General features: G+C 32.3%; 5 protein-coding genes across 7 annotated transcripts; 3 read left to right on the plus strand and 2 right to left on the minus strand.

Annotated features, from left to right (window-relative positions):
• Window positions 1–11,640: 11,640 nt before the first annotated feature.
• Window positions 11,641–13,097, minus strand: LOC134234386 (uncharacterized). The gene has a single exon (XM_062716446.1). The coding sequence runs from the start codon at window positions 13,060–13,062 to the stop codon at window positions 11,641–11,643; it is 1,422 nt and encodes a 473-aa protein (XP_062572430.1). The 5' UTR covers window positions 13,063–13,097.
• A 3,952-nt stretch (window positions 13,098–17,049) lies between these two features.
• Window positions 17,050–20,746, plus strand: LOC134234387 (uncharacterized). The gene is made up of 7 exons (XM_062716447.1): window positions 17,050–17,177; window positions 17,838–18,134; window positions 18,432–18,725; window positions 19,347–19,643; window positions 19,920–20,090; window positions 20,467–20,488; window positions 20,650–20,746. Exons 1-7 carry the CDS (start codon window positions 17,135–17,137, stop codon window positions 20,744–20,746), a joined length of 1,221 nt encoding a protein of 406 aa, XP_062572431.1. The 5' UTR covers window positions 17,050–17,134.
• Window positions 20,747–28,456: 7,710 nt separating this feature from the next.
• LOC134234396 (uncharacterized) lies at window positions 28,457–39,254 on the plus strand. The gene is made up of 3 exons (XM_062716458.1): window positions 28,457–28,955; window positions 32,550–32,693; window positions 36,064–39,254. The coding sequence occupies exons 1-3, from the start codon at window positions 28,688–28,690 to the stop codon at window positions 36,270–36,272; spliced, it is 621 nt and encodes a 206-aa protein (XP_062572442.1). The 5' UTR covers window positions 28,457–28,687; the 3' UTR covers window positions 36,273–39,254.
• An 8,786-nt stretch (window positions 39,255–48,040) lies between these two features.
• Window positions 48,041–53,985, minus strand: LOC134234398 (prenylated Rab acceptor protein 1-like). Of its 2 annotated transcripts, XM_062716459.1 has the most exons (6): window positions 53,828–53,985; window positions 52,020–52,049; window positions 50,408–50,614; window positions 49,772–49,869; window positions 49,469–49,570; window positions 48,041–49,293 (listed from the first exon to the last, which is right to left on the minus strand). In XM_062716459.1, the coding sequence occupies exons 1-6, from the start codon at window positions 53,896–53,898 to the stop codon at window positions 49,202–49,204; spliced, it is 600 nt and encodes a 199-aa protein (XP_062572443.1). In that variant the 5' UTR covers window positions 53,899–53,985; the 3' UTR covers window positions 48,041–49,201. The 2 variants fall into 2 exon arrangements, with proteins under 2 accessions (XP_062572443.1, XP_062572444.1); XM_062716460.1 differs by lacking the exon at window positions 52,020–52,049.
• A 267-nt stretch (window positions 53,986–54,252) lies between these two features.
• Window positions 54,253–64,782, plus strand: LOC134234399 (tubulin-specific chaperone cofactor E-like protein). 2 transcript variants are annotated; one of them, XM_062716462.1, is made up of 7 exons: window positions 54,253–54,346; window positions 56,244–56,366; window positions 56,533–56,672; window positions 56,910–57,094; window positions 57,465–57,822; window positions 63,372–63,523; window positions 64,102–64,781. In XM_062716462.1, exons 2-7 carry the CDS (start codon window positions 56,255–56,257, stop codon window positions 64,505–64,507), a joined length of 1,353 nt encoding a protein of 450 aa, XP_062572446.1. In that variant the 5' UTR covers window positions 54,253–54,346; window positions 56,244–56,254; the 3' UTR covers window positions 64,508–64,781. The 2 variants fall into 2 exon arrangements, with proteins under 2 accessions (XP_062572446.1, XP_062572445.1); XM_062716461.1 differs by lacking the exon at window positions 54,253–54,346 and adding an exon at window positions 54,361–54,499 and having other exon boundaries at window positions 64,102–64,782.
• Window positions 64,783–71,925: the final 7,143 nt, after the last annotated feature.

Raw genomic sequence — 71,925 nt, forward strand, 5'->3', positions numbered from 1 at the left:
GAGAAAACATATCCTGAAAATTTGATAAAATGTTCCTTAGAATTTAAAGAGTATCATCTGCAATTTTTATTAAATTTGCCTAGGTAGTTTTAATGTTATAGTACTGTAAACGCGGTATAGTTTTTAATTCTTTTTGACGCTTTTACCATTGAAATATATGGGAAAATGACGTTTTTAAGCCAATTTTGTGAAAATAGTTTCTTTTAAAAATGTTGGATAACTTTTTAAAGATGTAGGCGAATTATTCAGGAATTTCAAAATGTCAAGATGAGGTAAAATCAAAACCATTAATATAAAAAAATCAATATGTCTTCTCGCTAGATTTTTTGCTAAATAATTTCAAAGTTTTTTTTCTTAATGCTAAAATTTGGCGTTTATGGCGTTGTTAATATCTACAACGTCATTTGTTGAACGTGGTCACGTTTACAGTACGAGTATAAATTTATTGACCTATGGAATATGCAAGAATTCAAAGGTGATATCGATACAAAATTTAATTTTATTCATCATTTAATTTATTGCGGAGGCATATTAGGATGACCAGCAACTTATTTTCACTAGTATTGTGGAATTCATATTCTGATCACAAAGTCAGAATGAAAGGTATAAGTAATCCTCGTGCAGCGACATTAACATGCAGCAACAATGTTCACCGCGAGTGAAAAAAATATTAGTACCTGTATTTTTAGGAAATGCATGGTCAAAAGGATTTCAGTCATTAAACAAAAATTTGATCACTTTATTTGAAAACGGTAGGAAAAACATCTCTTTAATGAGGAAATAAGTGGGCCGGGGAGGGGGGGGGGTACGTGCAATGTTCTTTCTATATTAGTCGCAAGCTATAATATATGGCTCTAAATCTCAAGCATTTTTTAATTTCGAATTTTCTGAATTAAATTTCAATACGCAAAATGTAAAACAATTGCATTTAGCTTTTACACGTTGAGCTTTTGTCATAAAAATATATAGAAAATAATTATACTTGTAAATTGTTTACAGTGTTTTGTAAGTCTTAAAATCCAGGTGTTTGAATAAATATGATTTTTAAATGCATTTCACAATTTATTAGCAAGCAAACCAAGGCGACTGCACGAGATTTAAATACATAACAACCAGCCAATATTAATAATGATAATTTAAAAAAAAAAAAACAGGAAAATACTTGTAATTGAATATAACTCAATCGTTTTTAGTGATGAGGCTTAATTTCCATCCTGAAAAGTATACGCATATTTTCGCCCCGGCTTTGATTTGAAGTCAAGTTCCCCTGAGTTTCAAATAACGTGCGCACATACAATCCCTCAAGTTTCTCGCTAAGCAATTTTTTATTCATGATAACTTTCTTTCTGCAAGCCATAACTTACGCTGATTTATTCTGATGACTTTAAGCAGTTTAGTTACACTTCAAATATAATTTATTGCTTTCATTTTGTATTAATATTGTATTTAATTAGTCCTAAGACGTTACATATAATCACACCAGAATTCAAACTGAAATTTAATTATAAAACATGTACGACGTTTACGTACAATGGCATGCACTTTGTTTGTTTAAAATATACTTGATTCGTAGAGACTTGAAGTCATTTGCAGAGAATTAAACGGGAAACAACATGACGTTGTCTTTGTGACGTAATTGACGTCATAATCAAATGTGCACAAAACAATCGCTCGAATCGTCGAAATTGTGTACCAAAATTGATGACAAAAGCAAACCCGCGACCTACCTTAAGGTAGGTCGCGGGTTTGCTTTTGTCATCAATTTTGGTACACAATTTCGACGATCCGAGCTGTTGTTTTTGTGCACATTTGATTATTACGTCAGTAACGTCACAAAGGCAACGTTACGTTGTTTCCCGTTTAATTCTCTGCAAATGACTTCAAGTCTGTACGAATCAAGTAGATTAATACAGAGTGCATGCTACTGTACGTAAACTTCATACATGTTTTATTATTAAATTTCAGTCTGAATTCTGATGTGATTATATGTAATGTCTTAGGACTAATTAATCAAATACAATACAAAAAGAAAGGAATAATTTATATTGTAAGTGTAATTAAACTGCTAAGAGTCAATCAGTATAAATCAGCGTAAAAGTTATGGTTTGCAGAAAGGAAGTTATCATGAGTAAAAATTGCTAAGCGGGAAAATTGAGGGGTTGTATGTACGCACGTTATTTGAAAATCAGGGGAACATGCGTGTTGCATTATGACTGCCAATCAAAGCCGGGGCGAAAATATGCGTATACTTTTCAGGATGGAATCAATCCTCATCACTAAAAACGGGTTAAATTTGATTATATGTATTTTCTTGGGTTTTCATTAGTGTTTGGTTGTTATGTATTTAAATCTCGTGCATTCGCCTTCTTGTTTTGCTGGCTAATAAATTGTGAAATGCAGCTAAAAATCAAATTTATTCAAACACCTGTACTGTAAGACTTATAAGACAGTATAAACAATTTACAAGTATAATTTTTTTTCTAAGCTCAAAGTGTATTAGGTAAATGCAAGTGTTTTACATTTTGCGTATTGAAAATTGATTCAGATAATTCGAAATTAACAAATGCCTGAGATTTAGGGCCATTTACTATAGCTTGCGATTAATATAGAAAGAACATAGCAGATACCACCCCCCCCCCCCCCCCCCCCCCCCCCCCCCCCCCGCTTATTTCCTCAGTATCGGGATGTTTTTCTTACCGTTTTCGAATAAAGTGATCAATTTTCTGTGTTATGTCTGAAATCCTATTGACCATGAATTTCCTAGAAATACAAGTACTAATATTTTATCACTCGCGTTTGTCTCTGTACGTTAATTCTCATGCACGAGGGATGTTTATACCTTTCATTTTGACTCAATGATCAGAATATGAATGTCACAATACTAGTTAAAATAAGTTGCTGGTCATCCTAGTATGTCTCCGCAATAAATTAAATGATGAATGAAATTAAATTTTGTATCTATGTCACCTTTTAAATCTTGCATATTCCAAAAGTAAAGATATTTATACTCGTATACTGTAAACGGGACGTGACTACGTTCAACAAATGACGTTGTAAATAACGCCATAAACGCAACATTTTAGCAGTATAAAAGAAAACTTTGAAATTATTTAGCAAAAAATCTAGCGAGAAGACATATTGATTTTTTTATAGTAATAGTTTTGATTTTACCTTATCTTCATATTTTGAAATTCCTGACTAATTCGTCTACGTCTTTAAAAAGTTATCCAATCTTTTGAAAAGAAACTATTTTCACAAAATTGGCTTAAAACGTCATTTTCCCATACATTTTAATAGTAAAGCGTAAAAAAAAGTACTAACAACAATACCGCGTTTACAGTGATATAGCATTAAAACTACGTAGGCAAATTTGATAAAAATTGCAGATAACACGCTGTGAATTCTAAGGAACATTATATAAAATTTTCAGGATATGTTTTCTCGTAAGAATTTTTATGCAGTAAAGCCGCGACCTACCTTAAGGTCAAGATCTAGTAAATGACTTTAGAAAAAAATTTCAGTGCTAAATCCATTATGACGTCATAATCACTTTCAACTTTCTTTTTCCCGTACTTTACGGCTCTAATAGAATTATGTAGAAAATAAAGTATTTTCATGGAATTCAATTTGAAATCACGTGAAAAGTAGTCCCGATACCTATCTTAAATTTAACATTATTTTAAAGTAGAGACTAAGAACATACAAATAACCGTTTTCTGAAAAACTGTAGGCAATCTGGATACATTTTCTTTGTCTGATATGGAAAAAACTCCTATTTTCAATACTGGTTTTCTTAATTTTTCATTCAAAATGACAGTTTAAAATATGGTTTTTCATCTTGTTTTTCTACAAATAATGCCCCGAAACACCTATTTTGACCAAGGTAATGTTATGAAGCATCATTAAAGGAATTAATATCTTAAATTTGAAAAATCTGTAGGCACCTTCCATTTACTAGATCTTGACCTTAAAAGATTTGTATTTTTTCTCGCTTAAGAAAATCACCGATGTCTTCACCATTTTCATTCAAGTTTTACCCAAAAAACGTTATGTCTATTTCCGAAGAAGTAATTAATATAGATAAGGATTTTAATCCAATGTTTCTAAACAATTGCGAAAATTAATGATCGACCTTCTTGAAAGTAAATAATAAATCTGCATGTTAGTCAAATTGTATAGAAATATTTATTAATTTAGCAGTAAGTTACGAATTACTTTATTAACCGTTTGAGGTACATGTAGGCAGGTCTTTGTTACGTTGTATGTTTTACATTTTCCGTAATTGATCTTTTTGGTTGATTTCAAGCAATATTAACCTCAAAAGTCTCTGATAATACCTGTACATCATTTTAAATTATGTGGGTATGTTCATTTCTCCTAAATAACTATTTAAAAGCAAATAATTTATAAATGTCATTGACTTAATGTATAAAGTTACAGCAGATACACTTTAATAATAATTTTTCCCCGTGTTCCCCGTATGGTTGATGATATGCTTCCGGTGATGAACTGTCCTGAGTAACACGTTGGTGTTGCATATAAAGGAAGTTTATTTTTAAGGTTCTTAAATTACACGACTGTGACATAAACATCCGGGGCCTGTTTCACAAACGTTTCCTAAGATATTTCGTAAGACATAACTTAAGATATGCCTAAGTTATAACTTAGGAAGTTCCTAAGATTTGTCACAGCTGTTTCACGAAACAATCTTATCTTAAATTTTTCCTAAGTTATTTCTTAAGTTGTGCCTTTATAAGGTCTAATGAAAAAACTTCTCCGATCTATCTACAATTCTCAGTATGTCAGTCTGGTATTTTTTTTTTAGCTTCAAAAAGGGAGGGGATTATCCCAACTTTCAAAGGACTTGGACAGAAGTATGTTTTAACTATGCGAAGTTACTATGCTAGAACTAAGCATTCACAGACACACCCTTTCAAGCCTTCTTCCTTTCGGGGAACACGACATTTGTATTTTTTTAAAAATATAGTTCCACGTTTTATACGTTTACTTTATTTTGCTCTTTATAAGGTATAGATCCCAGGTATCTTTTTACTTTACCTTTCTACTTGTCAATTATTGAATGAAATTTAAAAATGATTGCTTTGTAGCGAACACTTGGGCAATAAAATAATGCTTTTCCAATGACTGCCCCACATTAGGAGAGGGCTAAAATGGGCTGCGCTTGCTGCCTATTCACAATAACATCAGTGAATAAAATATTGATGAAATAAAAAAATAAGTTGTTCGTGCTGTGTGAAGCTTTCTCACATATATAAGATAAAATGCCATGCTAGAAAAAAATCCCAAATTCGCGACTACAGATATGAAAATACTAAAAGAAGTTTAAAAAGGAAATTTATTGAAATCTCTTGCACAGCTAAACATTGTATTAAGCAGGGAGCACAACTGGTTGTAATCTCATGGTCGTACGAACTGGAGGAGCACGGGAGGGTGGGGTATAATAATAATTTTTCCTATGTATATATAGAATACTACAGAAAACAAAATTGCGTAATGTTTGTGTTTTCTCAATAATAACGTCTTAGAGGAGATTTGATGCAACCATTCTTCGGAAAAACATCTATATATCCGGAGCTTGGTTTGGGGGGATGGGTCATCAAAAATCATGTACTTATCTAAAGTGAACAAGGGTTTCCATTCATCTAATGTATATTTTTTTCAAATTCTATTTTAATATCCTTTAGAATACTAGTAATATATAAATAAATAAACGTGTACACGTAAATAAAAACATAATGTATACAAGCATGTACATGTATATTAATGAATCAAATCATGTGCTATTTTTTGTTTAAAAAGGCGTGCTCTTCATTTGATAGGGATTTATTCCAGTATGTGTACATCTATTTCGCCAACTCCAGTTTTGTAAACTGACATTTTTATATACCTTGGACTAATTTTGACACATGTTTGCCAATTATTGAAATCCTAGTATTTACGTGCAAAGTAAAGAAGTTTTATATATATATATTAGTAGTCCATTAGATTTTCTCTCCCCAAACACATTCTTCTCTCCATAAGAAATCTTAGATATGAAGCCGCAATATTTAGTTTCTTCCTAAGTCATCGATTTACCTTTCCTAAAGTTACGACATAACTTAGGAATATCCTAAGATAAGACGAGGTTAGTGAAACGGATAAGTAATGAACTTAGGAAAAAGTTCTTTCCTAAGATAGAACTTAGTCCTAAGTAGGCTTTGTGAAACGGGCCCCCGGTTTGTACTCACTGTACATGTTCTCACTTTTTTGTGGCTAAACATAAAACAGGTGCTATTTATCTTACCTTTCGAAATGCTTATTTATTTATTTAATATTTATTTATTATACCCCCCGCTTGAAAAGCGGGAGGGTATATAGTAATCGGTATTTTCGTCCGTCCGTCCGTCTGTCCGTCTGTTACGCTTTGAGGTACCATCTCTTATCTGCAAATTTAATGAAACTTTCACAGAATCTTTATTACATATTGCCATTGTGCACCTCCTATTTTACTTTTTGATCAGACATATATATATATATTGGGTTTTCTAGAGCAAAACATGGACACTGCCATTTTATTCATATGGGAGGCGGGGGGTGTCATTTAGTGAGCTCATCGCTCACAGTACCTCTAGTTTAAAACATATATTTTTAACAGGTATTGTTTAATTTTATAGGCTGCGGCTTTTTTTTTCATTTTCAAATGAAAATAAGGAATTTGTTTATCCTCTGTTTACCCTTAATGTAATTAGATTTTCAGAAAGTTGAATAAAGATTTAAATATGTATGATAAATGCACCACATGATATACGTTCATGTAAATCGGTGCTGCTTGTAAAAAATATATTGAAATTTTTTAAAGCATTTATTTTAGAAATCATATAATAAAAAAAATGAAATAAAACATAATAATGCAAAATATACAATACAGATAACAAAATTAAAAAAAAAAAAAACATATCAAGTTATAAACGCAACATTATTAGAGGTAGTTTTGAGACATTTATAAATTAAAAAAAAAAACCAACGAAATAGGAGTAATAAGCATTAAATACATGTCCATCGTCAAAGACATATGTTGAATTTCTTTAAAATGTCTGTGATTCCTTGTCTGATTTTCTTGTTAACCACACTATATACAATAGGATTTGTTGCGTGCCCAAGAAAAAAGAAGTATCGAAACACCAAAGTGTCATATATATTAAAAATAGCAAAGAAAAAAGGAATCCAGCAAATAAGATAAATAAATGTACACACGAACATCATGGTCCAGGTTTTGGTTCGAACATAAGATGTACTTTTAGAGAAACGAAGTATTTTCTTCCGCTTTTGAACTTTATTTTTCCTTGTTTGACTGATTTGAAGACCGTCCTCCTGAGATGACGTCACTCCTTCAACAGGTGATTCTGTCCTCGAGTGTGCAGTCGATCCCTCCTCTGTGTTTGGTTCTGGACAGGTTCCTGGTTTTGGTGAATAAGTTTCAATACTGTCAGCATTAGTACTTTTGTTCAATATTCCCCTTTCCCGCCTCTCCTCAAGTTTTTGTGGATTTTCTGATGGCTGTCCAGTAGAATGCGAAACTGAATGCCGAATACGTTTCTTGTGTGTATAAAGAATTACGTAGACAATGACATAAATTATTATCAGGAGCAGAAGTTCAGCTGTTATCATGGTGGACAGGAAATCCCTGTAAATCTTACTACCATTATCGCCCAAAGTAGTTGTAGTATACCCACAAAATGGTTCCGATGTCTCGGTGCTATGATTGAAGACTTTTGGTTGGTTTGTCTCATTTTTGGCTGCATCGTTACTGTGAGGTGTCACTTCAATAATAAGTGCTGCAGGAATAGAACAAATTACCGACACCAACAGCAGACCCAGAATAAAGATAGTTTTCATTTTTGCGGTAACATATTTTTTCATTGGTTTCCAGACCAGCAATAAACGTTCTCCGGCGATCAAAATCAAAATTAGGTTGGAGAATGCCACTGAACTATGTCGCACAACCTCCATTCCATGGCACATGACGTCATTGGTCACCATATTGAATTCAAAGAAGATGGTATAGGGAACAATAATGAGATTGATAACCAAGTCTGCTACCGACAGAGTTAGTATATACTTCCGTACCACAAAAGAATGTTTCTTGATAAAGTACACAAGAATAATAAGAATATTCCCTATGATTCCGCACGTAGCGAAAATTGACATCAACAATATAAACAAAATCTGATCGGAATCCATTGCCTTTCTTGTTTTCACAGGGGCATGTAAACGCAAGATTTGAAATACTAGTCAATGATTCTTGTTCTCTGGTTTATATAAGAAATTTGTTAGACCTTGTGATTTACTGAAATTTTTCATACAAAAAATTCCTATGATGCTGACAATGTGTCGGTCAGCTAAGTCTTACACACTGTACGGGGTGGCAAGTCAACGTCATATCGGAGGTGATCTGGTCACAGGGATTTACTTTTGATTGAATCCTGTCTTAAAATAGATACTAAAGTAGTATATTACGTTTATCGTGTAAACAGTTTTAAAGTATCAAAACAATGCGTTCATTTATACAGCAACTTAATGTGTAATTTGATAAATATGAATAAGTTAAATATTTCGTAAAAGGTGAGAAGTTTTTTTTGTTTTATTACGTTTTAATTTGATTCTGAAGTAGAACAGTTGGATTAGATCATTTTCTGTAAAACTGATCTGACCTCTCGAGTCATGAATGATATACTGGCCATATAAAGAGCAGATTTTGTACATTCAAAAGAAACCCTATGTTGCATGAGTATATTTATAAAGTATGTAAATTATACTGACAATATACGAACGAATAGTGTTCAAAGGATTTTTTAAAGAATAAAATCTGATTCCTTTGACAAATTCTGAAAAAGAAATCTTCTTTTCAATAAGCAGTTTTTGTTTTTTTAATAGAATTTTTTACTTTGCCTTTGCTATAAGCTTAAGCTAGCCTTTCTTATCAAATCTTGTCTGACTTTCATGTAGCTGGATATTTAAAACTTTTCACATTTTCGTGACTTCTTCTCAAGAACCACTCGGCAAATTTCTACTAAACTTGTCACAAAGTATCCCTGGGTGAAGGAGATACAAATTTCTTTTTAAAAAAAGTTGTGCCTTCTTCCAAGCAGAGATGTTTTAGAAATACTAGTAGTAAATCTTTTGACATTGTTCAAAAATCATTTTTCTCAAGAAGCACAAAACTAGAGGAGCTGAAACGTAGGGAATGCTTTAAGTTTGTTCTAATCAGGGTCCCAGGGAGTAGTGCAAAACACAAGGGTAAATCAAAGTTTTTGGAATATACTTGAATTCAGTATGACTATCTAAGGAGAAAACAAGAACATCAGCCGCATGATAAGTTGTGTGAACATGGAAATACCCCGGTGACGTGTTTTTTTTTCCAGATCTGTTCAAATTTTGGCCGCTGGGTGTAGTATAGGACCACGATAGACAATCGAAGTTTTAAGTAGGATTTTTAAAAATGCAAAGTTTAAGACATAATTAGTTAAATAAGTGTAAAAGCATTCTGTTGAAGATTTTAAAGTTTGGCTAAATCGTGGCATCATGAGAATAAGATGGGACGGTAATGGTCGAAATCTGTTAAGGTAGAACAGCAGGACCATAAGTGACTCGGGTGAGCGGTGTGGTCCATGAGACTTTTCTTTTCTTCGATTTGTGTACTTATTATTCATTTCAGTTACAGTGTATAGTTGATGAGGATAATTATTCAGATACACATGCACATATAAGAAAAGCCTATATGACATTTCCCGTAAGTCATTGCCAGTGTGTCAGCGAGATGGTTTTCCTCAGTCATTATACTATGGGTAACCGTATTAATGGGATTTAAAAATAAACATTAATTTAAAACAAATGCTAAAAGTATCCGCAGGGAAAATACAAAACGTTATTTTTTTTTAATTTGACTTAAAGTTGTTTTAAGGGTGTAGATGTACATGTATGAAGAATGAAAAAGTGAAGTTAACGAACAGTTATTAAAACATTGAAAAAAAACAAAACAACAAAAACAAATTGCTACAAATCAGTGAGCACGATCCGATATTATGCATATGAAAATATGCATTTAAAATAGAACATTGTTTTAGTAGAAAAAAATTATATTATAAAAATATCAATAACGACTCATATTTATTTTGCTCACCTTCAATAATAAGATGATTGCAGATTTCTGTTTATTTACACTGAAACTATACATATAACTTATATTGAAAATGACACAGTTCCATGTCAGTCCTGATAAAGCCTATTAATGCTTCGTGAATAATAAATGTAGATAGGGAAAGTGGTGTCATTAAAAGAAGTACCCCATGAAAGTTTTAATTTGAAAGGATTCAAGTGTCAGCATCTAAACCAAGTCTGGGAATACGATTTCAGGAAAAATATGTTAAAAATGCGAAGTTGGGGGAGTCATGGAACAAACTGTAAATTAATTTAAGACCAATCTCCAAACACTGATCTCACATGTAATCGGCACGAGATTTCAATAGTGTCACCATGGCCTTCAACTAAAACTTGATATAGAAATAGACTACATTTACATGCATATTACTAGTATGTTATAAATTGAATTTTAAAATATTAAAATTGAGATTCCTTGACGCCTTAAAATGTACTTTTGAAATACAAGGAAGTTAGATATATTATAAACGTTTGATAATTTAACATCTTCAAATGTCGTAAAATAAAAATAAAGTGGAAAAAAGTGAGTAAGTTATGAAAAGGGCGGGGTTCGCTTCGCAAAATTGTTACGCGTGGATCAGTTTCAATATATACCCATTCCCATTCCGACAACGAGGTATACTAATTTACACTTTAATACTTTAGTACCTAAATCAAGCTTGACGCTTTGACTTAATTCGACCATTTATTTATTGGCCATAAGCAATATCCATAAAACATGATGATCACATTGAGAAAAGGTTCAAATCAAATCTTCGTGTTGGTCAAAACAGGCAAAATGTTCAATATCTGAAAAACACGCTAAAATTTACATATTCCCACTCTCACTTGGCCTTAAAATTTACATTTTTTTAAATATCTTTTTTATTATTATTTTTTAACTACAGTAGATTATTCAAAAGTCTTACATATAGGCATGTGTGTTGACAACAAATATATGATATATTTCTCAGAAATAAAAATTAAAACCTTTCTTAGAATTCATAATTGTTTAAAGTTTTTGTCACATATGTACAGGGTGTTCATAATATATGTCACACACTAAATGTGCATAATTTGAATATCGAGCATCTTACCAAAAATATCAAAAGGCTATAGGTAAGCATATTGATCTAAAGTAGTTATGTTGCAAAATATCGGAAAAATTATAATATACGATTTTTTTTAAATATAAAATTTTACTATTATTATTTTTTAACTCAGTAGATTATTAATGTAAAGAAAGTCTTACATATAGGCAATGATGGAAAATGTATGTGTGTTAGAAATCTTTAATATGAAGTGTGTCTGCATACATAGATATAGTATTTAATGCCAATAACCTACTTTCAGACGATCAAATTTTGCAAGAATTCATAATTGTTTAAAGTTTTTGTCAACATATGTACACAGGAAATTCAAGTCTGCTTAGAGAGTAACATTTTAGGACACACTTTCTCTGAAAATTACACTATCCGACACATACTTTCGCCTTGACATTCCAAAGAGTAGTTCTTTAATGCCTCTTCTAACCTTCACATTAACAATGCTATAAATGATAGGATTTGATGCATGTCCAATAAAAAAGAAAAATCTTAAAGCCAATACGTCGGTCACACTAAACATCTCAGGGAAGAAAGGGATCCAGGAAACTATATACAGAAATGTACAAATAGACAACATTGTCCAGGTCTTTGTTTGGACTACCGAGACTTTCCGGGCGGATGTGATATTGCCTTGATCTACACTGCTACGGATGGATGCTAATGAAGAGTTACGAATGGATACTAATGAAGATTTCAGGGTATTTTGTAGACTTATTTGAATAACATCCGAGTCATTTGTTTTCTGCTCTTCCTTTCCTGCTGCTGACACTGAACGTTCTACCGTGTTTGATGCAGCTTTTTCTTTTACTGCTTTCTTCTCTAGGTTAGAAGACTTACAATCTTGAACATTAACCGCTGTAGGATCACATTCGTCTTTAAAAGTGTCTTCTGATTTTTTCAAATGCAACTTTTGTTCTTCATTTACAGCTGTGCATTTGTACGTCGTCTCCTTACTATTGCTTGGAGACAGAGAATTCGCTATACAAAATACTGGACCATCGTTTGAACTTTGATTGCTCTCCTTCCTTGCTTCATTTCCTTTGGAATCTCGTTCCCGTAATTCTCGCTGAATGGACGACCTAGCAGGTCTTCGAGATGAGCCCACATAAACTCCTCCTATAATACTCTTTCTTTGTCGGTAAATAAGTACAAAGACTAAAATATACATCACTATCAAAATGAGCAATTCTGAAATTATTAAGATAATAATAAAATTTCTGTACATATTGCTCTTTTCTTCTCCTAGTATTCCTGTCGTGTAGTCACAATACTTTTCCTGAACCTGCGTTACGTTGACCGGAAGAGGATCGCCATGAAAATCAACGTCAAAAATAAGAGCAGACGGACTAGAACACACGATGGTAAAAATCAGAAATCCTATAATCCATGCGAGTTTTGTCTTACCCTTCATGACTTTCAAAGGCTTCCATACCATTAGCAAACGCTCCATTGCTATCAAAATAAGAATAAGATTGGAGAATCCTATCCCGGAATGCCGGACTACTTCGAAAACATGGCAGACAAATTTGCTCGTAACTAATCTTAGCTCAAACACAATGGTGTAGGGAGCAACCACAATCATTATAACCAAGTCCGTGATTGCTAGCGTGAGGATGTAGGTTCTTCTTGGAAAATGACGTTTCTTTGAAACGTACACTGCGATCACAAGAGCATTGCCAATTGTTCCCAAAATGATGTAAATTGATGTTGCGATGAGGAATATGATATGGTTCAAATCCCAAATGTTTTCTTGATACATTTTTTCTCTCCTTCTGCAGTTTTCTTGAGCTAAACTAAAAGACATAGGAAAACATGCATTTGAATAGTACAGTAATGATAAATTATCGACGAAACTTTTGTATTCATTAAAAAGATATTTTTAATCATGTTAAAAGTAAAATCAATTCTAAATCCTACATTCCCTCAATACCAGATCGCAAGAGCTTTCAACTACGTTTTGAATTAATTATTTGTTTAGCGTTCAAACGCGTCACACATATAATTGCTTCAAAACCCTTAAATACATATTAACTCAATATATGTCATCTTAATTAATTACCATTAATTGATTTATTCAAGTCCATTGTGTAAGTCCTGTCACACAAACTCTTGGTACTATTTGTCATTTGTCTCTATTTTTTCTTTTAATTTGATCGTTACATAAACTGAATTGCTCTCTGTTATGATTCAGGTATTTAGTTTCGAATGTAACTTTTAGATTTTAAAAGAGTTCACATGATCGACCCAGAATAAGTAAAAATTTTATTTAATTGATATCACATATTCTATGCCAAGTGTTTAATGAGACAGATACAGTGTAAGTATAAGTTTTTTTTTACTTATTTCCAAATCATGTTTAATTTTATTTGATGAATCTATACTTATAATTTTCAAATAAGATATGTTAAAATGTCTCAAATAAAAAGTGTAACAGCTTTCACATAAACCAGGTCCAGTACAATCTCTTGATTTCGCTATATAGCTTTAAATAGCTATATAGCTTTATTAAGCTATTCAGAATAGCTTAGTTTAGTTATTTTACTACACTTTTTTCTTAAAGGTGTAATTATCTCAGAATGTACAAAAAGTGCACCGTGGTGCAGTGATGATATACAACTTTGAACTCTTCCTAAAATAATGCATGTAAAAATCACTCATCAAATTACGTCTCCTTCAGAGACTTTGTTCTCAAAATTCTACAAGTTTTGGGGCTATATAAAGCAACTGATACAGTTACTTCTGCAATGATTTTATAATGGAGACCAATTATGGTAAACAAGATAATTGAATGGTAACAGTTCAGCACGATGAGAAGCAATCATACTTATCCATGCCTCAACGCACGCAAGGTAGTGGACAGTTACTCTAACAATAGAAATTCTCTTTTTGCTTAAAAGTGTTCAAAAGCTGCAATGTTAGAACTATCTTTGATTTTGGTTGTTGTTTGATAGCCCATAGTACATATATGAAGAGTCAAATACATCCGACTTTTTGTTTATTTCTAGCAAAAAAACATATTTATGGAAAACTGTATATAAATATATGTAGCTAAATAAAGCTATTTTGAATAGCTTACTAAAGCTATATAGCTATTTAAAGCTATATAGCTAAATCAAGAGATTGTACTGGACCTGTAAACGGTAAAATAAGGATATATTGTGGGAAAGGGGGTGGGGGTGGGGGGTAAAAATGATAAAAATATTTTAAAACTAATCAAGTAAATTGTATGGTCCAGTCTGAATAAACAGTATTTTCCACTAGTGAAATTTTACCTATTTATGTACAAAATGTGGAATAAAAAAAACCCGACATCCAAATTTATACTCAGCCTACATGCTTCTTGGGTCTGTTAGAAAATGTGTGCTCTGGTGAAAAGCCAATTTAAAACAGAATCAATATAGAAATAATTATCATAAAAGAAATTGTAGAAACATTATAAATTAAAAAAAAAAATGGAATATCATCCTAACTTCTATTTCGAAAAAGAAAAGGGTAAAAAGAAAAACTATACCTTAATAAGACATAGAATCCCGATATCAAGCTAAATCAATGCAGACTGCAATTTGGACGCATGTTTTCGGATAAATAGCCCACCAAAAGTTAGTACTTTTTAAGTGAAGAGCATGATAATTGATTGTTTATGCGAAAATGCCCTGGGTCAAAAGTTTAACTCAGTTAAAACTCAATCTGATAATAATTGTACGTAATACTACGGCTGACTGGTTTTCACCCGGTAGGAATTCAATTACAGAACCGCTATTATATCAATTGATCGTGACAAAATAACATGACAATGAAAGTCCGTTATGAAATCTTTAATTGGCCAATTAATTAAAACTGATTTATTGAAATTAACCGACCAAACCTTAAGAAACATTCTGACATTGATTTTATTGATGATATTTATGTTATCACAATTTTGTGATTGATTTAATTGAAATTAAATGATGACAATCCTCAAAATATCCATTCGTCTACCTGTCTGTCTGTCTGCAAAAATTTCAATTTTGTCCATCAGCTTTGATTGGATGGGGCTATGACTTAAATATTTTATATTTCACATTGGTGCATCCCTTTGACAAGATCTTTTTTTTTTTTGGGGGGGGGGGGGTATGATTGTATTTAGAATTTGACCCATGCACTTTTACAAAAAATAATGAAATTTTAACACAGACCATAACGTTTAAGCAAGAAGGGCTAGGACTTTAATTTCTCACGCGTGTATTTATTGTGACAAGACCTTTCCTTGTTTATAAATATATTGTAACTCTTTGACTTTTGAGTTTAATTTAATTTAAGTTTTCAGTGTCTTAAGATGTTCATAGACAAAATATCAGAATGCATTACCGGGAGTTTTTGCAAGATATCAAATTATTAAAATTGTTGCATTATTTTCAAGAAAAATATATGAAAAATTAGCAATAGGACTTCATATTTCACGGGTGTATTTCTCGTGACAAGACCTTCATTTAATTAAAATCCAACAATTTTGACATTTTGATCTCGACCTATTTTTATTTTAAAATTAAACTTGGTCATAATCTTTAAAGAGTTGGTGCTAGGGCTTTTATATTTCACATAATTATTCGTGTATATTTTTGTGACAAGTCCCTATCCTTGGTATTTTTGACTTTGACCCTTTGACATTTGACCTTAGAATTTGATCCACTTAAATAAAACTTTAACTTGACCATAAATTTTTGAAATTCATGGGTTTATATGTTTGATTGATATATTTATTGATTCCTGTTTTTACTGCGAAACAAAAAATTTTAAACTCTTGATCTTGGATATTAATTTGCATCAGAAAAACTTTGACCTTTGACATAGGCTGCCATCAATGTTTTTTTAAAAAACACATTTTGTTCATTAGCACTCAAAAGCATTGAAAGCATAGTTTACAAAGGCAGTATAGAGAGATCAGAAACCGCAGCAAACTTGTTTTCTTTTGACACTCCTTACAATTCTCTACATTTTGAATTATAGAAGTTATAGAAATTACATTTTCTGTTGCTTTCAGTTTCAGTGCTGGGTATAGAGGACGTCTTGGTCAACTGCATAACAGATACGACTAATATAAAGAAGTAGACGATAGAAGGTTGTTATTCAATTTTTTAAAAAAAATCTAATATCATGTTGTATTCATTCTCTAATAAATTAATATTATATATCAACATTCTATTATTTACTTATATTGACCTATTTCAAAATATCTATTACTTTCTCATGTAAACTATAATCATGCAAAATATGAAGTGGACATTAATTTTTTACGAAAAGTATAATCCTACAAAAATGACTCAAACACAATCTATGAAATTTCTAATGCTCTTAATTTAATGATATAAATATACTCTAACCAAAAAAAGTTTTTTTTCAAATCTTAAAGCTAAATACATCATTTATTTAATTTCCTCAAATCAAAAGTGCCTCTTCTCAACACGCAAATCAACAGCGCTATTCAGTGGAAAGAAAAATATTTCATTTCCCCTTTTGATAAACCTACTCTATAATAATATAACTTCCTCTAGTATTTATCTTTAAAATTATTCTTCATGTTTTTAAGAGCCCTTGAATGTTATAAAATTATATCTTCTTGAATGGTCGTAAGATATTCAACTAATTTATCGTTAACGATGGCAAAATTGAAACAAACCAATGACAATCATAGTAATAAAAGATATCGTAATTTTTTTCCACGAAAGGGAAATATAGTGAACTTCTACAATTAACTGAAGTGCGAACAGTAGATTAATATACATGTACAACGGAAATGTAAAAATACCTGAGAAAGTCTATAACCCGTTTTGCTATAGCTTCTGCTAGAAATCATGATCGACTTCGTACTTTTAATTTCGATATTCCTGTCGAGAGGTAGGTGATTTTTTATATCAATTTTTGGGAAAAGGCATCGTCGGAAACCCACGGGTGATGAGATGGGGTATCCGACGATGGGGAAAAGGTGGCACTTTGTTTTCAGCCTTTAAAAATATGTACCTTGGTGATATATTGTTCCACATTTTAAAAGGTGTATTTGACAGCTGTTGTTTGAGAATCTTTTTTGTTCATAGTCATTTCTTTAAAATCAAATTCTGGATTGTTAATTTTGAAAATCTCTATATGATTTTAAAGACTCGGAAGCCATTGATGTCATGTCAGTTTACTTCGGGCAAGTCTGAAAGTGATATCTCTACCATTCTGTCGTCGATTACATCGTACACTAAAATGGGTCAATAATAATTTTGAGATTGTGTGACTCTTTTGGTGTTTCTGATGTTTTATCAAATAAAATATTGTAGGCTCATAACAACGGTTTCAAAAATGCAGTTGGGGGGGGGGGGGTGTTACTAAAAATTCTGACACGTCAGATCAACCCCCCTCCCTTGTATGTTCTCTGGGCCTATTAAATATTGTATTTTGTTGTTGTTTATTCATTTGTTAGTTTGTAGTATAGGAAAATCTTACACAACATTTCGATAAATTTCTATTTTCTATAAATCTATTGTTGGTGAAATTTCATTCTTTTTTATTTAGTTGTAATAAACACTTTTCCTAGCCCGGAAATTTCAGCAGAATCTGCGGAAGTGTACGAGCATCAGAAAATGTCTTTAAGGTGTACGCTATCAGTCACTACTGCAGTAAGATGGTCCTGGTATTGCGCTGGAAAGTCCATGTCATACAGAGACATAAGTAACAACAACCGGTCGTCTACTCTGAATTTTACCGTTAATCCTGAACATGACAACACCTACTGTTACTGCAGGGCTCAGTCTAATTCCAGAAATGTCTTATACGATGAAGAATCAGATCGACAAAAAATCACTGTCATATGTAAGAAAAATTTAATATGTACGATAACTCTTAAATAAGGATAACTTTTTTTTATGAACTATTTGATAATCTTAAGCTTTTACATGGAAAATTCATTTAAAAGCCATGCATTCATTTAAAAGTGTGCATACAGGATATTATTATTCTCTATGTGTATCTATGAAGGGAAATTATTGTGTAATATCTTAATTTTATGAATTCTACAAATACAAATTTCATCAGGCTTTTCATGGTAAAAATAAAAATAAAAATCGATCTACTTCGAACGTATATCAATTACTAAAACTGCTTTTTCAGACCCGCCAAGTGACGACCTCAAACTGACTCATGAATCGCGAACATCAATGGCAGTCGGAAACGACTTTACTTTTGTTTGCAGTATTTCCACAATGGGTAACCCACCTATATCCTGGTCTTGGAAGTGTGGAGAGAAAACACTATCCAAAATATGGATGAGAAACAAGGGAAACGTGTCAAAGATTGAGTTTAAAGCCGAGTCTTGGCAAAACGGAGAAGATTGCTTTTGTATGGCTTCAAGTACAAAATATAGCTACAATGTTTCGTCAAATAAACAGACTGTCACTGTGTACTGTAAGTATATAGATCTCTAAGAAAGCTGAATGATAATATATATATAAAACATTAAAATGCTTTTTATGGTTGTTCGTACGGGAATTTATGTTGCAGCTGTTGTAGGAAAGATGTATTACCCACGCAAGCAGTTTTTTTTTCTGCAATTGCAATACATGTAGCTGCAATTTGAATTCCGATACTGTAGATCACTAAATTTTCGCGACACCTTATTTTCGCAAGATAGGCATAGATTCTTAATAAGCAAGACAAAATTTCGCAAATTGTGGTTATTGCTCTATAAAATCCTAAAGAATACTATATTATACGCGAGAATTATATCTATTTTTTTGTAATTACGCAAAAATAAAGTTCTTACAAATAAAGTGATTTACAGTACTAAAAAAGAAAAAAAAGACGTTTTATTGTTTATATTTATATTTGTAAAAATATTTATTCAAGTAAGCTTTTGTATTTTTTTATATATGTACGTCATCACATACGTTTCACTGACAGAAGAACTTCTGCTCAATAATGTTTACTGATCGATTTGAAAAAAAGGAGAAAATATTCATTGGATGAAATTATTCTGCAACTAATTTCTGAATAAATTTGATTACCCGGTATATAATGATGTTTTAGATGCACCAGTAGACTTCCCAGATTTAATCAACAAAACACACGTGCACGTAGAGGAAAACTCGCCAGTTGTCCTTCATTGCCGCGTGTCCTCTGCCGGAAACCCTCGCCTGTATTGGTCCTGGTATTGCGGAGATCATGTGATGGAGAAAGGGGCGAGTTTTGGGGACACGTGGTCAGAACTGACCTTTATTGCCTCCAAACAATACCACCAGAAGGCATGCTACTGTCGTTTGCAATCATGGTCAAACCTAGTTTCTTACAACAAAACTTCGCAAAAAATGTTCATCACAATAAAAAGTACGAGATTAAAAAGATTAAAATAAATTTTACAAAAAAACTCATTTTAAATTTATTCTAACTCATCGTAAATGGCTTAAGGGGATCTACAATAAAAATCTAATAGAGCTGGATTGATTTCTTTTTTATTAGCAATATAAGTAATGTGAAAATCAACTTCTTAAATTTAATTGTGGCATAATTCGGCTCACCTTCATATATGATATCATTTACACGTAGATCTTTAGAAAACTGTTTTTGTTGTTTCAGTTTGAAAGGGAATTGATTAATTTTCAGGCGACCATACTTGTTTCTCGGTTGTCACATTCATGACAACAACTTCTGTACTCTCAACGTTTTTGGTTATAGTCGCTCTGATTATTTTGATAAAAAATGTCAGAAAACGACCACTAAATTTGCAACGATGTATACACTTCCATGGTTTGTTCAGAAACTCGAGATGCACGGGTAAATCAATTTTATAATCACATTTTTTAAACGTATATCTTTTGACATAATTTTGTACAAGCTGTTGCAACATCATTTTTTCAATGTATATTGCGTATCGAATCAATTGGGAGACATATTTACTTCACATGCAGGTGATAAGGGTTTATTTCTACATAAGTAACATATATAAGGGAATATAACAATGGATAAGTCACAGTTGAAAACATCACATTTTTCATAGAATTTCTAATGAGTCAATTCAATCCAATTTTAATCAAACTAATATCTAAATTGATATCTTTTTCGTGTAAAAGTATATAAATGAAATAAAGTACACATATGCATATTGCATGCCTTGTTCACCCATCCTCTTCAAGTTGAATTTTTTTTTCAGCTCCACCTCAACCAAAAGTCAGGTAACAGAATATTTTTAAATCATATTACAAATAGTATTTTATAAAGTGAGTTGAATAAGGTAGGAATTTGAAATCCGACTTATAACAAATGAGGTAGCCAAATACGTATTTAATTTTCATATCTACTTTTATAACATTTTTTATATTTATATTGTCAAAAGACAAAATGACGACAGGACCATCACCTTTATAGAGGACCATACTTATGAGGTCGTCCAGTCTAACGAGAAAAAGAAGCGAAAAGGTACGTCATTATAACACATATCCCTGGCTTTTTGAAAGAACATGTATACTAGTATACAAAGAATAATTGTTATATATTCATACGTCCCATTACTTATTTTCAGGAAGAAAGAAAAGGTGAGCTTATTCTAAATCTAAAAAAGCTATGTAATGATCTTCTTAATCTCTACATTTTTTTCGAAATGGGTATAAGTAAGTCAAGTTCAGGTACAAAGTATCAGCGGATGGGGGGTGGGGGTGGGGGGGCTATAATCAAATAAGGGCAATGTTACATGTATAGTATATGAATATGATTTATTGTGATTTATAATTTATGTATCTATATTACTTTTCACTTTTCAGATCTCCAATATATGCGAATGTCACTCAATTCAAAGTATGACTGCCTTATCTGCTTATGTTAAATCCCTATAGTCGTGTGCAGTTTATTGTAGCCATTATAAATACATGCAAATTGTGGAAAAATATTTCTACTGAAATCGATATTTTGTGATTAAATTAAATTTATTTTCTATTGAAGAGAACTAGTTTTTGTCTAAAGTATTGATAATTCAATTATTTATTCATTTATTTATTTATATTTTGACTTTTTATTCATTTATTTTATTTATTTATTTATTTTTTATTATTATTTTTTTTTTTTTGAAAAGAGGAGACACTGTAAGTTGTTATGTGTCTTGGAGCATGTCTTGAATTCATTAAATATTGCATTAGAACGAAGAAAGAGAACTCGGATTGTTTGTTTGGATATAATCTTTCTGACATGTACAGATTAAACTCTTAAGCTTAAATATAACTTCTTTAAAGTAGTCATATTTGAGAGTTTACTTGATGAAATGAAATATGCTAGAAAGAACATTATATGTTTTTCTTCTCCCTGATCTTTGTGTATACAGTTACCTTACGAGAGAGGCGAGACATTTTATGTTCATTTGGGGAAGGGAGGGGGGGGAGGAGATGATTTTTAAAATTTTTATTTGTTTATTCGAAGAAGGGAGGGCATATTGCTTTGCTGCTGTGTGTCTGTCGCCCCACCATCCGTCAGTTTCCGTTCATTTTCTTCGCGGAGGTTGCACATATTGAAATGAAATTTGGTATACATATCATAAGAATATCTAGGTCAAGTTTTGTTTTGGTTACGATCGGACCATTTCGGACAGAGTCATGCCCCTTGGACTTAAAACAATTCCAATTATTTGCAATTTCCGTTCATTTTCTTTGCAGTGGTTTCACATATTGAGATGAAATTTGGTAAAGAGATTTATCATATGAATATCTAGGTCAAGTTCTGCTCTGGGTATCGATCCATTTTGACACAGTTATGTCCCTTGGACTTAGAAAAATTCTAATCATTTTGTGTAAGGGGCATAAGTGTCTTACAAATATTTCTTGTTTTTGTTTGTTTTTGCATTGTAAATCAGTTCATAAGATAAAAATTATTTATACTTGGAGTTACCAGTCGGTTAGTGTTAATCTATATGATTATTTTGTGAAAATTCCTTTGTATTATTCGAGAGGAAATTCAGTTGTATAAGAATTTGTTTGTTCTTTTGTTTCAAGTGTATAATAAAATAAAATGTATTTTAAAAATCTACATATTATTTGACATTTCTTTTTTTTTAACTAAATGAGTTTTAGCTCTTATCATAATTATTAAGATTGTTGAAAAGCAGATTGTGTCAGTTTAAAGAAGAAGTTGGAAACCGATGAACTATTTCGTGTACATTATTTCAAATTCCCCTTTATAAAAATAATATTTAAATGATTACTGGATAGTAATGGACAATGGACTACTTAGAGAATATTACATAGAATGCAAAGAATTGGTTGTACTTGATCACAAACAGGGCCAATTAAGTGAAGCGACATATTCGTTCCAAGCATCCAGAAGGGACCCGATCTTTGCCTAAAGAAAAGTGCGTTCGTAACATTAAAGCTACATATATGTATGGTGTATCTGAGATAAAAATAAAAGTACAAGATTGAGTGTGAATATACATGATATCTGTTATTGTCCCCCACTTCCGCGAAAGCGACTGGACATTAAATCTCATCAAAATCTGTCACAAAAACTTTAACCTGGTTATATATTTTGAGTGAGAAGAGACAGGACTTGCATATTACACAAGTGTATTACACCTTTATCCCATGACCGACAATTTTTCTTTGATCTTCGCAAGGGTGTATTTCTCATATCAACATAAGTGTGGTGATATATTAAATATCACATATGTGATATAAAGCTAGTGATATCCAACGATTATACTCCGGATGTAGGAGGAGCTATGCAAACGAGACAAAAATTCGTTTAGAACTAGATTTTAATGAACTAACAAAAACAAGAGAAAAACAAAACAAAACAGATAACACAGTTTAAATCAAAATGCACAAATCTTTACAAAAAAGACATCGACACCGTCAGCCGAAGCATAATTCTCGAAGCGGATAACTTCATCTCCCATGATAGAAATTCGCACATTCAATAGTATCATTTTCCTTCCCGGCATCCTCTGAAAAGTTCATATAATGAACACCTTGCTCTCATGTACCGTAGAATATCGGAACAAATCGGATATAAAGTCCTCGGGGTAGGGGAAACCATATGCGCACCTGGCTTCAATTACAGTGTACAAAGCGTGATATATAAAGTACACAAGTTCTTGGTATTTACTAGCGAGTATTTCGGGAATGGTTTTAAACTCACCAAGTTGCTGTTTTGCTGAGATTTCCAGTCGTTGAACTTTTGAACCATGTTGACTGCCCATAAAGTGTTACGGCTCATGAATTTACTTTCTTGATTTTTTAAGCGCACTTATTTCAATGGCCGACACATGTTTTCCGAATCTAGTATTTTCAGTCCATTCCGTAAAATTTTCCCGTTTCAATCCCGGAAACTATAAATCGAAATTCATAAAGTCCTGGCCCCATGGGCCTTTTAAATCCGATCGCCCGAGTTCATACATCTGAACTGCTTGACTCGATTGAAAATTATCCTCGTCGTAGGCTTGCTGAAAAACGACGATTACCCCTTCTGCCATTTTCGCCAGATCATAGAACAAATGAATTGATTATCTCAAGAAATTGATCACGTGTTACAGTACTATGAAAATTACCAAATTTGTAAATCCGTTACTTGGATACCAAAAAACCCTTCGCGTTAAGACTATCACGTGGTTCTGTTTCAGAGTCTTTATTAGTTGATGTAAAGAAAATACCAAATATGGGAAAAGGTCAAATGAAGGGTCATGGGATAAATCAGTTACATGATTGACAGCTCGATGATGCATACAAAATATCGTTTCGTTATTGCAAACTCGGAGGCTAACGCCTCCTCGCGTGCAATAACTCAACGATATTTTGTATGCATCATCTCGTGTCATCATGTAACTATTACATAACTATGATTTTTTACCCCGTGACCTGAGCTTGAAGTTTGACCCACTTTTCAAAAATCAAAATAGTACTTTACATTGGCTATAACTTTTGAATGAGTAAGGGATACGGCTTCCATATTAAACATGTGTATTACCTGTGAGAAAACCTTTCTAAATACATTATGATTTTTGACCTCATGACCTTGGCCTTGAAGTTTTATCTACTTAAAAAAAACTTTAATCTTGGTCATAACTTTTCAATGAGAAGAGGTAGGGCTTTCACATTTCTCATGTATGTTACCTGGACATGACCTCTCTAAATACACTTTGATTTTTGACTCTATGACCTTGAACCTTGACGTTTGACCTTCTTTTCAAAAAATTTATTTTTTCTTTCTAACTTTTGATTGTTAAGTGATGGGGCTTTCATATTTGACATGTGCATTACCTGTGACAAGATATTTCCAAGCATGCTGTTTCTGAGCCTTTGACCTTGACCTAATTATATTTCAAAATCAACTTTGGTGATTACTTTTGAATGATTGATGATAAGGCGTTCATATTAGCTACAATATTCCATAAATAATGATATCTCACCCACAAAGACAGAAATCGAGGGACCACAATTCTTTGAATTTGCTCTTTTTTTCAATTTTCACACGCGTATTTTTAAGATACATATGAGTAAAATTCACTTGTGATAGCAAATACTTTCCTCCGTGAAATTTTACCCAATACAGACAGTAGATGATTATTAATTTACAAAGTTTATATTTTCAGAGTTTTGGTATGTTAGAATAAAACTACACTAAAGATACTTATATGAGTGTGTAAACAGCACCGATTCCATATGCAGTTGCAAGATGCCATTACTCATATTCAGTATAAATTTATATATTGCAGCAACATGATGCTTCTTGTTCTCGGAATTTCCTTACGTTGTAGAAACGATTATCAAATGAGGTGAAAAAAGGGAGCTCCTGTCTTCGGAACTCCCCATGCACTTCGCAAAAATTGTGAATCCGCTTTTCGAGAAAAATGAGTTTATCAACAATTTTGAATAAACTTTAAGGCAGTTTTGAGATCGTTATCGTAGAAAGATGAAGTAGTTTGCTATATATAAACGGGGTGTGTGAATATAAACACGGTATATGCTACATGTACATCATGTATATTAAGATAAAAGAAGGAGGGCTGAAAAAAATGTTTCCTTTTACGTACATTTATATCTTTTTCTTCAACCAAAAATATATACATTTATTCATTAAATTCTAGAAGTAAATATAATTATACATGTACATGTAATAACATGTGAAAACTCATATTCTTGATAGTGGTAATACGAAATACATTGTAATAATAGGGTATGACATCAGTAAATGTTTTCCTTACTGAAAGACGGAAGTTTTTTTTTTAATCATATGAATCCTATAACTTGATACATGTATATATTTTTTAACATATATGCGAAAAAGACATACCTGTATAAATTCGATTTACGGGTTTGAAAAAAAGAAATGGAATCTTAATTGGATTTTTAATTTTTGGGTACGTTCTAATTTTTACATAATATTACTTTGATATATTCAAAATTATTATTTTGGATATTCATACTTCTAAAGGTAATATCTTATTGAATTATAACGGATAAAATAATCTCAATTTTGCATTGAAAGTCGGGATACTTAGTTCGGAATATACGCACGTTATCTGTTTAGTAAGATAATAATAAATATTATATTTTGTTCGTAAGAGGACGATCTTTTGATTCTGAAGGGTATAAGGGCTAGTAGATTTTGGAAATAAATAATTAATTTTTCATCGAAAAAATTGAAAATAAGTAATCTGTCTTCGATTGGCAACTAAGAAAAATAATTTGTTTTTTACCAGAGATGCTATGGATATACACCCACCCCCACCCATGCACCACCATAAAATAAGAGTTTTGGTGTTAAAGGATGAGTGCACTTAAGCTATGAGAGTTAAGTCCCGGTGTTTTGCGCAAAATAAAATCCCGAATTTCATTCAGTTTATGTTTTATAGGTATTAAACCATGTCTTAATAGCAGATTTTGGTATATTATATTACAAGGAAGTTCTAAATAATGCTGAGCGACACTAGCTTTTGAGACGAGGGTCTACAGTTTTGCCTCATTTCTACTGTTATTCATATGCATACCAGTTTTCAACGACATTGTTTACATCGAGCCGCAACTTTACCATTGGTCTCATTTGCACAGAATGTGTATTTTGATTTAAACTTATATATATATAAAGGACAATGCTGGCCAAGTTGCGGCTCATATCTATTTTTTTGTTAAAAAAGTCTCTATACTGCCATCAAGTTACCCACTAAATTAACAGGTCCCCTAGTGTCAACGATTGATATTATAATCACTTTACTCACGTGACATTCCACGGTTCGATACGCCAACGCTTTCATTGAACATTTCATTGTGTTTGTCATTTGAAGTTTCTTTTCGGACAGTATCTATCGTACTTCCAACTTCAAACTATGGAAACTTTTTGCGCAAATTTTGATGAGGTTCGAAGATTATACGTCTCTTATTTTACTGCGTATTTTTCGTTAGGAGTGTTTTGAAAGAATTCTGGTAGTGAGATTAGTAAATATAGGCTCATGTCGCCTCGGTATTATGGTCTGCAGGGCGATACATCTACCCTTTCCCTAAACACTAGATTCATTTATTATTTGTGCACCATGAAACTATACACAATCTCTCTCTTCACCATTTTAATCCGTAGTGTAGCATCACATTGCGAAAAAAATCATGTGTGCTATTGTTTACATTCCACATCAACGCGATTTAAATATGTCGGGACGCCTATTTGCGGACACCTTAAATTCGATATATAGTGATCCCGTTCAAATTTCCGGAATTTAAGGCTTGTACATGTTCTTTTCAATGGCGTTGTCTGTAATTATGGAAATATGTATGACAAAAAAAGTCAAGGCATAAATATCCAAAGCACAATAATCATTGATCAATTTAGCGATTATTGTAATATAAAGATTAAAATGGGTAGCCGACGTACTAAAGTGCACTCATTCTTTGGAATGTTTTATTTTCTTGTCAGGCTTTTTTCAATTGAGAGGAAAATAAATGTTCACGATCATTAGAACATGTAATAATAAATTACCGACATGAAAATAATTTAATCTGACTCATAAAAAAAATTGTCAGCCACCCAAACATCCCCATCCCACCCCTTTCCTCTCATAATCAAATGGCCGTCCCCTAAACATGCTAAATCCACATCAAGGATCAGATTAAGGACCTACATATAATATATACTAGTATTAGTATACAGCTAGGTCCCTGATCAGATAGGAATAAAACTGTGCCTATTGTTGAAAAACCTAGTGCATGGTCTAGAAAAATAAAAGATAATTTCACTGAATGAAAATTTTATGTCAAGTGGAACATGGTCTACTTAAGGTAGTCCGATCCTCAAGTTCATAAAAAAAATTAGCAGTTAAGTAATCGAAAATACTCATAAAAATACCTCTAAATCAACAAAGTAATGTAACTTTACCCACAGTATTTCTTTAAAGCTAAACATTAAAGTTAATCATATTATATAAGGAAAATTGTCAAATCTCCAATATATATTCAGAAAAAGCGAATAAGAACATCAGATAAGCATTTTCTAATTGCAAATTGATCAACAAATATATTTTAGGTTAAAAAACAATAGGTATCCAGGCATTTAGAGAAATTGTCATGATTTTTATAATTATTTTGTATTCTATGTGCTCTTTTTCCTTCATTTGTTTTAGAATACATAGTATAAACGGCTTTTGCTATCATTGCAAGACATCATAAATCACTTCTAATTTCATAGTATGCTAATAACATGTAAGCATTGGTATCTAAGGCTCGATTCAAGAAAATGTCATTTCTCTAAAACTGGATTTCTTTTTCTTTTTATAGGGTACAAATGTAAACTTTTTATAAGACCTTTTCTGAGACTTCCAAAAACCTTGAATCATATAAAGATGAATAAAGTGAAAATTGTTGCATGAGAAAATTTCATTTTCAAGCTTCATATCGTTGCATTTTAAATTAAAAATTAATTTTGGAGTTGTCCTTCCTGGCTGAGGATCAGATATCCTTAATTGATTTTTTTTTTCATTTTTATTGTGGGAACTTGATGAGTAATTTACTCTCAAACATTTTTTATCAGAGACATATGTACAAACTTGGTTCTTAAATATATGTCCCTGTTCTGTGTGCGAACAAAAGAAACAAGTTGACTAATATTTTTTTTACAAATGATAAAAATACCCCTTCTTGTGCCCCAGCAAGATAAGTAAGGTAATTTATTCAGCCATGCATTCAATCAACAATTAGATATCCTTGAGAAACATCTATTAATGTTTACAACTTCTCAAATTGTTTTTGAAAGTTCGAAAGGACGCGAATGTTTTCTTTTCCAGTTTGACGTACGACATATTTGGTGAAATTGTAAACCGGAAGTAATAGTGCGAAGAAGATCTTGGAACGGAAGTTTTGATAACACAAGTATCTTTGTGAGAGAAAGGCCCAAAACTTTTCGACAAAATGGTGAATTGTTTAGTCATTACGGCGATTATATGTGTTTTGGTCACAACTGTGGGCACTATTGTGTCTTTTGCGACGCCTAACTGGTTAAACGTGAGAGTTCCCACGAGCGGACAAAATCAGCGAGTGGACGTCTGTGATTGCTCAGCTACAGACTGTGATTGTGGGTTATGGCTGAACTGTAGAGGGGGGCCATCTTCTTCAGGCTCCCTTAACAACTGTCAATGGTTTTTCGCTAATGAATTTGCCATTGAAAAGAATTTACCAGGTATATGGTGTCATTTTCATTGTCTACTATTTACTACCGCAGGTACTTGGAACTTCGGTTGTAAATATTTATTTTACACAGCCCCCTACCTGGTTGTATGTAAAAAGAGTAACAAAGGATGTGCATCTAAAATTTCATTAATTGAGTTATGCACAACTCTAGGATTTTTTGATGAGAATTGCACTATTTTATTTCAGCGATTAACCTTTTGGCTTTTTCTATTGATTTATATTCTGTTTCACACAAATACAAAAGAAAACAGTTTCAAAAAGGTTTGGGAAATGGGAGACAGTACAGCTGCAGAAGGAAGTCAGACATGTTTGATTACCTTTAATCTCTGTTCTCATCATGATTAATTGAGACAAAAATTTTGGACTCTTGTCTCTCCGGAAGAGACATCAATATTAGGCCAAACTTTTTATATTTGAAATTTCTCACTGAGTTAAAATTGCCCATTGTGATAGTCTGATTTGGTAGAACAACTAGTGAATATTAATTCAGGGGAGGGGGGCTGCACAGCATGTCTATAGAAAAGATAGAGGTGAAAAACCTGACAGGGGATGGCCTTATGGCTTGTTTGAGATTCCTCTGACTATAACCCCTGCTTTTTTTATGATTACTTTTCACAATATAAAAAGCAGGGGTTAGAGTCAGAGGAATCTCGGATTATCACAATATAAAAAGCAGGGATTTTAGTAAGAGGAATCTCGGATTAAGGGATTATCACAATATAAAAAGCAGGGATTAGAGTCAGAGGGATCTCGGATTAGCGATAGCCTGGATATGGGGCAGACATCAGACAGACACACAGGTTCAATCACCATTGGCCAGAGAGTCCTTTTGGAAGACTCAAGAGCACCTTCTGGTGTTTCAGAGGGCCTGGGTTTGATTCCAGCCTCCACAATGTAATCATAGAGCTTGACATTTTCAATCCATATAATCTTCCAGATTAAGTAACTGTAAGACCTATTTTCTCTTGTTGAAAGTATGATCCTATTCTATTATATGGTATCAGCTGCTCACCATGAATTCTCAAAATGTGTAAATATTGTGTTGACAACACATTTTGAATTCATTTATATTGACGGCTTTAACCTGTAATAAAAATGATCCAGATTTATGGATGCAAGTAAAATCAAGTCTTTAAATCGATATTTGATGCAAAGAAACACTTTATCCTGATATTGCAGTAAATTTTGGAATAACGAAAATGAAAAATGTCTGCAATTGTATAAAAATTAAAATAATTTTATATTGATCAATGATCACACAGGTATTTATATCTACTAATCTAGTGCACAATACAATTAAGTTTCAATATTTCTTCAGTATCACTTCCAAAGGTAACCACACACAAAAAAAAAAATGAAAAATAGAATGAATGTTAGGTTAGCTAGAGCTCCAACATACAACAGATAAAAAATGCAGCTTTTTGACAAAATAATAAACATGAAAATTTTTGATACTAGTAAACCATTAAATATTTATGCCCCCCTTCGAAGAAGGGAGGGCATATTGCTTTGCTGCTGTCCATCGGTCGGTCTGTCGGTCCATTTAGTTTCCGTTCATTTTCTTCACAACCGTTGCACATATTGAAATGAAATTTGGCATATAGGTTTATCAGGTAAATATCTAGGTCAAGTTCTGTTTTGGGTCTGATCGCACCATTTTGGACAGAGTTATGCCCCTTGGACTTAGAAAATTCCCAATTATATGCAGTTTCCGTTCTGTTTCTTTGCAGACGTTGCACATATTGAAATGAAATTTGGTATTCAGATTTTTCAGCTAATATCTAGGCCAAGTTCTGTTTTGGGTACGATCGCTCCATTTTTGACAGAGTTATGCCCCTTGGACTCAGAAAAATTCCACTTATTTGCAGTTTCCGTTCATTTTCTTTGCAGAGGTTGCACATATTGAAATGAAATTTAGTATACAGATATATCAGATAAATATCTAGGTCAAGTTCTGTTTTGGGTATGATCGCATCCTTTTTGTTAGAGTTATGGCCCTTGGACTTAGAAAAATTCCACTTATTTGCAGTTTCCGTTCATTTTCTTTGCAGAGGTTGCACATATTGAAATGAAATTTAGTATACAGATATATCAGATAAATATCTAGGTCAAGAAATGTTTTGGGTACCATTGCATCCTTTTTTGTTAGAGTTATGCCCCTTGGACTTAGAAAAATTCCACTTAATTGCAGTTTCCATTCATTTTCTTTGCAGAGGTTGCACATATTGAAATGAAATTTAGTATAGTAAGTATACAGATTTTTCAGCTGAATGTCTAGGTTAAGAAATGTTTTGGGTAGGATCGCACCATTTTAGACAGAGTTATGCCCTTTTGGACTTAGAAAATTCCAATTTTGGGGGAGGGGGGCATAAGTGTTTTACAAACATCTCTTGTATTAATAGTTTAAAATTATGAAATATAATTATAAAAGAAAGGAATGTTGCTCAAACTGAACCTTTATGTGTGTACTTGAATACAAAAAGATAGTCTCATCTGACTCAGAGAAATTGACTGCAGTGTTTCAATAAAAGTATAGTACTTGCTTTGAGCTTTGAACATGTTGAAGATGGAGCTTGCCTTGGTCTTATGGCCACCTGTAGGCATGTGACCAAAAAAAAACAAAAACAAAAACAAAAACACCACCTTTGATTCTTTGGCTTTGAGTTAAAAATTTGAACTATTTCATGATTTTCCAGTTATCCAATCATTTGATGGATGTCAAGAGTTTTATCTTCAGTTTTGCTTAATAAACAAAGAGATCTTGTTATCTTTCAAGACTGTTAAAATGTTTAGCACAAGTTATTCATACACTGTGTATTTGATGATTTAAATTCAAAAACAAATAGCTCAAGGTGAAATCTGAATTTAAGGTGTATGTAACTGAAGTACATAAATTTGCATTCTTGATTTGTTATTCAGGCATAAGGAGTTATTTTTGTGTGTGTGACAATCTGAAATGAAATGATTGATCATTTGATGTTTAGAAAGCAGTATATTTACAGTTTTTGATACTTTTTTGTAATCCTGTGAGGTAACTGATAAGTTAATTCCACATATTTTGATTTTCATAAACAAAGTACATACTTAACTTCTTAAGTGATATTCGTGATATTGTCAAAACTTACTCAAGAAAAAATATGAAAATGATCAAGAGCTCCTTTTAACAGTCAAATGAGAACATTTACATGTTCTCTCTTCATGCTGATCAGATGTACCTCAAGAGTCAAGTCAAATAAAAAAAAGTATCTCCAGTGTGTACATCCATTTTCAATTATAATGAGCCTCTAAGCTAAGAGCTAAGACTAAGCAGTTGTGGAAGTAATTACATTTAACAGCTGTGTGGCAGGGCCTTCATCATAAGTATCAACAGAGCAAATACACAAGCAGTGTTAGCACAGATCAATGTCATAAAAAATATCCTAGTATATGTTTCTAAATTGTATACACAAGTAAATGAAAAATCTCCGATTAATGCATTCCATATGAATTTGGAATATTTTGTTTTATATGCATGGTATTTCTTAGAAGTTGTTAATGTGTGTAGATTTCGGTTGCCAATATGTGTGAACTTTTGACCTTGTAGACTGGTTCAAGGCCGTCCAGGGATTGATGTCATGTGCCGTAGCCAGTTCCATGCTCTCTCTTCTGATTGGTCTGTTCTCCCTCTGTTGGGCCTGCAAGGGATGTAACCCATACCAAGCAACCGGAGCCTTTGCCAATCTTACATGTATGTATTATGGTGTACTATGTTTTAGAAAAACTCTTTAGAAGACAAAAGATTTACTGTGTCAGAACAGTCAGATCCACTTCTTTGTTTATCATCTTTAAACTCCCCCATGATATTCAGTATGCACAGGTGTGATATTTTATAGATGTCATCATTAATGATTTTATGTTTATTAATTGGATGAGAGAAATATTTCATACAAATAATAAAACAGTGGTTATATTCATATTTCACTAGCAGAAAAACTGGATGATTAAGGAGGAATTTTATAGAAAAAATGGGGAATTTCAAATAAAAAGGAATGTGGTAAATATTTCAGATGTAAATATTAATATTTAGTTATTTACATGTCTAAAGATAAATTATTGTCACAGTTTGGGATATTATGTCCTTTTCATAAAAACCATAATAACACATTCCACAGTTTGGAAGTGTTGGGAGTGTTAATTACTTTTGATTGGACTGTACGCCACATATTCTCTACAAGTTGTTTTATACATGACACAATAGGATTGTTTTGTATCTTAAGTTATGAATATTGAATACACAGCTTCAAAAACTTGAGATAATTATACATCAGAAAAGGTATTTACATACAACTATTGGTAAATAAAATATTTTTTTTTCAATTATCATTATGCCTAAGTTTTATTGAATTAGATTTTAAGTACTTTATTTTTTAGTAAATAAAAATTTAATATTTTTTTCTGGTAATGCTTGGATAACTTTCAGAGGAAACCCTCATGTAAAAGACTGCTAACCAATGAAACAGGAATTTCAACAAGTTCAAAGCTAATAACATATGTACTAAATGATAAATCTATCAGCATACAGCATGTCCAGTTTATTGTGTAGATTAAAAGCCCAGATTGAAAAACTCAGAACCACAAGGTGAATTTGAAAAGAGGAGGAAGTTTCTCCTATATTAAAGTAACATGATTAAATATTACATCGAATTCAGGCACAAGTAAGAGAGAAGCATTGTAAAAAAGATATATTGAATAGACTTGTAAGGAAGAAGGAAAATAATCTTTAATTAATTTGTTCTGATAAACTAGTACAGATTGCCAAGTACTGGCAAGTAAATGTACATTTTTAAAAACCAATTATTTCTTTCCCCCAGAAAAAAATCATTAATAGCAGGAAAAAAAATCATCTGAATAATACACTCTTATGTTTGTTAAAAGTATGGATTTTTTGCTGAAGAAAAGTTGATTAAGAATATTCTTAAAACTTGTATCAAAATAGGTTACTTTTATACCGAACACATTTTTCGAGTTTATTGAAAATATATACATTGTACATATATTTAATATACATCTTTATTTAAACTGTTTTTAGATTTATTTTTAAATAAAAAGGAAAGTCCCCTAAAAAATGAAATTTTTGAACATCTAACAGTTTTTTTGAATTTTTGGAAGACCAGATGGGATGCAGTGTGTGTCTGTGTTTTCTTTGTTAAGAACAGCTTAAATAGGCTACTCCATTAAAAAAAAAGATTATCTCGGCTATATTTAGGACAACCCTTTACATGCAACCTTTGGAAAAGATTTTACAAGTGATAAAAATTTAAGAGTTATCAGAGAAATTCTATTGCACAATCTTTTTGCTGAGAGATCTGGAGTTTGGCAGCAGGGGAAAATCACTCTGTTTCAGAAAAAAAGCTTCAATAATTCAAAACTCTTGTCAGAAGCTCTACAGTTGCCATTATTTACATACATGCATATTATCAGGCCATTTCCTTTGTTTCATATTCAACCCCCAAAATCATCCTCAAAGCTATAGGTATTCAGATTTACATACAGGTATAAAGCAAAATCGTGTGTAAAAACATGAGAAATGTTGGCTTTATGGAAACATTTTACATAGCACATGAGCCATGTTTTCTATGGTGTTTTTCATTGAATCACATTTTCCCCCTGAACATCCCTCAATGTTATTTATAAAGGCACTAGCGTTTAATAATGAACAAGTTACATAAAATTTAGTTGATATTTTTTGTCATTTTCGAAATTGCATTGCATCTCCAAAAGACTTAATTATCATCCATCACGTAATCACATTACCTAGTAATAACCTAATAAACATTCACACAAGGCATTGCCTAGAACTTGGAGAATTGTAACGACTAGACAATAAAAAGTGCTTACATGGTTGAAATGCTGTAATGTTTAATTGACGACAGTTAACAGTTAAGTTCTTAGCGTTTTACTGCCCCACCTGAGAGGCACCTGGAGGGGACTTAGTTTTACACCTGTCTAATCATCGTCAAGACGTATTAATGGCACGTGGTGACAGAAGTACACCAGAAAGTGAGAGAATTCCTTTTTAGGTTTATTTTATGGGTGTTATTACTGTTATAATTATAGCCTTGATTTGCGATATAACATACAGAGAAAAAAATCTCCATTCAGAAAGTATTTTTATGCCCCCCTTCGAAGAAGGGAGGACATATTGCTTTGCTGCTGTCTGTTGGTCCACTTAGTTTCCATTCATTTTCTTCACAAACGTTGCACATACTAAAATGAAATTTGGTGTACAGATATATCACATGAATATCTAGGTCAATAATTTCTGTTTTGGGTACGATCACACCATTTTTGACAGAGTTATGCCCCTTGGACTTAGAAAAATTCCAATTATTTGCAGTTTCCATTCATTTTCTTCGCAACCATTGCACATACTGAAATGAAATTTGGTATACAGATATATCACATGAATATCTAGATCAAGTTCTGTTTTAAGTATGTTCGCACCATTTTTGACAGAGTTATGCCCCTTAGACTTCGAAAAATTCCAATTATTTGCAGTTTCCGTTCATTTTCTTGGCAACCATTGCACATTCTGAAATGAAATTTAATATACAGATTTTTCAAATAAATATCTAGGTCAAGATTTGTTTTGGGTACAATCGCACCATTTTTGACAGAGTTATGCCCTTTTGGACTTGTAAAATTTCCAATGTGGGGCTAGGGGGGCATAAGTGTTTTACAAATTTAACATCCCTTGTTTGAAAATGTGTTTTAATTAATTTTTGAGCCCTTTGTTGAATGTCCAAGATGTTTCTATAATATGCCTAATTAGGCCAAACAAAATTACATTCATTTTAGACAGTCCAAGGACTTTGTGTAAAAGAATGTGATAAACATATACATGTATTGTAAAAGTCACAAATTAAATCCACCCATGTCCTTGGTATGGCAAGATGAGAGTCTTAATAATAAGTGATGGTGGCTATATTTTTTGAAGATATGATGTCAAAAATTATGTACATGTGTATCATGTGTATCATTTGAATATTATGTAATATCAATATGTTTTCTTTGAATTTTATTTCTGAAACAAATTGAATTTGTACCATCTTTTACAGTTCTCCTACTAGCAGTGGCTATTTCACTATTTGGAGCAGAGGCTTACCTTAGGAACAAGGCTGAGGTGTTTACAACAAAGAATCGTGAGAATGAGACCATCCTCCTGTTTGGTTGGAGCTTTTGGGTCGCTGTGGGGTCCACTGCACTGTCACTTATTGCCAGTATACTCTACTTCTGTGTGGGCAGAAATGAGGAGGAATATAATTAATTAGGTCAAAATGATTTGGGATTTGACTTATATTTTACTTACTTAAATTGCCTATGAACACGCATTTAATAAATTAAAGAATTTTTTCAGAATTAGGAACATGTCATACTTTCTAAAAAAAATTTATGGTTAACAAGGAAAGAAAAATTTTATGTTTATCAGTTGTATCAGATTTTTGGTCAAAATGTTATACATGTATTAGGGGTTTTTTTTGGATAGCACAATAGGGTTCTTAAAGAAGTCTAAACTGCATGTGCTTACTATGTAATGGTTATGGAATGACATTGAAAAGTTAGAACATTTAAGTTTTTCTTTTTGTTTTGTACAATGTTATGAGAAATACTAGCAGCAATACACACATGTGTATATATATTGCAAAAACCAATACAATGAACTTACATTTATAACAAACTTGCAATGGTATGTGTACAGTGTATTTTTAATACTGTGAGCATAAGTGACAAAATCATCATTTTGTTTAATTTTTTCTGTGCAATGTAGCTAAGCAAAGATATATTGGTGCAGATGTACAGCCAGGTGATTCATATGCCTTGTATCATTGTAAGAATCGAAAATCATATCAAACACTATGCATTTAAAATAAAAGCAGCATTTTTTAGAATCTTTTGTTTCATCTTCCGGCTATTTATATTGTAATTTTCAACTAACTAACTCATTTATTTTTTTTTCTTTACTGCATGAAATCAGATCTTTTTTTGAGAACATATCAAACTGTTGTAAAAGTAAGTGCCTTGCTGTTGTGAAAACTAATATGTTGTAAAAATTTGCAAGATATATGACTCGTTGGCAGGTTGTTAATGTATAATTTGAGATTTTCATGAATTGTATTTATTGTACATACATGTCATCATCCCATATGTGGTTGTGACTCAGACATTTTTTTTACTAATATTATAAATTTGACTTGAAACATTTGTTTTTTACATAACATGTAAATTAATTTGAATTTATACTCAGATTCTCTTTAAAATGTGCAACTTTCAGTCATGCTTTATATGTAAGATCACTCCTAAGGGAAGGGTAATTTTAGAAAGCTAGTTGTTAACATTATGAATGTGCCAAAACTTTGTACAGAAAACTTACAGATTTCAGTGAACAAACTTCAAGGCAGATAACTCTAACAATATTTTCTTCTTAAAAAAAGTTATTGATACTCATAGATTTTTTTTATCAGAAATATCACACTAACTTTTAAATATTTATATAGTTGTTATTTTATATTCAACATTTATTGACATTTAACATAGCTATATCTATATAACTAAAAATCATCTAGTCACAAAATTCATCTTGATAGCTTTATAAATTGATATCGTTGAAGTGTATACTTAAGAACAATTAAGGTACCGGTTGAACTGACACAACTGTAACTTTTTCCCTTTTAATTTAAGTGCCTTAAAGTGTTTAAAGTGAAAAACTTCATATTTTTTCGATAGCACTTTTGCAATTGTTTATTACATAAAGAAATTACTTGTTATGCATGTAGGAGCTTTACAAAAGAAAATTGTCATTAATAGTAATAACTTGCACTTGTACAAATAAAAAAAAATAATCTTAAAATAATTTGTGCAATTACCTGTTACTTGTAGCATGTGTCTTTTGTTAACTCTAATAGTAGACTAAATAATCACATCTCTCAATTTACTATTGACAAGATACATATTTTAGTTGATATCTCAAATAAAATGATTATGTTGAAGCAAGTTGAAATCTTCGTGTATTATAATCTCAATATTGATTTAAGATTTGAGTTTTGGACACCACAAACAATTTTTTTCTTAGACCATCAAGTTCTAGAGAAAGGGGTTTGACTGTATTATTCTGAAGAAAAAGACAGTGTTAAATTGGGTTCTGTTTCAATTCCCTGTCAAAGGGAAGATTAGATCTTGATATAAACATGTCATATGAATAATACGCAAGAGTTTGTGGATTTCATTTTGTGTGTTGTCATTGGTTCATGAAACGTAAATGTTTTATTGGTGCTGCTCACTTCGATGTCTATGTAATGTTGTTTTTAGAAGTGAAAGTGTTTGAGTGGAAATTCTCGTATATCTGTGAATAATCTCACTTTGATATTTTTTATTTATTTGTGTACTTTTTGAACATTTTGGGAAAGATCAATTTTCAGTTTTGTATTTATTCAGTTTTCCCATGATTACCAGGTAATTCCTGGATGATGGAACATATTTTTATATGTACATGTAATTTTTGAAAAGCTGAATTTATGTATTACTGAGACATATCATGCAGTTTCGAAACAAATGTCTTCCAGATTAATGTGTATTAATTTATCTTTTATACACATCTTTTTGTCAATTAAGCTTTGTAATTCATGTTAAACTTCTTAGCAATTTTTTTTAATTTTCAAGCTTCTTTAAAAAAAATTTTAGCATAAAATAAGATAAATATTTCTCATTTTTCAAATTTTTACATTTTCGAATGTCCATCTTTTATTATGACATTCGTCAGTTTATTGCTGTCTTTAATTTTGGGCATCCTGTTTTTATCTAAGCATTTAAATGAAGGAAAAAAAACTGTCATTTTTACCAACATTTAATCATGGGAAGAATGGAATCATAACAATTTTATTTTCTTAAAACAAACTGCTGATCTTAAAGGGGTCACAGTCCATTGCTCAGGACATGTGTGAATGTCTGTTTGCCTGAATTTATTTTGTCTGTACTTTATGTTTACATAATATTAACAAAGGCATACAAGCTCACAAGCACCCAAACTACATGTACATGTATGTATTAAACATAAAAGAATTTTGTATTTATTTTCTACACCCCATTTTAGCCTGTGTCACTGATTTTATGTTATTTGTTAACATGTAACTTATGTTTTAGATAACACATACGTCTTAATACTATACAAATTCATTATTGTATCTGATCATTTATTTACATTATAATGGTTATGGTAGTTTTGTAGTATAGAATAAAAGTGTCCATCATTTTGTCTTTTTTGTATTCTTTTTATTTTCATGCAGTTCTGGCTGTGTAGTGGAATTTTTTAGGTATTTAAAGTATTGTGTTGGGTGCTGCATCTACATTGAATTAGAGCAAACTTCACAAACCAGACTCTTGGGTTGGATAAGGGAAACATAGGTGAAATGGGGATACAGGAGTGGGTCTCCTTCACACATGTATTGCAAAATAAAGGGAAATTTATAGTCTTGCTCTATAGAATATTATCCTGATCTGTGTTTGCCCCGCTCCTATTTTGTAATGTTTAATGGACTTTTGAGCTGAATACTGTTTGTTATCTCCACATATTTCACCCCATGTTTCTACAATATATTCCCTTGTGACACCTTGACCACCCCACTCCATTCTCAGCCCTCGATGCTGGAGAAGGGGGTATACAAGCGAAACTGCAATAAAACTGCTCTAGTGATTTAACATCCACAAAGCAACTGGTTTCATGTGCCAGTTACATATACCAATCTTAACCCACAGGTAAATTTTGATTTTTTTTTTTAACAATTCTTTGCAATTTATTGACATACTGACTAGTAGTGTTTTATTAGCTCACCTGAGCTGAAAGCTCAAGTGAGTTTTCTGATCACATTTTGTCCGGCGTCCTTCTGTCTGTCTGTCCGTCTGTCTGTAAACTTTTCACATTTTCATCTTCTTCTCAAGAACCACTTGGCCAATTTCAACCAAACTTGGCACAAAGTATCCTTGTGTGAAGGGGATTCAAGTTTGTTCAAACGAAGGGCCATGCCCTCTTCCAAGGGGAGATAATTATGAATTAGTGCAAAAATAATGGCATTTTTAAAAAATCTTCTTCTCAAGAACCACTGTGCCTGGAAAGATGAAACTCATGTGTAATCATCCTCAGGTAGTGTAGATTCAAATTTGTTCAAATCGTGACCCCCGGGGGTAAGCCGGGGTCACAATGGCCGACCAAAATTTTACATAGAAATATATGGGAAAATTCTTTAAAAATCTTCTTCTCAAGATAAACAAAGCCATGATTGGTCATATTTATATGGAAGCATCCTCAGGTAGTGTAGATTCAAGTTTGTTCAAATCATGACCCCTGGGGATAGGCGGGGCCACAATGGCCGAGCAAAGTTTTACATAGAATTACATAGGAAAATTCTTTAAAAATCTTCTTCTCAAGAATAACAAAGCCATGATTGATCATATTTAAAGGAAGCATCCTCAGGTAGTGTAGATTCAAGTTTGTTCAAATCGTGACCCCCGGGGGTAGGGCGGGGCCACAATGGCCGAGCAAAGTTTTACATAGAATTACATAGGAAAATTCTTTAAAAATCTTCTTCTCAAGAATAACAAAGCCATGATTGATCATATTTATATGGAAGCATCCTCGGGTAGTGTAGATTCAAGTTTGTTCAAATTATGACCTCCGGGGGTAGGGCGGGGCCACAATGGCCAACCAAAGTTTTACATAGAAATATATAGGAAAATTCATTAAAAATCTTCTCAAGAATAACAAAGCCATGATTGGTCATATTTATATGGAAGCATCCTCAGATAGTGTAGATTCAAGTTTGTACAAATTATACCATTTCTCCTTTAAGGAATGGTTGGGACTACTTTTGGGTTTAAACTTTTCAATAATAAACTAATTTCTGCTTTTCTGCTAGCCACAGTGCTCAGGTGAGCGATGTGGCCCATGGGCCTCTTGTTCAACTTTTAAAATACCTTTTTCAAAAACAAGATGTATTTTTAAACTAGTAATATGTCCATAGGACATGAATGCCCCGCTGAGGGTATATTAGTAATGTAACATGAAAATTTGTATTAGTGTATGAAATATTTATCAGAATATCTTGAAAAGTGATGCAGTTGAATTGCTTACATCAGTATGTATCAGCATATGAAGTTTGACACTAACTTCTTTAAAGTGAGGTCAAGGTCAAAAGAAATGCCAAGGTCAAAAAATGTTGATGGAGTTGAAAAGCTCTCATCAGTATATATGAGCATATGAAGTTGAAAAAATATTATGAATGGTAACACTGACTTATACACAATTTGATAAAAGTGAGGTCAAGGTCAAGGTGAAAATGTTGATGCAGTTGAATTGTTTACATCAGTATGCATTAGCATATGAAGTTTGACACTAATTAAGGAAAAGTGAGGTCAGGGTTAAAGGAAAGGTCAAGGTCAAAATGTTGATGCAGTTGAATATCTCTCATCAATTTGTATCAACACATGAAGTTTGATAAAAAATATATTGGATGATTTCTTTAAAACTGACTTAAACACAATTTGATATAAGTGAGGTCAAGGTAAAATGAAAGGTCAAGGTCAAAAATGTTGATGCAGTTGAATTGCTTACATCAGTATGTATCAGCATATGAAGTTTGACACTGATTTAGGAAAAGTGAGGTCAAGATCAAAGGAAAGGTCAATGTCAAAATGTTAATGTTGATGCAGTTAAATAGCTTGCTTCAGAATGTATCAGCTAATGAAGTTTGATAAAAATATCTTGGATGGTTTCTTAAAAACTGAGTTAAACACTAAATTAAGAAAAGTGTGGTCACAGGAAAGTTTGAGGTCAAAAATGTTGATGCAGTTGAATAGCTCTCTTCAGTATGTATCAGCATATGAAGTTTGATAACATTATCCATCGTCTCAAGCCACGGTCCGGAGTCCGCATATAGCTTTCTCCAGAATGGGAGAGAATCGTACATTTTGGCTGTGGTTTGCGAGAATGGGAGATGATCGTACATTTTGGCTGTGGTTTGCGACGATGAACACTATCTTGAATGTTATCTTTAAAATGGAGCAAAGCACTTATTTAAGAAAAGGGGGGTCAAGGTCAAAGGAAAGGTCAAGGTCAAAAATGTTGATGCAGTTGAATAGCTCTCAGCAGTCTATATCAACATGTAACGTTTGATAACACCATCTTGAACGGTATGTTTAAAACTGAGCTAAACACGAATTTAAGAAAAGTGAGGTCAAGGTCAAAGGAGAGATCAAGGTCTAAAAATGTTGATGCAGTTGCATAGCTCTCATCAATATCTATCAGCATATGAAGTTTGATGAAAATATCTTGAATAGTTCCTTTGAAACTGAGCTTTGACCTGAGGAAACGCAAAGTGTGACGGAAGGACGAATGACGGACCTGACAAACACTATATGCATCGGCCATATTCATGGCGGGGCAGAAAAACACTGATGTCCTTATATGGCAGAACATGACAATGGTTATAATGAATAGTTTCTCAGGCCGGAATTAAAAATATCTTTGTTTCCCCTAACCCGACAGTAAATTCCCAAGTTGGGTCGGTAGGTAGATATTACAAACAATTTTATTTTCTGACAGCAGCTTTGAAAATACATTCTAAAATTTAATGGAAAATTACCTTTATAATAAGAAAAGTACAGAAGAAAGCGATTTGTGAACAAAATGCTAAGTATCGTGAAGTTCATGATTAATTAATTCACAACTGTTGTTTAGTTGAACCTGTGAAATATCTCAGGCCATTACATTTATATAAATTGAATAAAATAGACAAGATTCTCAAATACGCAAAGACTAGACATATGAGTATATTTTTTCGAACCTTCCATCAGCCTGCAGAGCTTATAGACGATCAATGTACTTTTTTTGAGGGTCATGAGATTTGCAGTGGTGCTGAAGCATTTTGCTTTGGAGATAAGAAGTAAGTGGCTAATTTTAAATCGCAGGTTCAAATCCCAATGAGTAACTTGAAAATGGTCCTTCAAAGGGGACCATAAAAACTTATGTCCAGTGTCGCAGAAGATGCTGGCTCAAAAAAAGATTCCCCACTGCTTAATGGCAAAAAAAGTGCTGAGTACGTCTAAATTTGGAGCAATGGGAAATGTCATCCAAACAAATCTCGAAGGGATTACAAGCAAAGAAACAACCAAACTTCAAGGGCCTAATTAAAGAAAAATACACTGAACGTCTCAGGAAGCTGAATCATGATTTCAAAACTATTTGAAAATAGTATGTTAACAATATTTAATTGAACCAAACCGAATCTACAAATGATAAAAATGCTATATACAATGTCACGAAGTTTAACCACTAAATAAAGGCAGGAAGAAACGTAAAGAAAAGACATCTGAATTATATTAATCAGGATGAATATGCAGACATATTTACAACAACTCCTATATGGTTCCATAATGGCATATAGTAAACATAGGAACATAGATGAATTGGTTATTAGATCAAAACTCAAATTTAAAAAAATGCAGTGAAATTGAATGATGTGTTCACTAGGTGGGCCCCTCATCTACTCATGAGGCGGGCCTTACCATGTATTACGTACCTTAAATTCAAAGACAGGTTTGTTTGTTAGTTGTTTAACGTCACTTTCGAAAATTTATTCACTCACATGGAGACGCCAAGACACCTCCGAAACACTCTTAATTAGTCATGGTAATTTTATTACCGAATTGTTTCAAGAGTGAAGAATTGAAATTCCTGCTAAAACCATAAGATTGAGACTCGCCATTGTTTTATGAAGAGCTAATGCCCTGTTTTTACGTCATTTTGTTTCCAACAAATGCTTGAAAATCACAGTAGAACAATGTCGGCCGTTCTGATAAAAACTGATTTTGATGAAATTGTATTTTATAAAACTTGGTTAACAATAAAAAAAATTATTGAATCATCTTATTTAAAAAATCTTTTCAGTCGGTGCGATTTAATTGGGTCGGTCGCGTTAGGGGAAACAAAGGTATTTTTTATTTTGGCCTCAACTGCAAGTCAAACTCCAAGGTGAAGGTACCTAAAGAATGTTCTTGGCACTAGAAATACACCTATGAAATACCGGTATGAAAGCCCTAGCACTAACTGTTTGAAAGTTATAACCAAGGTTAAATTTGTTTAAAAGTAGGTCATACTCCAAGGTTAAGGTCAAAGGGGCAAACTTACTGGTGCTGAGGGAAAGGTCTTGTCACCCATATGATACAAGCCAAACGATATACATGTAAATATGTATAACCGAAGCCCTCAAAATTCTTATTACAGGGGCAAATGAAGTTGCGTACAGTGTAAAAGAAAACTGAATAAAGCTCTGGTCAAATCAATATAGAAGTGTTCCAAAGATTTAGAAATTTATTAATACACATGAATCAAATTATATAGCCCTGAACATTGTTTCTGAAACACTGTGTCCACGTATGACAGCATTTTGCAAAGGTTAAACTTCAGAAGTTACAAAAAAATTCAAACTCCAAGGTTAAAAGATTAAAAAAAAAATGTTACAAGTACCTATAGAAAGGACTTGTCTCTATGAAATATAGTTGTGAAATATGAAAACCCAAGCCCTAATATCTATCAAAAAGTTGAAGCCAAGGTTAAAGTTTTTAAAACGTGAGTCAAACTCCAAGGTCAGGATAAAAGGAAAAAAAAAATGGGGAAAAAAAACTTTCGTAAGAAGTACACATGTGAAAGTCCTAGCACCAACTGTTCTAAAGTTATAACCAAGGTTTAAGTTTTTCAAAAGTATGTCAAACTCCAAGTTCAAGGTCAAATGGTCAAAATTGTTGGTATCCAAAGGAAAACCTTGTAACATGGGATATACCTGCGAAATATGAGGTCCTTAGTACATTTGTACTATCTGTTCAGAATTTATGACCAAGCTAGCTATAAATTATTCAAAAGTATGTCTATGTGAAACACAGATGCCCCAATATGATAGCTTATGGCTAGTATTGAAGTTTCTTAAATGCAAGTCAAACTCCAAGATCAAGGTCAAAATTGTTGGTGTCCAAAGGGAGATCTTGTCACAATTAACATGCATGTAAAGTATGAAAGCCATAGCACCTGTTCAAAAGTTATGAACAGGGTTAATGTTGGGTAAATTCTTGCGATTTTGGGTTAGACTCCATGGTCAAAGTCAAGAGGTCAAATATGTTGGTATCCAAAGAAAGGTCTTGTACAACAAATGCAGTTTTGAAATATGAAAGCCATAGCTCCAACCAAACAAACGTTATGGGGCAATTTTATAGTTTTTTGCGGACACAAGCAGGCAGACAAGACAGTCGGACGGGCAGGGCACAACTACTGAAATATATCCCCGAATCTTCGATTACAGGAGCAAAAAATAATCGTCTGGGTCATTTATATACGCATGACTTGTATTGTTATTTCCCTGTAGACAGATTTGATAAAGTGTTTGGTCTGCCTGTTTGTTTGTACACAAACACTTTAACTTCGAAACCCTTAGTCCTAGGACTTGAAATCATATTTCATATTGTGTATTTATCGTGACGAGGCTTTTCTTTGGGTTCCAAAATTTTGATCCTATGACCTTGACCTTTGAGCAACTTTTGTAAAACTTTGAATTTTAAATTTGATATTTTTAACTTGAATTGATAAGGCTCTCATATTTCACATGCGTACTTCTTTTGAAAAGGCCTTTCTTTATGTACACAACATTTTTTTTATCTCGTGACCTTGAACATGGAGTTTATCCTGCATTTGTAAAATTTTACCTTATCCATCACTCTTGAGTACCAATTAAAATTTTTGTCTTCTTGATCTTGACCTCGAGTTTCACCTATTGACCAAAAAAAAATCTGAACTGCCTTAAAAGGGCAACAGTGTAATTTCAAAATACATTTGTTACGTTGTATATTTATAGTCCTTATAACATTCAGGCGCAGATCCAGGAATTGAAGTTAGTGTGGGCGCCAAAAATAGGCAGGGGGTCTGGGGGCCGCCTTGAGGCCCCCAATGGGTGAAGCCCCCGGAAGCTCCTGGATTCTAGAGATTTTCTAGGGTAAAAAAGAGGTTTACCAAGTAGACATATTTACATTTTCTAGACGAAACCGTGATTTACGCTAACTTTGACAATTTTTTTTTTGGGGGGGGGGGGGGGGGGGGGTGCGCCCCCCCCCCCCCCACTTAAATCCGCCACTGACATTTTTACACGTCATCAAAGTAAAATCTGCAAAAAAGGCAAAAATAGTCAAATTATAACTTAAAATACATGTACACACACACACACATATACATTTTTAAATTTTTCTGTTTAATTTCTATTTTTAAATACCATATTGATCAATATCGTGTAAAAAAAAAAAATATAGCTAAAATACAGGTAAGTGGGAGTAGTGTCTTTTCTGACATATTTCATTTTATCAAATAAAATCTGCGACATCCTAATGGTACAGATTTCATTTGATAAAAAGAAATATGTCAGTGGGCTATCGATTCTCTCTCTTTCTCTCTCTCTCTGCACAGAAAGATATTTGTTAACATTTTATTTGTAATCATTTGAAGTACATGTATTAGTATACAATTTTCATGGATAAAAAGAGTTCAGATGACCTTAGTGCAGATAATAATTAACACGTAATTTATTATATCAATTTATCAATATTATTATATCGTGTCATAATATTTTTTACTTTACATACTAGAATTTTAAAAAATAAAACAAACAAGCTTACATAAGATTTAAATTTAAATGGGTCACATGATAATTATATACATTTTACACACTCTGAAACAATAGAAAAAGATATCTAATCATCAACACGACGACATACACTCAGATAAAACGAAAGGGAAGTGTGCTTATATTTTACTTTATCATTAGGGATGAGGTAATGTGTTCAAATTCCACTTATCAATATCGTCAGATATATTTTCACATTTCGTTGAAAAAGGACATCGAATTGTTATATATATAAAAACGCAAATTACAAAAAGTAAATTAGTGAGATGTCCAGAAACTCCGAGCTCTGGAGCAATTTTTCAAATGGAGATTTCGTTTTTTGAACTTCATGAACAGTGATAATGGTTGTGTTTTATACAATGATTTGATATAAATGCAACCATTATTACCGAATTGTGTTGTTCTTAATCGTCAAACATTCCTGGAGGAGAAGTCGAGAACTGGTGCGACTTTAGGTTATTGCTGTGAGTATGTTTTCTTGAACAACAGATATTATTTGTAAATTGTCCAGTATTCTTTGCAATTCAAATCAGTACATTTATTAATATTTTTCCTTTTAACCTTAGAATATTAAGTTTATTCAGTATAACGTCACTGTTAAAAACTGTGTTTACAAGAATAAACACTTTCATTAACTGTTTAAATTATTAACATTTTTAATACGAGAAAACAAAAAAAAAAGCTTAAGCTTTTATGTCTACATGTGAGTTATATCTAAAGACTTAGAAAAAGAACTTTTGTCAGTAAATTGCAGAGTTGTCTTCCCGGAAATGACACGTATAATTTTAACGTTATTAAAATTAAAACAAACAAAAAAATCCCAATGTCAGCTAACGAAGATACAAATCTGAAACCTTTTGTGTGTGATACCTGTGAAACACTGATAAAAGTTAAATTACCAGTAATTTATTTAATGAACATTTTGTGATCCTTCAAATCTCATTACTTGAAGTAAACATGTACAAGTTTCTTATTTGAAAACACTATAATGTGTAGCTTCTTCGTGTTTAGAAACGTTCTATAAATTATTATGGTTTACAAATAATCCAAAATAATTAAACATGCTTACATTTACGCAGATATATTCCTCATAAATTTGTGAACAGTAATGAGATCTTAATTCCTTCATATAACAAACAAGATCAATGGGGAAAAAATATGTATTAGCCAAAAAAGATCTCTAAAAGCAAATTAACACTGTGAAAAGTGGAACCTCTTCTTGGCAGCTTGTGGAATGAAAATAACTTTTACTGTTTAAAAAAGAAATGAAAAAGTGTTGTACCCCTTAAATAGACACCAATTCAAAAAATGAAAAAAAAAGCCAAACTTCTAAAATAATAAGCTTTTATTCCCTTCAAAATATTTATTTCATTTAAAAGCGTACCAAAAGGCATTTAATTTTACATCATCAACAAAAAAACAACAACACCAGAAACAATTTAAATCAATGAATATATGTATTTTAATATTGTTTTATGACGTTTTTTTAAATAAATGATTTTATCATTCCTTATCAATTTACACTGTATCAAATGTATTGGCATTTTTCCTAGACTGCGTGTTATATCACCTTTACATGAAGATCCCGATACCTACATGATAACAAAATTCATCACAAGATTAATACAATTCATATGATTAATGAGATTCATATACATATATCATGCATAGATACAGATAAATTATAACTGCAAAATAAATTGCATGTAAATGTTTTTCAAAAGTGACAATGTCTTGCATTCCCATAATTATTTACAGCTGTGAAGAAAAAAATCTTGACAAATGGTAGTTTAGAAAATCATTTCTATACCTAAAAGAAAATTACAATAACAGCTTCTTAACTTTACACTCAAACTTTTATTTAATTTTTTTTTTGGAAGGGGGGGGGGTGTAATTTACACACAGTCCCAATTATTCCCCATATGCATGAATCTGTCTTTCCTTGTAAATCAGATTAATGGAGAAAATCAAGCTAGATTTACTCATGATTTTTTTGTAGGTGAGCATAAAATTTTAGCAAAATAAAATGATTGCATGGAGACATAATTGAATATACATAACTGAGGACACCAATTTTCTGATCTATCCTTGTTCAGTATGCACTTAAAATATACATGCTAATGTTAAAAGTCTCATTGAAAATATTTGTTTACAAATATATTCTGAATATAGAGTCTTCAATAAATAAATAAGTTTCTTCTATAATTCTCTGTATGGGGTGGACGTGAAATGGCACAGAAATAGGTCATGTTATAACATTGGAAACATTTTGACGTTACATGCTCGCACATAGATTGTCACCATACCAAAATGATTGTATACCAAATGGTTACACACAGAAATTGTGAAATAAAACCCCAAATGATGGTCAAAAATAGGATTTCACTAACATGGAAATATTGGTGAGTTCCCTTGCCCTCTGAAGTGACAAACATGAATGATATTGCCACAGTATACACAGTATAAGAAGAATAAGCCTGAAGCCTGTCTAGACTTCCTCCATTTCAAGCTCTATAGCTTCCGACTCCTCTGCTGTTATGTACATTGAAGCATGCAGCATAATCACAAAGAAGGAGGCACCTACAAAATACATTTAAACACATCCCTCAAATTAATAAATTCAATTTTTACAATGTAAATCTAGAAATATTAGTTTAATTTCACTTATTCCTAAGAATAACATCTTTTTTTACTCTTTTTTGCTCTTTAAAAAATCTTGACTAAAGCCCTAAAACATTTTTTTGCATGTACTGACCTATGACCCAGAAAACAGCTGATCCTGCTCCAGCCAACCAGAAAATAGGAAAAGAACACAATCCAACAGCAGCATACTGCTGGACCAAACTTAATTCTTTTCCTACAATAAAATGTTTTAAAATAAAGTAACAAAGACACATGTAATGTTTACATTTAAACAGTGTTTTGAAAACAAAAACACTGACAAATGTCAATATTAAATTATTTACTCATGTAATCTTTGTTTAACCTAAAATCATGCAACTTTTGGTATCACCGTTAGCAAATTCACATAATTCTGAATACAAATTGTGACACAAACCTAATATTCTGACTTTTCTCTCCTGGTTTTTCAGACTTATAATGTAGCAAGCTCCAAGACAGACAGCTATTGCCACCAACAATAAGGGAGATGTCAAACTGGAACAAAATAAACCCAGTTTTCTTCAATAATTGTTAATGGACAAAACAAAATTTAGACTACAATCATTGAACATAATTAATGAATTAAAATAGAAATACAGCATTATTTTTCACTGTATGAAAAAGAATTTTCTCCATGATGCTTGTGATTTTTCAAATTTCAGGTAGAAATATACACAATTTTTTACAGTAAAAAATCCCATACTGATTATTTTAATTTTTTCAATATTTCATTTAATTGCAAGTTTTATTTTACTTCAGAATAGTACCTCAATTCAGTTTAAAGCTAACAACTGGATAGACCCCCAATAATGAATATCCCTGAATTATAAGGCATGACATCAATTGCCTTAAAAGGATATGTAACAAATGCATAAATAAAATGTTCAGAATGCAAGCATTATTTATTTTTCTTTCTTTTTATTGGCAAGAATGTATAAAATATTACTTTCATTTCTTTCTTAATTGTAACTTGAGAAATCAATCTTAGATTTTTCAGATTCTCATCAGTATATGTGTACGTCTATATACTTACATGCAGAAAACAATGAGACCACCGAAGACAAACATGTAGTTACTCTGGAATTGTTCAATGTTCCGCACCACGCGCTTGGGAACAGGTGCTACGGACTTGGGAACTTTGAACTTGTTGAAATTGAAGAACTCTCCCCATGGTTTGACACCCTCTCTGGTCTTGGTGAACCATTCTCTGGCATTTACATTAGACAGTGATATAGACATCCTAAAATATATATGATAGAAAACATATAAACTGACAAACTCTTAAAATAACATTGATTAAATATTTAGATTATATTGACTTTGGTATATAAACAAAGCATTATACCAAGCTCTCACCAAACTACCTAAACTCATGAATAGGGAGCAGGTTTAGTACTTCAGAGAATTTAATAGTTTTCCATTTTTCATCAAGTGTACTTAGTTTTATCCTTTACCAGGTTCTTTATATCATAATTTGTGTGATAAAGTTTAAAACTTAAAAAAAAATCAGCTATCAGGCAGGAGTATTATAAATGTATTCTTTCCAATAATACTGTAGATCATTAAATTTTCGCGATACCTTATTTTCGCGAGATAGTCATTGTCTCTTGATTAGAGAGACAAAATTTTCACGAATCCTGGTTACTGCTCTATATAATCTTAAGGAATACTATTATACGCGAGAATTAAATTTTAGCGAGCACACTGTCTCGCGTAATTACACGAAAATAAAGTTCTCGCGAATAAAAAGTGATTTACAGTAGTTAATTTATCACATTATGTACAGCATCTCAGAGTAAAAATGTATAAAGCAATGAAGAAAATACATGCAGCAGTTATTTGATGTTTGCAGTATAAATAAATTTGTAATTATATTTTTATAAAGCCTGAAGCCATAAATAACAAAGAATTGAAATTATTCAAAATCTCAAGATTTTTCAAGTGCTAGAGATAATATGTAAATTTTTTTCAAATCTTGGAAATGATTTTTTTTTTAATTTTCAAGGATACATGTAACAATAAACAAAGTAGAAGCTTTTTTAAACAACCTGTTCTCTCAAGACTTTCATACAATTCCAGGATGTCTCTATACTTTACATACATACTCAGTAGTTAAAAATAAAAACCTAATTTTCTGTTCAGAACTTCCTGTCAGTTTCAGGGGTAGTGTGAAAGTTTTGGTTCGATCACTACACTTTTTTACTTATATCGTAAGTGCAAATTGGTGGACAATAAAAATAGAGTTCTTCAATCATTTTTAAATCTAAACCTCACCCAACACCATATAAGAAAAATGTAGATATTGAACGGTACCTCGAATTACCGAAATGCCCCTGATTTACCAGAATGCCCCAAGATATTGAATGAATTATGACAAGTCTGAACCAAGGCACCTCTTGATGGAAGCATGCAGATGGATATTGGGTTAAGATTCAATTCAATTATTAAACCCTGCATTTTCTAAACAGAAAAACAATATTTTTAGAAAAATGCTAATCCAATATTTCTTGATTTATTTCTGTATATTAGTGATCAGATTACAAAATCTACCATCTTGAAAACAAGCACCTTATGTTTAATATAATGATATAAGTTAGATGAGCCACAAACTGAAAAGCGTAATACGGTACTAATTAATAAAATACCTTGACTGTAGAGCAGAAGATAAAAATGATCTGCAAACAAATAAGAAAAAAATGGGATTGCTTAATTTTTTCAGTGAACTGTTTTATGAATGGTTAGCTTATTAGCAGGTCCAGTACAATCACTAGATTAACCTACGTAGGTAGAATTACCTACGTAGCTTGATTTACCTATCTCAGGTAGCTTTATTTAGCTATTTCAATGCAACTTTTCAAAATTTTTCTTTTTATTAAAAAGAGACAAAAAATCACAAGTAATTGCATGACTATAAATGTTTATACTAGATAGTTATAAAAAAACAATCCAAAGCTGAAATAGTTTATACATTGCTGCATTTGGACAATTTAGAGCAAAACATGTAATTCCATTGTTTGGGTAACTGTCCCCTCTCTTGCATGGGGTGAGGCATGGCTGAGTATGATTACTTCACATTGTGCTGAATAATTACCGACCTATTATCAAGTTAACCAGAACTGGGCTTCTTTGTCATTTCATTCAAGGAGTAACTGTTTTAACTGTCAAACATAGCCCCCAAACTTCCAGAACTTTCATTGCAATTGCGCAGAAAAAGACATTTCTTCAAGAGTGATTTTTTCATGATGAGTTCAAAGTTGAAAATGATCACTGCATCAAAATGAGATTTTCTGCACATCCTGAGAAATAGAGAAAAATGCTTTTTTCTATTAATTATAGAAATAAATTGATTTGGTAGCTAAATAAAGCTATCTCAGGTAGGTAAATACACAGGCACCTGAAGTATGGATAATACCCCCCCCCCCCTTTTTTTTAATGAAAAAAAAAATGTAAGAGTGTATAATACCTCGAAAATATAAAATTTCCCCGTCAAACACATCTATATGTCGTTATATGCAAGCAGATTGTACTTTTTCTCACGTTTAAAGAATGGCCCTATTCGGTATATAATAAAAATACACAAGGTAAGAAACAAAAGTTGTGAGTGCCCCACTTCGAGACAGATTTCCAAGGTAATAACAGTGTTAACTATCATACTTTTGCAAACACTCTGTCTGGAAGATGTTCTTTTACTAGTCTCTCTAACCTAAACCCCGCTATAAGTGTTAGATATGCCGTAATCGGACGATTTATTAATCGGATACATAGATTTTCTCCATTGACAGCTTTGGAGGAGGTTTTGGAGCTGCTTATCTGTTTCCCCTTATCTGATTGGTTAGATATTTAAACTGTATTACAATTAACCAATCAGATAAGGCGAAACAGATAAGCAGCTCCAAAACCTCCTCCAAAGCTGTCAATGGAGAAAATCTATGTATCCGATTAATAAATCGTCCGATTACGGCATATCTAACACTTATAGCGGGGTTTAGGTTAGAGAGACTAGTAAAGAACATCTTCCAGACAGAGTGTTTGCAAAAATGATAGGTAACACTGTTATTACCTTGGAAATCTGTCTCGAAGTTTGTTTACACCCCCTTTTGTTTACTTAACTTTTGTATTCTTTATTATATACCGAATAGGGCCATTCTTTAAACGTGAGAAAAAGTACAATCTGCTTGCATATAACGACATATAGATGTGTTTGACGGGGAAATTTTATATTTTCGAGGTATTATACACTCTTACATTTTTTTTTCATTAAAAAAAAAGGGGGGGGGTATTATCCATACTTTAGGTGCCTGTGGGTAAATAAAGCTAAGTAGGTAAATCAAGCTACGTAGCTAAATCTAGTGATTGTACCAGACCTGTGTAGAGTAACCTACAAAAATCCGCGGAACCTTCTTCAAATCTTGGATTATACACCCAAGAACAGAATGAAATGAATATACCGTACCCCTTGAAATTTTGGTCAACCTCAGGAATATCTATATTTCCTTCCAACTTTGAACCATAATTATCTGTCATCCTAGTCTTAAGTCTGGAGAAAAATTTAGTTTTGTTTTTTGATGACAGAGTGACGTGGATTCGTAAATAAGTTGTACGTGAATTTATTACCCTAAACAAAAGAGAAAAAAAATCATTTGTTTTATGAATACAAAATGTTGCGATGATAGTAATTCTACTTTCCACACAAATAATCTTTAGAGTAAAATGAAAACCATAGTCCGACGAATTTGTTTTAAATTAGATAATACCGTATTATCGAAATTTTATAGAATGCGTTGTTTTACTTTCACTTTCGATTTAACAGCTGTCCCCGTTCGCCGTTGTTTACATTGGGTGAAGTGGGTTGATTTGATATTTATTCTTTAGGCATATTTTATGTAACATTTTTTGTTCTTTTTAATTGCAAAATTAAGTTTTCGTTAAACAATTTTTATTCCATGCAAAGGTGTCATCGAAATGATAGCGTGTAAGTGTAACTCTGTAATACCTTATTTAGAAAATTACTCATCAGTGATCATTGATCAAATATTCATGGTCACTTGATCATGTTGATATGATACCGAGGTATATAAATAAAAGATCAAATATATGCAAAATTATTTGAAAAGAGTTCTTGTTGGTAAGCATTAACTTGACATTGATATTTAAAGATTGAACTTTTTAAAAAAAAATGTTGAAGAGATATTTAACAGAACTGTTGTGGAACATGTGGAAATATTGTAGTTTTTTTTTCACTTTTTACGCAAGGATAATTAGTAAAATCCACTCCTTTCCTTTATGAAACTGTTTCTTTACTTAACATGCACAAGCTGCAGATCTGTATATTTTAGAATTTGACCAGTTATTATCAATTTCAGTTATTTTTAGTGGGCAGTTTTGCATTACATCACAACCTATGATGACAGCTGCGCTCAAGGTAAATAGTACATGCCTCCTAACCTCAAGCTCTACAACTGGAAGTTTCTTCTAATCCCTGATTGGTTGCTCATGCAACAGACTATTTCCGTGTCAATGTTGATAATATGAGTTGACCAATCACACTGCGGGGGCGTGAATTGTTTACGCTGGGTGCATCTGTCGAAAAAGATTGTGATGTAATGCAAAACGTCACACTTAACTAAAATTAATAATTACACTTCAGATCCCATAATGCAAACAATGTGCAATTTAATCCCAAGATTTTCTGCGCATCATTGGGGAGAATTTTTCTACTTTCCAGCATTAGCCAATAAACTACCTTTCACTCCCTATTCTAGACATATTTTAAAACAACCTGTATATTTTGTCCACCTCCCTGCAACCCTTATAGTCATTTCTGCAGTCAAATAAACTTGCTTGTATTGAATTTTTGGCCAATTCCCATAATTTTTCTCCTTGTTGATTACATTTGTAACAAATATACTTTCATGTACCATATATACTCGCCTATAAGTCGGTATTTTGGGAGTTAAATTGTGGTCCAAAACTCTATGTCCGACTTATAGGCGAGTCATAAATATACAAGTTTTTCTGGACAGTGAAATGTAGCATTTTATATGTGTTTCTGACGATCAGTGAGGAACAATGTCTATATATGTATAACCATTTATGCATTAAAAGATCATACATAAAGTGCTGCTGCAAGTATTAACTTAATTAAATAGTGTTTTTTTTATCTTAACTCTGCATTTCTAGCTTGTTTGTTTAATGATCCAAAATTAAATATTGGCATTATTTCAAAAAAATATTAATGGAAACCAAGTAAAACCATCAAAGCATTGATATAAAATGTCAAAAGGTTTTGACAAAAAGTTTTACCGACTTATATGCGGGTCAATGACAAATCCCTCCAAATTAACCTAAAAAAATACAACCGACTTATAGGCGGACTGACTTATAGGCAAGTATATACGGTATTTATTTTAATAGTTGGTGACTACTACTATACTAGCACATTGAAGCTGCAGTGGTAAATGTAAGCTTGTATAGTTTGTATATATAAAATGTCCGCAGATTTTTTGTCTATGCACACACCATCTACTCCCAGTCAGGTGTCTTATCAGTCAGGTCTGCCAGATAGCATTTTTTTTTTACCAGTATCTTTAAAGAAAGGAATTTTGGAAGAATACATTTATTTCATTAAAAGTAAAAAAAATGACAGGGAGAATGAAAAAAAAAATTTTTTAGGGGGTGGGGGGGGTGGGGGGGGTGGGGGGGGGTGGGTGTCATCCAGACCACTTGACTATGATAAACTGCCTTGATATTCTGCTGAATGTTGGGGTTTAAAAAACATTTAATAGTGACATCACTTTAATCAGAACTTGAATTTTTTTATTTTTTTTTTTGACAAACTAAGGATTGATAATTAATGTCTCTTATTGTAGAATTAAGGAATATGACCTCTTTGGTGGATGCCATTGTTGCTAAGTATGGCCCAGGAGATGACGAGTCCTTTGATTTCATAGCTGTTCCACGGAGAAGAAGGGAGTCTACTTCAAGCGAGAATGGTAAAGATCTTCCCTACCAGGAAGTGATTGCATATTTCAATTTTTTCTTAAATAATATTACACATCAATCATGGTTGTTTGTTTGCATGTTCTTTTTTAAACTCTTAAATTAGTGTAATTAGTATAATGTTTTGGCTGAAAAAATAAGGGATGTTTCTGTGTTTAGATGTCCTGATCCTTCCACCTGCCTTGGTTTTAGACGATGAGGGAATAAATAGCATTGGTGATATAAAGAAGCTGAAAGAGATGTGTGGCAGCATTACAGAGCTGGATCTAACAAAGAACTTATTGACAGATTGGAAAGATGTAAGTGTCAGCTGATGTGTCATGTGATCAATATTCCAGAAAATCTCCACAGAGTTGCAAGGGAAAGTGACTGGAAGATTTAATTTGAATTAGATAATGATTGCAAAGAAGCTAAAAATGATTTTTTAAGAGAGTTATTCTCCAAAAGATCTTCAAAAAATAAGGGGGGGTACCAGTGCATTTGACATTTAAAGTTTCATTAAGTAGAGTTTTTAAACTTGACCTACTTTTCTTCAGATACTGTGTTTGATAGACTGTATGCCGAGAATTAAGTTTTTGAACCTGTGTGCTAATTTTCTTGACAATGATTCCTGGCCAGATGACATGGACCTTGCAGCTTTCTCAGAACTACAGCATCTTATTCTGAACAACACTGGGGTTTCATGGGACGTTACACATAATTTTCTAAGTCTGTGTCCATCGTAAGTATGCAAAACTATTTATTATATTTTAAGTGCTATAAGTTTAATATGATATTGATACTAATGAACAAATTAATATCAATAATGAAAACTGAGGACACAAGTCTGTAATCTCAATGTAGTTAAAAAAGATATTTTTCTAGAAATTCCAATACTGGCTTCGAGCAAAATGAAAGTTTATGCAGTATCTAAATTTTCCTTTATTTTGATCATGAACAAGTAGAAAAATGTCTGTCCCAAAGTGCAAATTTAGGAATCAAATACATGTACTACTGTACATACATTTAGAACTTAGATAATTTGTCACTATTACAGTTAATGTGTTTGTCTTTCCAACATACAAGTATAGTTTCATTGTTGGTTTTTGCAGACTAACAGAAATCCATTTAAGTCTCAATGAACATGAAGACATTTCACTACCAGATCCTTTCCAAACATATCCAACTGTCAAAAAAATCCACATGTCAAAAAACAAAATCAAAGACTGGTCTGTGTTACATAAAGTTGGTAGACTCTTTCCAAATGTGGAACATTTTGTGAACATTGAATCAGATCTAGAGAACCTCAGGTCTCAAAATGAAGAGGAAAACAACATGGAGGAAATTTTTTCCAAAATGAAGAGTCTGTCTCTTACCCAGACAAAGCTGCATGACTGGAAGGACTTTGAAATGCTTCGTCAGTGCCCGGCACTGGTGGATCTAAAAGTTTTGGGCATTCCATTTCTGGAGGTATGGTGCTCTTCATAATTTGTATGGAAAAATTAATTCAACCCAAAAAAATTATTATTAAGGTAAAGATCCATACCACGTAAAATAACGTTATGTGACGTTATTCTCGTTTGTGACGTTATTACGTCAAACGCGCCCGACGCTTATTCTATCAAAAATGCCTGACGTCGATTTCACTTACCGGAAAAAAAAGGGTACATTAATTTCCAAATAAAAGGCATAAATAAATACGATGTTCAGTTATTTTCCGGGATGCATGATCGAAGGAGAGTTTAAATTTAGATGATTCGTCAAACCGAAAGTACAACAAAGATGGCATGGAAGATTCATTGTCTCGAGTACAAGATAACTAAAAGACTTCGACAATCGGGTCGTTTTTTGTCTCTGTAAGTTGAAGAAATACAGAGTAACAAATAAATGGTTCTCTTGTCGAAAGTCATTATCGTTTGCTTACATGTTTGTACATAGGCTTAGTACATAACCATTTTCGAACCACGTACGGCTCTGAAAGTATTCAGGTACCTAACTACTTTGCTTCAATATTCCGATTTTTATATGTCGTTTTTCTCTTCTCGATTGTTTGAATTAAAATATCGTCCCCTGGGGATTGACTCAGGATTTTGAAAAAAAATTATGGAAAACTTTTTTTTTACAATGTATATATCATACATAAAACAGTTACTGCACAAATATTAATGCTCTGTTATTTGGTATATCCTTGCACTGAAACATAAAATAATTATTGATAAAAAAAACCCAGAATATTTCATTTAAGTAGGAAAGGACATTGATACATTGACAAAAAAATTCCTTAATACACAAATTACACATAATATGTGACATATATGCTGAAAATTTGGAAAAATTTGTTTTAAAGCTAGTGCACAATAATCTTTAGCTATCATTTGTAGTGCTTTGGGTATACAATGTAGTGTATTGCTGCACATGTCATTAGACTGACAGGTGTCCTGGGTTCGATTCTCTGGAAGTTGAAAAAATACAGAGTAACAAATAAATGGTTCTCTTTTGTCGAAAGTCATTATCGTTTGCTTATATACTTGTACATAGTACATAACCATTTTTGAACCTTTTGGGCCTCTTGTTATATGTTTGCTAGAGCCAATTTCCAAATTGATGATAAAATTACATATTTCTCATCTACGGTATATACAATATGTATAATAAATGAGAAAAACATACGTCGAACAGACCAAGGGGTCTATATCAGATGGGGAATGGGGATATTTCTGTCTTCAAGCACCCGTGAATAGTATAGCAATAGGTATCAGTCGCTAATAAGATAATGTGCAATTTTATGCATTACCATGATTACTGTTATGATAGTTAGACTTAAACCCACAAATAACAATATGACAGTAACAAAGAAGGGAATACATGTATAAGATGATAAATAGGAATGCCTATGAGATCATAGAGGGTGATATAAAAAGGAATAAGGAAAAGGATAAAATTTCAATCCAACATTTCACAAAATCAACTCTGTTAGTTACGCCGAGTGCTTACAATGTTATAATTATATGTACAATTAGGTTGTTTGTGCGTGGTTTAATCATGGATTAATCATTAAAAACAAAGATAACCAGTTTCAGTTTAGATTTAATGGATTTATGTCAAGATTGTAGCTTTTTATTTGAATGAAAAATTATTAATACTGTCTCTTAAAAGTTATGACAGTGTTTTTTTTTCAAAAACAAATCAATTTTCCAACATACAGAATTTATTGCATAATTACCTTGACCCTTTGATCACAAAATCAATAAGGGTCTCCCTCAGCCACAGAGAGTTGCTGTGTAAAATTTCAATGCAAAGGCTTCTTGAAAGTGTTACAGACAGACAGAAAGACACACGGACAGATGCACAGACCTAAATTTAGTATCCCCACTTTCAGTGAAAGGGGAGACAATTATATAAGTTTTTTTTTGTTGATGTTAAACTTGGTTTATCAAGATACTTGTTTAAAAAAAAAATAGCATAACTTTCCCAGTGATTATTCAGTTCTTTCTTTTCCTACATAAATAGTTTTTGATATCATATTGAGCTTAATAATATTATACACCTACACATTTATCTATTTTAACATCAATATGCACTAAGCAACACAGTTCCAAAAAGCCAGATAATGTATTGGACCAGCATGCAAAACTTGTATCAAACCATTTTCCCCCAAATGAATGAAGATTCCTTCCCAAACTTATGAGTTAGGACTTTGTGCTGTGTCATGTAGCATGATAAAAAGCTGGAGAAGGAAAAATCTTTTTTTTCTATTTCATTATTAGAATACAATTTTAAAGAAGTATAATTGAACTGCCTAACATCCAATACAAGTCAAATTGAACCATCTTGGATGTCTTGATTAAAATTTTTTATTTTAGGCACAGAGCAACAGAAAAGAGTTTTTTTTTTTAAACTAGACCAAGTTCATAATGCATGTATTATTCCTCTCTTTTAATATACAAGTATACATACAAATTAAATATTCAGTACCTAAAATGATGTTCATCAGCTCAGACAATTTCAGGTTCGAGAATCTGTGTGTGTTTAAGGCGAGGGTTTACATAGGCATTGCCTGTTGCCCAATCCTGATTGAATTATACTCAATAAAATATGTTTAAAGTAATCTGTGTCAAAACTCATGGAACAAATGCTCACTGGATCCATATAAAAATATCACTTTAACATAGAACATTCTACTTACTCAGGGAGTGTTGACTTTTAAAGCATCATACCAATGACTTTTCATACCAATTTTGCATAGATCAGTTTTTCCAAGGAGGGGTCCTGCCATCCAAGGTCACTTTTAGTAAAATTCACTGTTATCTTAGGACTTTCAGTAAGGTGGGATATTCTTGATGTTATGTATTTAGCCTCTAAAATTTACACAGCTTTCATTCATCGTTGAAATATATGTGGCCGGGATAGAAATTCAGGACATATAAGAAAGTAAGATTACCGATAAGTTGTCTAATGATTGTCAACAATGATTAAAAGTACCTGATGTTATTAATTTTTTAACCAATGAAAATTTATTTGCCATTTGAAAGACACTAGTGCCGAGAATACTACGTCTTACTAAAAGTCCAAGGATGGCAGAGAATAATTGTACTGCTAGGTTAAGTATGTACATTTAATAATTCTGCAATGTCCATGGGAACACACACACTCACCACTAGATCCGCCATGAAAATTGCAATCAAAAAGCATCCTATAGAAATTATACTATGGAAACGAGAAAAAAAAATATAAGTGCTGACAAAAATTATTGTGTAAGAGTGATTTTGACAGCTCGGTCAGAGTACATAAAACAACTATTTTTTTATTGTTTGACTTACTTAACCCTTTTAATTATGAACTCTTTCATATATTTATAAAACCTTATTGATTTTAAAAATACATAAATTACTTCACATTTTACCAATTAAATGACATAGCTTTCAGTGATTGGGAAGGGCTTGCGCCACGCGCCATAGTCGCATTAAAGTGAAAAATGGCGCATTAAATCAATCAATCATGGCGCCAAGGGGCGCATTCAATTTTTAGCAATGTTATTTGGAAATATTATGTGTATATGTTTCTTTCTTGATTTACTTTCGTTTTGAATGCAGTCAATTTAAAACAACAAATCTCATTGGTTGAAACCTGTCAAAAAGTACTTCCGGTTAAACGAAGCACTTACATGAGGTACAATGCTTCATTCGTTTGTATGGTAGGGCTCCCTTTCCAAAACTGTCGTAATTTTAACAAACAATACGGGTCAATTATATTCTAAGCAAGTTCCTTTAAATTTGCTGCATTTCATGCGTTAAAAATCGGATTCGGTTAATTAAAAATGTGTTTTCTCTCGTACTTCATATTTGTTTGGCACTTTGTTATTTCTTAAAGTGGCCCTTCAGATTATATTGATGGCCCATTTATTTTCGATATGGCCCATCAAAAATGTTGACAGTTGCGCCATAGTCCCATTGACCATTTTGGCCTTCCCAATCACTGAGCTTTAGTAATGATGCTCTCAATGCAATTCTAGTCATCAACTATGGAGCTTGAATTTATTAAACGAATTTGAGTTATGTACGGAAAACCTGGATCATTCAGTGCTAGAGTGTCCCTAGCTTAAGAAGGGGATCTCTGCCTTCCAAGGATATGATCGCCTGTAAGCACGGTGTTTTAAACAAACAAACATTACAAAGTGGAAACACTGAACATATTCATCTCCGCGTACATTAATTTGATCTATTTTATATGGTATGTGAATAAAAACATGATAAACAACGTTGAACCTTACTTGGACAGGTCCGAGCATTTCCTGAGATCAGAAACCAGACGTTAAAAAGATGTGGCAAACAAACCACTTATTTGTATCTAAGAATAGCGAGAAATGTATTACATAGACACAAAAAGTAGTAAAACGTGCCACTTCTCTAAATTTTTAATCAACTAAATCGCATCCAAACTACCCATGTTGAAATTGAAAGTATTTTCTTCTTTCACTTCCGTCACAACGTCACACATGCGCATTAACGGTTTATAGAATATTCCGAAGATTGAACCCGATTACTATTATGCTTGTGAATCGTGAAAACGAATTTTTGGCCGTCTATGCATTAAATATTCAACTTATGATTTAAACCATACTTATTACTGTTCTATTATCGATAGTTTCAAATATTTAAAGCGATTTTTACACCCAAATCCTAAAAGTATAGATGTTAAAAAGATTTTTCAAATTATCATTTTTCAGCAAATTTGGTTTAAAAATGTGAAATTTTCTTGTTTGATGCCCGCTGCCCCACTTAATTTTTATGCCATATAAGGGAGAGAACATTGGAAAATAATGTGTTAATTTTAAAAAGAAATCTGTAGTCAGAATATCAAGCAGCAATTTATTTTTACTAGTAATGAACTTTATAATTTTGAGCTAAATATGTTTAATTCGCCCTAGAAAGTAATATTAGGTGGATCAGCAGATTAAAAAAAGAATTAAACATTCAAACAAGCATATTTTCTCTATGATTCATATGTTAAAAAAATTCTTTTGCTTTTAATTTTAGAAAGCTAGAATAAAAATCTTAATTTCCGCATTTCCGTCATTTCACGAGACAATGTCTATTTTTAGTAACAATCCTTTCAAAAGGAGGCCCGGTTGACCCCAAAATTTACACTGATCTGGAAAGGACAAATACTCAAGATTCTGAAAAGTTTCAACAAAATCTGTAGTTCCGTTATTTCTATAGGATGGTATGGATCTTTACCTTAAAACATGCTTGAATTTTACTTTGGTCTTAAAATTGGTTTAATTATTAAAGCTGAATTTGAATGTCTCCATACATGTGACTATACGGTTAAAAAATCTACCCGTACAGATATAATACTTTCTCTTTTAAAAGTTCTTAAGAGAGTTTGACTAAACAATTTTGAAATTTCATATTTCTGTTCAATCTATTCTTAGTTATACATATCTTACCGTGCTTGCTGTCCTATTCAAATAATGGTAAATTTCTAGATATTTTATAATTTTTCATAAATAAATGAAGGAAATTGAAGAGAAGTCTCGACGACAGCAGTTGATCTCCAGATTACCCAACATACAGTGTTTGAATGGGACTCCGATCTCAGAGTGTGAGAGAGAAGATGCTGAAAGGGCCTTTATCAGGTTATACATGAACAGTGAAGATAAACCAGACAGGTAAGGATTGGGTTGTCTTTGCTCCCGAATAATTTTGTTGATGTATCCTATACTATATAAAACATAGAAAAAATTTAAAGTACTGTGAGCAATGAGCTCACTAAATACTTAATGATATCCCCCCCCCCCCTCCCCCATATGAATATAATGACAGTGTCCGTGTTTTGACATGGGGCACCCAAAATATGTGTCAGATCAAAAAGTCAAATGTAATAAAGATTCTCTGAAAGTCTCAGTCAGTGTTACAAGAGGTGTTGTGGATAAGAGATGAGTACCCCAAAGCCTAACAGATGGACGGACATCCCGATTACTATATACCCTCCCATTTTTCAAGGGGGCGGGGGTTATTAATATATATAAAAATATAAAAAAAAAATGAAATTGCTTCCTGTAGGCCTGATGTACATGCATGTAAACATACATTACAGAATTCTTGAATTCCTATCTTTCACTTCTTGTTGTTACAATATTTCTGCATATATATACACGTAAGATTAGGGTACAAATAAGGTTTTTAGAGATCAGTACTCATATTTTAAAAATTTAAATAAGTATAGTCAGTTTTTTGCAATGCACAGGTACTATGAGCTTGAGTCTGTGTATGGGAGATTGGACCCTCTGGCTGAAGTGGACATGAGTGTGAATACAACATTAGACCTAGTTCTAGAGATCCCCTTCCAAGAACGAGAGGAAAGGGTGGAAGTCAACACAACCCAAAAAGTCAAAGACTTAATGAAGACTGTTTCTAACATTGTGGGGATACCTGCTTCAAAGTTTAGGTTGTGTTCCAGGGTCATCTTTCAAGGACAGTTGCTTGATATGCAAATCATGTCAAAATATCCAAACAAATATTTGTGGACTTACAAGATGACGCCGGAAGATGTACTTGTGTGTGAACTTAAAAGTACCCCACCAGCATCTAACGCTAGAATTGTTTTTGCTGGAGAAAGTACAGTTGGAGAAAAGATGAGTACATGTACTTAGGGACTAAGGGATAATTGTGGATATTGCAGGGCTTTCAACCATTGGATTTATATCCAGTAGAGATAATTAAACTAAGATCAAAAGCCAATAAGATTTTTTCTCAACCCAAATCACATTGAAATTCTTTTCAGACTGCTTTAATATCATGCTTTAATTAATGGGCCATTTTGTACATTGCAATGTATAATGTGAGTATTCAGATATATACACTTTAATTATATTATTTTGATTTTAAATGATTATAATTACCAGTATTATGTTTATGTAATTGTTCAGGAGGATTTTGATGAAATTTTTATATAACTAAGAGATTTTTTTAATTTAATGATTCAAGGAGATATTGATTGTACTTAAATGTATTAACAAAAATTTGCAATTTTTTAAATCAAAACAAAGGTTCAAAGATGTTTTCATTAGATAAATTAAACAAATCAGGGATCTGATTAAATATTTTATTGACTTAAATTATATTTAATTATGTATATAGAATTATAATTTGTTATTTTATGAAATTGAAGCATAAAAACTGCTACATTAATAAAAACTAAAAATTCTAAAACTGCTTTTATTTTATTTTCGTTTGTTCTTTATTTTATTAGTAGTATTTTTTGGTGGGGGGATGTTTAGGATTTTTTCTAATGTTCATCTGCACTTTACACCCCTCCATTTTTTTTTTTTTTTTGGGAAGGGGAGGGGGGGAGAAATTACTTTCCTCATTGGGCCTGAAATGTTTTAAATTACAATATTGATGGTAGACTTAAAATACTGTCTAGTCTACACACACTTATGCATTATTTATTCAACTATCCTTTTCACATTTTCTGACACTTGATTAGAGTAACAATAGGGATGAGTCTCATGATGCATGTGATTGTGATTATTATTGTCCTTCTGGCACATAAACTTTTGATAATTGGTGTCAAGTGACAATTCACAGTCATTATTCACTTGGAGTGTCACAAGTTCACTAAGTGTCAAATTTATATATAAATAAAAGTTTCATTTCAATTAATGATTTTGTTTGCCTTGTGATCATTATACTGATATCTTTTTCTGTAAGCATTCCGGAAATTTCTTTTCTCCCATATTACTCCAAAATTAGTATGAGCATTTCCGTTTTCGAAGGAGGTCTGTGTTATGATTTTAAAAGTGAAATTTAAAGACACAATTCGTTTTTCAGGTAAAATGAGCAACAGGGGGTTTTATAATTCACCTAGGGGATATTCCCCGGGTTATTCTCCGTACAATTCAGCGAACAGAAGTTATGGAAATGGACAGAATCATTCGGGGCAACCCTACGCGTGGGGGTCTCCCGCTCAAAGCTCACCATGTCCACCACAGAACAGTTTCTCTTATCCAAACAGAAGGCCGTCCATGTCGCCCAGACATCAACAGTTTAGTCCGAAAGACCACCTTTTCAAGACTCCCGATTATGTCCCTTTTGCTTCACCTAGTTCAGGTGGAAATAGGGGGAGGGGGAGTGGTAGAAAATCTTATAAAACACACCACAGTTTTAGCATGTGAATTTTGATTGACAGTTTTACATTTAGCTGCAATAATGTAGCCGTCAAATCGTAATCTCTGTAATGGTGCAAAAATTTTTTTTAAATACGGGCGACGGCAGGCAGAAAAAATAGTTTTTACATTCAACTTACATCTAATAAGATGAGATTTTTATTCACTGTCGACAACATAACCCGTTAAACGCGAAAAACATGTAAAATAAATGTCCCTTTTATCTTCAACAGCTATGACAGTTCAGGTGGAAACTTGCGCTTGAAATTTAGAATAACTAAATAAAGCAGGGGTTTATAAGTAATTGTGATGAATAGTATCACAAAACATCGATAAATAAAATCATTCCTTGTGTAATTTTTTCGTAAACAGCGATATTTAGGCTTAAAATAAGGTAATTCCAAAGAAATCCGCTCCCTATAGATCCTTAATCTCATTGGCTGTGTAAAATGTCAAGGTCAGTAAACACAAGTTGTGATGTTGACATACACGAAAAATAATTGATATATGGATTGTTCTGTATATTTTTCAGCATGTGAATTTTTTTGAAATTTAGCCATTTACTAACAAACTATCCGTGCGGGAGACAACTTTTAAAGTTAAATGGTACTTATCAACATTATATGAAGTCTTTTCATTACTTTCTTGCAAATATTATCTGAAGTGAAACATAAGGATAGATAATTAATTAATCTATTGATTATAATTTATAGTTGGATATTTAAGACATATGAAACGATAAATATATTTATTGTAGGAAATTAAGTACATGATCCTATTACATTTAAGATTTAATTGAACACATAGCTGCAGAACTGTAGCATCATGGGTTTATATATGTCTTTGACCATAACGCTACAGATTCCGTAATGCACAAAATGTGCAATTTACGTTGCAAGTTTTTTTGCTCACTATTGGGGAGAATTTCTCCTCTTTCCAGCATTGGTCACTCAACTACTTTTCACTCTCTAATTCTAGAAGCATTCCTTGACCAATCTGAATATTTTATCCACCTCCCAACTCGTTATAGTAATTGCTACTGGGGATAAATTAGCTTGATTTGAATTGTTTGTTGGATTGCAGAAAATTCAAATCAAGTGAGTTGTTGCTTGTAGAGATGACTACATGTATAAAAGGTTGGGAGGTGGATAAAAAATACTGTCTGTAGCATTATGGTCAAAGACTAATATTTAAAACCATAACACTTCAGTTCTGCAGCTGCATATGGATTTGATGAAACATGATTGTTGACATGTATAGTGTGCACACCATTATTAAATATGGGTGTAAATGTACAAGCTCTATACAGATGCTATACTAAGTTAATTATGCATAATTTAAATTTTATATATTTTTCAATCCAATTCAAAAATTTCAGAATCCTAGGAAGGATAATTCATGTAACCCAGGAGGAAGTCAAAATATTGAGGATTATTACCACCCAGAAATGTTACAAGACCCTTGGAAATATTGCACTCCTGTGCCAGTTTAATATCTAAAATCTATTTTTCCCACATGGAATGTAACAACAGATTTTAATCTAAATTTCCATAAGGAAATCTTGTGATATGTTGCTGATAGTCTCAAAAAAATGTTTTCCAAAAACCATTAAAGAGGCAGCATCAGTATTTTGTGACTAATGTGAAATCTGATCAGGAAAATCAGTGCAAGTGAAAAAGAATATAAAACCTAAAATCCTTTAAACTATGGCAGTGAAGTCTATTTATTTTCATGGAATCAACTTTGAGTTTATAAAAGAAAAGTAAACATTTCATGTGTTTATGCAGAAAATTGATATTCCGTGACAAATTATTTTTTTAATCTATTATATCACAATATCACTTTTCGTGAATATATACTTTTTTAATCAAGACAAAATGCATGGCAATTTGTCCCATCTTTTATAACTGTTTTGTCATTATAAAATGAAATTTGTGAATTTCATAGTTTTATTTTGTTGTTGAAAATGAATTGCTAAATCTTTTATCTTGAGTTTTCATTATTTTTTTCCCCTTTCAAAAGTAAAAGGAAATTTCTTGAAAATCTAGAGATGCAAAAAATAAGCATTTGAGCACTTACGAAAAAATGGATGTAAGTTTACTCATTTTTTTAATAATTACATTTAAAAGTGTGAGTAGCATTGTAATTTGTGTACAACAAAATGAACCAAAAGGAATAATCATTAATGAACTTTATGTACAACAAATTTATATAAAAAGCATTTATTGTAAATTGGGAGGGCTATCAAATCAGGATTTATTGTTATACATGAAAAGTTAAAAGACTATGTAAAATGATGAATATTTATTAGGCCACGTAATTTCAAAAAATTAGTATAAAAATAAAAAAAATAGTTTTTACTGGTGTATTTATTGTGACAAGACCTTTCAATGGTCTAAATATTTTGACCCTAGAGTTTGACACACCTTTTAAAAAAACTTAAAGGCAGAGATTTTTAGCACCGCCTTCAAAAATAAGCCCTGTCAATCAAGTAATGAAGGTTCATCATTGGATGCTGGAACTTGATTGACAAACTCCCTGTGTATACCCTGTTCACCTTGTAAGGGACTACCTTCAAATTAACTTTTGATCCTTTGATGTTTACCGAACATTGTATAGAGAAACTGCATTAAAGGATATATGGTATTTAAAAGGATTATGATATAATATACATTTTTCAAAAAATATAAAAAAAAAATATTCCAGTGAAATTTTGATTTTAATTTTAATATGCTAAACGGTAATGGTAAGGTTAAAATGTTATTGATTAAGTTTAGAGCAGCACTGTGTGGATTTAAGTAATTAAATTTGGAAAATATTCATAAATGTTTCTAATCATGGGTTGTTTATATTTTCCTTTGTTATTCAGATTTCATTCAGAAGAATTTAATTTACAAGCAATTTTATTGATAGATTACGACAACATGGATAAATCTAAAAAAAAAGATTTTTAATGAAATGTAGTTAATTTCACTTTCTTTTATTACTGGGTATAAATTAATTCTAATTTAATTGTTACTGGTGGGTTTTTTTAATTAATAACACATACAATAACATCTAAAATAATCTTTGTTTTAATATTTGAATTCATATTGTGATATCATTATTAATATTTTTTTTAAATGGGTAGGGGTGTTTGCAAATATTCAAAAATAAATCAATATACTATTAGATTATTTAGACTTTCCTTACAACTTTTCACTTCTAATTTAAAATTGTCTCAAAATCCCCAACACAGGTAAAGTTTGAAATCTTTCACTTCCTGTGTATAGGGATATCATTGCCATTCTCAAGCAAAGAAACAAAGATATGAGAGAAGTCAAAACCAGAGAAAGGGTTACTTTGGTGAGCACTGTGGCATATTCAAGAATTTCCAATAGGTGACGAGAAGTGTGAAGTGATACCTTATACACGTGATTGTAGATTTCAAAGAAACTAGGCATACAATTTTCTTTTCACATACCTTAACATCATAATTTATCAATTTCTCAGAGCTGGGGATTGTCCTGACCTTGTATGTTTCCATTCTATGTGTGTAACTACATTGTAATTTTCAATGGAAGAATTCCAGATAGAGTTATGAAACTGGATCAACATACATTTTGACATTGACCTCGCTTTCTTAATTTTCAAAGTAATGTAATTCTTCCAACTTCATCATTAAATTTAATTATATTAATATAGGGATAATTAGTAAACCCCAAACCAATTTAGAGAAAATGTGAATAAAATACCTTCCATGCAGTTTCGAATTGAAAATTGACCAACAAATATTTTAGGATTTTAAAAACATAAAGATTACGAAGCTCATCTCAACGAGTGTCATCAGTATAAGTAGTGCAAATATCACATAATATTTTCCCTAAAGCAAGTGTGCATCCTGACAACAATATTCATACAAGTTCTGTTTAATTATTAAATAGGTCTTATAGTTCATTGGAAATTGACCTGTTCAAAAAAACTTAAACTTGTTTAATAATCAAAATATGTCATTCATTTCCTACATCCAAAACAAGTCTGGAATTGTCCTTCCTTAGATGCATCATCCATGCAATTTAATCATAACAGCTAGGGCATAAATTATAGACTTGCTCAAAAACCACAGCCACGGTCATGCAACCATTTGGAAAATGTAGGTCAGATCCAGCATCCAGAGCAATATAGATGCATCATCCATGCATTTTTGGTCCAGATAGGGTTTGTTATTACTTTGGAATAGACCTGCTCCAAAAACTTTAACCTTGTCACTCATCAGGAAAATGTAGGTCAGATCCAGCATCCGAAGTAAGTTTTGTAGTGTCCATCCCTAGATGCATCATCCATAAAAGTTTGGTCCAGATAGGGCTTATAGTTACTTGGGAATGGACCTACTCCAAAAACTTGAACCTGGTCATTCACGTATTATTTTTAAATGTAGGTCAGATCCAGAATCCGAAGCAAGTCTGGTAGGGTCCATCCCTAGATGCATCATCCTTGTAATTGTACTGTGGTTCAGGTAGGACTTAAAGTTACTTGGGAATAGACCCGCTCCAAAACCTTTAACTGGTTTTCTGGAAAATGCAGGTCAGATCCAGCATCTGAAGCAAGTCTGGTAGTGTCCATCCCTTGATGCATCATCCATGCAAGTTTGGTCCAGGTACATGTAGGGCTTGTAGTTACTTGGGAATGGACCTGCTCCAAAACCTTTGACCTGGTCACTCTTCTGGAAAATGTACATCGGATCCAACATCCGAAGCAAGTCTGGTAGTGTCCATCCCTAGATACACATGTACCATGCATTAAAGTTTGGTCCAGGTGGGGCTTATAGTTACTTGGGAATAGACCTGCTCCAAAAATCCCTAGATGCATCATCCATGCAAGTTTGGTCCATGCAGCTAGGGCTTATAGTTACTTGGGAATGGATCTGCTCCAAAAACTTGAACCGGGACCGGGGGCATAAGTATGCTGACATTTGAAGAAATATTTTATTCTAATTCAAAAGTTATAACCAAAATTGATTTTTTAAAAATAAGTTCAAACATGAAATTCAAGGGGAGGGAGGGGAAATATCTTGTCACAGGTAATACACATGTCAAATGTGAAAGCCCTCTCAAAAGTTATAAGGGGAAATATTTTTGAAAAGTAGGTCAAACATCAAGGTCACGGGTAAAAAAATATAGTGTATTTCGAAAGGTATTGTCACAGGTAATTTGAAAAATGTGAAAGGCGAAAGCCCCAAATCTTCTCATCCAAAAGTTATTACCGGGTTAAGGTGTTTGAAAAAAGTCAAACTCCAAGGCCACGGCGCGGGGTCTAAATTCAGTGTATTTAGAAAGGTTTTCACAAGGATAATTAATATATACATTGCTAATATGAAAGTCCTATCTTCTCTTCCCATTCAAAAGATATTAAGTTAAAAGCTTTTGGGGACAGACGAATGAGATTTAATGTTCCCTCATTTTGGCGGGAGCGGGGGAAAATGTATTGAAAGTTACCCTTCCTAGCTGAGGAACAGATATTCTGAAACAAATTTCAAAGATTTTTATCAAACTTTATTTAATAATTCATATTGTTATACCTTTAAAAAAATTGTTCCTATACAAATCTATACAAAAAAGTCTAACATTTCTAATGTTTTACTGAGCGGGCAATAAACAATCGATGTTTGACCGCTGAGTGGAGATGTTGGACCTGTCGATGAGATGTTGGACCGTTTACAGAACACAATGGACGGAGCTTAATCTAATTTGCATTCATTGGTGTGCAACCGTGACGGACCTCAGGTTACATCACAGAAGACGGTATAAGATACAAGTATTTCAAAAAACATAAAAATGAAAGGTATTTTAATAACAAAACATTTATTGACTGTTTTAATTGTCGACCCTCGAACCAAACTAGCTGTTTGCCTTCGACCTAACGAC

This window comes from Saccostrea cucullata, unplaced genomic scaffold (assembly GCF_032062105.1).
Source record: "Saccostrea cucullata isolate Sc308-1 unplaced genomic scaffold, CSIRO_AGI_Scuc_v1 ctg18, whole genome shotgun sequence".
NCBI classification, from domain to species: Eukaryota; Metazoa; Mollusca; class Bivalvia; order Ostreida; family Ostreidae; genus Saccostrea; species Saccostrea cuccullata.

Coding starts and splice junctions, on each gene's coding strand:
- LOC134234386 (XM_062716446.1), bottom strand. CDS start 13,062: ATGTATCAAGAAAACATTTGGGATTTGAACCATATCATATTCCTCATC.
- LOC134234399 (XM_062716461.1), top strand. CDS start 54,469: ATGCAAAATTATTTGAAAAGAGTTCTTGTTG. Junction 56,367..56,532: donor GTCTACTTCAAGCGAGAATG/GTAAAGATCTTC, acceptor TTCTGTGTTTAG/ATGTCCTGATCCTTCCACCT. Junction 63,524..64,101: donor AGTGAAGATAAACCAGACAG/GTAAGGATTGGG, acceptor TGCAATGCACAG/GTACTATGAGCTTGAGTCTG.
- LOC134234398 (XM_062716459.1), bottom strand. CDS start 53,898: ATGACAGATAATTATGGTTCAAAGTTGGAAGGAAATATAGATATTCCT. Junction 49,571..49,771: donor GAGAAAAGTCAGAATATTAG/GTTTGTGTCACA, acceptor ATTTTATTGTAG/GAAAAGAATTAAGTTTGGTC. Junction 49,294..49,468: donor AGCTGTTTTCTGGGTCATAG/GTCAGTACATGC, acceptor TGTATTTTGTAG/GTGCCTCCTTCTTTGTGATT.
- LOC134234387 (XM_062716447.1), top strand. CDS start 17,135: ATGATCGACTTCGTACTTTTAATTTCGATATTCCTGTCGAGAG. Junction 18,726..19,346: donor ACAGACTGTCACTGTGTACT/GTAAGTATATAG, acceptor ATGATGTTTTAG/ATGCACCAGTAGACTTCCCA. Junction 20,489..20,649: donor CCACCTCAACCAAAAGTCAG/GTAACAGAATAT, acceptor TATTGTCAAAAG/ACAAAATGACGACAGGACCA.
- LOC134234396 (XM_062716458.1), top strand. CDS start 28,688: ATGGTGAATTGTTTAGTCATTACGGCGATTATATGTGTTTTGGTCACA. Junction 28,956..32,549: donor CATTGAAAAGAATTTACCAG/GTATATGGTGTC, acceptor TTGACCTTGTAG/ACTGGTTCAAGGCCGTCCAG. Junction 32,694..36,063: donor AGCCTTTGCCAATCTTACAT/GTATGTATTATG, acceptor CATCTTTTACAG/TTCTCCTACTAGCAGTGGCT.